Source organism: Trichosurus vulpecula, chromosome 4 (assembly GCF_011100635.1).
Source record: "Trichosurus vulpecula isolate mTriVul1 chromosome 4, mTriVul1.pri, whole genome shotgun sequence".
NCBI classification, from domain to species: Eukaryota; Metazoa; Chordata; class Mammalia; order Diprotodontia; family Phalangeridae; genus Trichosurus; species Trichosurus vulpecula.
In genome coordinates this window covers 87346356-87418444 of record NC_050576.1, presented here as the reverse complement: position 1 = coordinate 87418444, position 72089 = coordinate 87346356, and the positions used below count along the sequence as shown (strand labels likewise).

The 72089-nt window shown below is 36.1% G+C and overlaps 2 pseudogenes; both read right to left on the bottom strand.

Moving 5' to 3' along the window:
* Positions 1-26037: 26037 nt before the first annotated feature.
* On the bottom strand, positions 26038-26377 carry LOC118849169 (annotated as a pseudogene).
* A 19067-nt stretch (positions 26378-45444) lies between these two features.
* On the bottom strand, positions 45445-56564 carry LOC118846788 (annotated as a pseudogene).
* Positions 56565-72089: the final 15525 nt, after the last annotated feature.

Here is a 72089-nt window from a genome sequence, read left to right as displayed (position 1 = left end):
GTTACTCCTTTTGCTTAACTTGAAGGCATATTGATAGTTTAAAATGCTTCTTAAAATTATGAAGTTCTGTCGTGCATGCAACATAATTTCCAGTATAATAAAACACATTTTAGTGACAATTTCACAAAATAATGGATGAAATTTTACAACTTTTCTATTTACAGCTATTTCCATTTACAACTATTCATGCTCTTAACCATCCTGACATGAAAATTAGTAACACAATTAACATTTGTAGAGGGCCTGCTCTTAAGCGTATTGACTAGGCAATTATTGGGGAGGTGATAAAGAAGATTTGTTTTACCAAGAGAAAGCATTTTGTGGTGTTAAGTCATGTTTTGTACTTTGTATTAAATTTGTTACAAATAGTGTCCTGGAAGGCATTGTGGTGCAATGGAGAAAAAGCTGTCCTCAAAATCAGGGAGATCTGGTTTGAAGTCTTGACTCTGACACATAATATTTGACTCTAAACAACTCACGTAACTTCTCATTGCTTTAGTTGAAGAGAAGGTGTTGACCTGCATTGGTATAGCGAATTTCTTCATCTGGAATTTCCTCCACCAAGGAAAGCAAAGGTCTAGTCCATATCCCTATTCTTAATTTCATTTCTAGTTAAAGTTTCATCTGAATTTTTTCCACTTCAATTTTGGGGAAACTTTTCTCTATCACTACATAAAATCTGAAATTCAAGAAGATAATAGAAAAAGGAGTAAATAAGGGGTCTTAACCCTTCTGTCTAATTAAAGGGAAGTCTGTCCCTCACCTCCATTTAAAAAAGTTTTTGGTTTTGCTTTTTATCTTTTTAGATAGTGCTACCCAATGCCTCATTGTGTTGCAGAAGTCATAGGATCATAGATTTGTGGTTGGAAGAGAATTCAGAGGCCATCACATCCAACTCCCTCAATTTATGGATGAAGAAATTAAAAGTAGAAAAAGGTTAAATACAAAATATATGAAGAGAAATTTCTGGAAGGATTGTATAGATCTAATATGAAAGCCAATTTGTTAATAGAATTAAGATTCCAGAGGTTGAGGTTATAATGAAAGTATAGGATACAGTGGTACATGGTGGAATGGGGTTTGGGATGGGTATACATGGAGGCAGACGAGTGGTGGCCAGGGAAGGGAAAATAAGTTTAGGCACCCTATGACAGAATCATAGGAGTTCTGAGCCACAAGGCACTGTCAGTGAATATCAGCGTAGAGTAACAAGAATAGGGCTAGACCTGTTCATTGGTATAGGATATTCCCAGTGAAGAAACTACCCATTCAGGTCAGCAATTTGTAATCTTGAGAACTTCCTAAAGCATTGAAAAGCTAAATGACTTGCCCAGTTTCACAGAGTCAGTATGTGTCAGAGGGAGGATTTGGCTTCAAGGCCAGTTCTCTATCCATTTGGCTACATTACCTCTCAAGTGGGATAAGTGACATTTGTATATTATTTTTTACATTTACTTTACCTTACTTAAGTCTCACAATAACCCCACGAAGTTAGTAGAATGAGTATTACCATTCCTATTTTACGGAGGAAGAAAAAAAAACGAAGTTGAATGATGGCCCATGGTCATATAGCTAATAAGTGTCTCATGTATGATTTAACTCAGGTATTCTTGAGACCAAGTCTAACACTCTACAATGACACATCGCTAAAGTAGAATTCCCTGTATACTCCCGATGTTCCTTTTTTGGTGAATGCTACTAAATTCATTATGCCAACCTTTAGAACATTGCCAGACCTATTCAACGAGATCACTTATTTCTCAGAATAGTTTGAGCTAACTGTCCACACAAGGAAAAACGTATTTTAAAAGTAGATGGAACTGAGTATGAACTGATCCAACCATTATGGAGAACCAATCTGGAATTAGACCTGGAGAGTTATTGACCCAGCAATACCACTCCTAGGGCTTTTTCCAAAGATGACTAGAGAAAAAGGAAAAGAACCTATATGTTCTAAAATGTTTACAGCAGCTCTCTTTGTGGTAACAAAGAACTGGAAGTTTCAGGGATACCCATCAATTGGGGAACGGTTGAACAAGTTGTAGTGTATGATTTTGATGGAATTACTACTCTGCTATATGAAATGATGAGTTCAATGATCTTAGAAAAGCATGGAAAGACTTGCACAAAATAATGAAGAGCGAAATGAGCAGACCAAGAGAATCACAGCGATATTATTTGAAGAATGACTTTGAATGAATAAGTTATTTTGACTATTATAAAATCCAAATTTCCTATAAAGGACATATGAAGAAAAACACTGTCTAAAACAATTTTACACACACACACACACACACACACACACACACACACGTATTTTTTGTGTCTAATGGTAGCCATCTCTAGGGTGGGGGGGAAGAGGGATAGGAAGAAAAAAGGAAATTTAAATGATAATTTGTTGTATATTTGAAAGGAATAGCAAATTGTGTATGGTAGATTTGCAGTTTCATGTGTAATCATCTTTGTGTTGTACTGGGTTATGGAAATGCTTGTTTTATTCCATAAATTAAAAATGAAATAAAAATTTTTAAAGTAGATGGAAAATGTCTACTGTCTAGACCAGCATTTCCCAAACTCTTTGATCTCAGGACCTCTTTAAATTCTTAGAAATTATTGAAAACCCCCAAAGATCTTGCTCTTTGGTACTTACCATTTTAGAAATTGAAACATTAGTATTACTGTGAAAATAGTTTTAACCTCCAATCCCCTCAGAAAGGTCTTGGAGATCCTAAGCATTATTCAGACCACAGTTTGGGAACTGCTGTTCTAGAATATGAAATGCAATCACATATATAGTATACCATTTTGTATATACATATATATGCCTCTGTGTGTGTGTGTGTGTGTGTGTGTGTGTGTAGTCCACAGAACTGATTCATCAGTACATATATTTTGGATAGACATGGCCATGAGACAATGAACTAGGCTCAGAATTGAATAGGAGGAAAAGATTGAAGGAGATTGCATTTAAGAGATTGTATAACATTTTCAATAAACTTCAAGCTTTCCCTGAAGCAAAGACCAGGTTTTCAACATCATTATCCTTTCGATGATTCTGTGTATCTGTGAGTGAATTTGAACCATTATAGAAGGGAGTTACCCAAATGGCAAAGGAGAAGTGCGTAGTGTGTATAAATAGGTTATCATACGTTCTGAGGATGGATTATATGCCCTCCAAAAGACACACAATATATCAAATAGATTGAACAACAGATAAGCGTGTGGGTCAGTCAGGTAATGAAGGTGAGGGTTAACAAATGGCCCATTGGTATTTAGTTGGTGATAAATGAATTAATACCAACCCAATTTAAAGAAATCTAGAAAAATGAACCCTTTCACCACATCCAGCCCCTACTTACTCCTGGAGGGTTTAGAAGTTGACATGGGGAATTCTTGAAAAGAAGATGATGATGTTATTTGTTAAAGTAAAGTAAAGATTTGTTATCTACTTTGTTTGAGGGAGTAGCCATACAAATCGAATCAATTGAAGGATATATTTACTAGAACTCTAGCCTTCTCAGTGTTTTGTATCATACTTATCTTTATACCTGCTATGACCCTCATGATAGAATGTAAATGACTTGAGGTCAAAGACTATGTTATTCATCTTTGTATTCACTGTTCTAGGTATAATCTTTTCCATGTAGTAGGCACTTAATAAATGCCTGTTAACTTGAATGAGTAGGTCAATTTAAAAATAGTGTGCTAAGTATGATGAAGAATACGAAGGTGAATATGACATTGTTCCTGATTATGAGGAGTATGCCATTGGCAAATGTCATCCAGATATGTTCTCCATTTGACCTCATTCTGGGGTTAACTTTTAATTATCATCTAAATAATTGTGTATTTGCAATAGAAAGTAGGCGAACTACTGTGTAATTTTAAAGTTTACTTGAAGGTGAATTATACATCTTGTTCTGAATATTTATGTTTCATTACTGAAAAGAATCTCCAGAAGAGGCAATTAAATTCCATAGTTCAAAGTATTTGACCAAAAAGTTTCCCTTCCTATTTGTTATAAATCTGATTTTAGGATGGCCTGCAACCACTTAGATCAAATGAAAATAAATAAAGAGATCAGGACTATGTGCACTTAAGTATTTGTAAAGCACTATGGAAACCAGTAGAAAAAAATACTAAAAAGCTAGTTAATAATGTCTGTCCCATTTTAGATAATGAGTAGAAAGGGCTAAACTTGATTGTCTTTAATGCAGCAGAGTGATAAAGGTTGGCATGTTTTGGTCATGATCATTAATGGTAATCATTTGGCAAACTGGACTCTGTAGTATTGACAGATTGGTTCTTAAAGTTTAGAGGCTTCCTATATGCATATTGACATACAAAGACTTTGCTCCTGGAGGAAAAATCGATTTTCTGGCCATTTAAAGTTTTACTAACCAGGGAATTGCTACATAACAGTTTTTCTCTTCCAAATCTTTCCATATAAATATAGAATTTTCATAGAAAAATATAAATTTATTATTTTGCTTTATATTCATAGCCTAGTGACATAATTTTCCTATATTTTTCATGATAAAAATCATCATTATACATTCATTCTCAATCAAGAATAAGAAGGATTTAAGTTATATAGCTCTTTTTTCATGATGGGCTTATCATGGCTAAAATGTTCATTCCTAAGTAGTTTCCATTGGCAATTATGTTTCACATGATAAAATAAATTCCATTTCATCTCAAACTGTAGTGCCCATGTGAAGAAACTAATTTAGAGTAAGGAAATAAATGTGGAGGTCCAATAGAATAGGTGGAAATTGGGAGACAATAAAACAAAGTCAGCAGAAGTAATGTTTTCATTCTTGTTGAAGCTATTTTTCAGGGATGTAAGTAAAAAAAAATTTTCATTTATTTCATAATTATGCCATTGTGAAGGGTATTTTGAGCAGGAGATAGCATAATAATAGTGGCATTCCCGTAGAAAAATGTGATTGCTCTAATGATCTTGATAAATAATTTTAGAGAAAATTATGTTTTATCCTAGCTGAAATAGTTTAAAAATTAGGATTAGAAATGATAAATTTCATTTATATTTGCTTATAACATTTTATTCATCAGTAATGTTCTTGGTCTTTGAAAATCACTAATTTTATAGTGTAAGTTTTTTAAAAAGTTAAAACATGTTCTGTTTTGGACAACGGTATGATATTTTCTCAACCAAAATATAATCATTTTCCTTTAGAGGGACATTTTATAACAAAAATGGTCCAAATGTTCAGAATACATTAATTATTGAAGCTCCTTCATTTGATTTAGAGAATGTTGCTAGATTAAAGCACTCCTTAAATTTCTGAAATCCATAGTGAATACAAAATATAACAAATATGTAATAACATAAGCATTTTAAAGCCAAAAAAAAGTTTTAACAGCTGAACATGTTGCTGTAATGACTTGCCTGGTATGACTATAGTTATATATACATATTGATTATTTGGTTCAGATGCAATTCATTAAGAGTTCAGTATCTTGGCATCAGAGGAGATACAAAGATAATTAATTCTTCTCCTCATGGAGCCTACCTTATTGCAAGAGATTCTTCTTGATATAGGCATGTGGTAAATTTAAAACAGAAGACCAAGTACATGATGCACAGTAAAAAGTAGCATGCAAAGATATGGGTAAGAAGAGATAACTTCTAATTAGGGAAGTTTTTATCAATAATACTTGAGGTGGGCCTTCAGAATAGGGGAGCATTGGGGGCAGAGCCAAGATGGTAGCTAGAAAGCAGGGACTTGCTTGAACTCCCCCACCCCCTGCCCCATCCCTCCAAAAACCTATTAAAATGGCTCTGAACAAATTCTAGAACTGCAGAACCCACAAAATAGCAGAGGGAAGCAGGGCTCCAGCCCAGGACAACCTGGAGGGTCTCTGGGTAAGGTCTATTGCAAGGAACTGGGAGTGGAGTGGGGCAGAGCCCAGCGTGAGCCACTCCTGAACCAACCAAACCAGGAGCTGGGTGGAACAGGCCCTAGCGTCCTGAATCATTGAGCTGTGGCACTTACCGGACTTCTCAACCCACAGACACCAAAGAAAACAGAGAAGGTTAGTGGGAAAAGCTGCATGGGACAGAGTGAAAGAAGTTTGAGGTTCAACCATTGCCCCACGGGCAACAGGGATGGTGCAGCTACAGAACTACAGCTGCAGTTGCTTCTGGCCCCAGGCCTACCTGCTGGGAGGAATTAAGTGGTGGATCAGAGCAGGAGTGCAGAGCCTGCTTAAGATCTGAGTCCTGTCCTGGTTGGTGGTTCTTGGGGGAGGAGGAGTGCTGGTGTGGCAGAGCTGGCAGTATAGAAATAGCTCTGAAAACAACAGCTCATCCCCTCCAGCTTGCAACAAAGTACTCTTTACAAGCAGTCATACCCCAATGAAAAACTCAAGGGTCATGTAGTTGGCTGGGAACATGGCCGGGTAGTGAAAATGGACTCAGATTCAGACTCAGACTTTGGAATCTTTCTTTGGTGACAAAGAAGACCAAAACATACAGCCAGAAGAAGTCAACAAAGTCAAAGAGCCTGCATCAAAAGCCTCCAAGAAAAACATGAACTGGTCTCAGGATGTGAAAGAGCTCAAAAAAGATTTAGAAAAGCAAGTTAGAGAAGTAGAGGAAAAATTGGGAAGAGAAATGAGTATGCGAGAAAACCAAGAAAAACAGGTCAATGAGTTGCTAAAGGAGACCCAAAAAATATAATGAAGAAAACAACACCTTAAAAATTAGACTAACTCAAATGGCAAAAGAGCTCCAAAAAGCCAGTGAGGAGAAGAATGCCTTGAAAGGCATGGAAAAGGAGGTCCAAAAGACCACAGAAGAAAATACTACCTTAAAAATTAGATTAGAGCAAGTGGAAGCTAGTGACTTTATGAGAAATCAAGATATTATAAAACAGAACCAAAGGAATGAAAAAGCAGAAGACAATGTGAAATATCTCATTGGAAAAACCACTGACCTGGAAAACAGATCCAGGAGAGATAATTTATAATAATTGGACTACATGAAAGCCATGTTCAAAAAAACAGCCTAGAGATCATCTTTCAAGAAACTATCAAGGAGAACTGCTCTGATATTCTAGAGCCAGAGGGTAAAATAGAAATTTAAAGAATCCACAGATTGCCTCCTCAAAAAGATCCCTAAAAGAAAACTCCTAGGAATATTGTCGCCAAATTCCAGAGCTCCCAGATCAAGGAGAAAATACTTCAAGTAGCCAGAAAGAAACAATTTGAGTATTTTGGAAACATAATCAGAATAACACAAGATCTAGCAGCTTCCACCTTAAGGGATCTAAGGGCTTGGAATATGATATTCCGGAGGTCAATGGAGCTAGAACTAAAACCAAGACTCACCTACTCACCAAAACTGAGTATTATGTTCCAAGGCAAAGTATGGATTTTCGATAACATAGAGGACTTTCAAATTTTCTCAGTGAAAAGACCGAGCTGAATAGAAAATTTGACTTTCAAACACAGAATTAAGAGAAGCATGAAAAGGTAAACAAGAAAGAGAAATCACAAGGGACTTACTAAAGTTGAACTGTTTTGTTTACATTCCCACATGGAATGAAGATATGTATGATTCATGAGGCCTCAGTATTAGGGTAGCTGAAGGGAATATGCATACATACATACGTACATACATACATATATATATATATGTATGTATACATACATATATATACACACACATACAGAGGGCACAGGGTGAGTTGAATATGAAGGGATTATATGTAAAAAGTAAAATCAAATTAAGGGAAGAGAGAGGAATATATTGAGAGAGGGAGAAAGGGAGAGATAGAATGGGGTAAATTCACATAAAAGTGGCAAGAAAAAGCAGTCCTGTAGGAAGGGAAGAGGGGGCAGGTGAGGCAGAATAAGTGAATCTTGCCCTCATCAGATTTGACCTGAGGAGGGAATAACACATACTCAATTGGATATCTTATCCCACAGGAAAGAAGGAGGAAGAAGATAGAAAAAGGGGCGACGATAGAAGGGAGGTCAGATAGGGGGAGGAGGTAATCAAAAACAAACACTTTTGAAAAGGGACAGAGTCAAGGGACAAAATTCAATAAAAGGGGATGGGTTAGGAAGGAGCAAGATATAGTTAGTCTTCCACAACATGAGTATTGTGGAAGGGTTTTACATTATGATGCGCATGTGGCCTATGTTGAATTGCTTGCCATCTTAGGGAGGGTGTGTAGAGAGGGAAGACAGGAGAGAATTTGGAACTCAAAGTTTTAAAAACAAATGTTCAAAAAAGTTTTTGCATGTAACTAGGAAATAAGATACACAGGCAATGGGGCATAGAAATTTATCTTTGCCCTACAAGAAAGTAAGGGAAAAGGGGATGGGAGGGGAATGGGGTGAGAGAAGGGAGGGCTGACTGGGGAATGGGGCAACCAGAATATATGCCATCTTGGAGTGGGTGGGAGGGTAGAAATGGGGAGAAAATTCATAATTCAAACTCTTGTGAAAATCAATCCTGAAAACTAAAAATATTGGATAAATTAAATAAATAATTTTTTTTACAAAGAACTACCAGAATGATGAAGGGTCCTGATTCCTCAAGTCCCTGACATATGAGAATCATTAGAAGGAACTTTGCGTGTTTAGTCTGGAGAAGAGAAGACCAAGAGGAACCTAATAACTGTTGTCAAGTACATGAAAGGCATCACTTAGAAGACTTTTTCTTCTTGGCATTTTGAACCCAGGTCCACTCTTGACTCTCCAGACTTTTCCATGCTGCCCCCTTTATGTATTGTCTTTCCCTTTTAGAATATAAGCTCCCTGAGCCTAGGGACTATCTTTCTTTTTGTTTATATTTGTTTTCTTAGGACTGAGTATAGTGACTAGTTCATGGTATTTGCTTAATAAATATTTTATCTGCATATCTGGATCCAGTGGGCAGAACTAAAGGCAATGAATGAAAGCTGTAAAGTGACAAATTTATTCGTCTTTTAAAATTTATTTATTTTTTAATTTATGGAATAAAACAGGCATTTCTATAACATAGTAAGATTAAAGAAAGACATTGCACATGAAACTGCAAATGTGTTATGTACAACTCGCTACTCCTTTTAAATATATAATAAAATTCTCATGTAAAAAAAAAAGAATTGGGTAGCATTTCAGAAGCAGTGATAGAAGGTAATAACATTTTAGCCTCGGGAAATAACATCAGTAGGAGCAGACAGGAAACAAAGCATTAGATGCATACCATGGACTGGTTAGTATATCCATTTATTAAAGTCTCTTAACTTGTGACTAACTCAGTTTCCTTATCTGTAAAATGGGGATAAGAATAGCACTTATCTCCCAGGGTTGTGCAAATCAAATGAGAAAATATTTTTAAAGCACTTTGTGAAACTTAATGGGCTATAAAATGTTGGCTTTTATAATGTTATTTTTTCCTGATTTTTTTCTTTTTTAGCAACCAAATTCTTGATCTGATCTAAAGTTTTTTAGTTTGTTGTTATTTTATTGAGCTTAGTATTATCTAACAACCTTTAATGTGTGTGTATGTATGTGTGTGTGTGTGTGTGTGTGTGTGTGTGTGTATGTGTGTATATTACTGCTGGGTAGAAAAGAAAATGGACAACGACTATGCTTGAATTCATGTTTTCAATTTAACATGTAACATATGTAGTACTATTACACTCTAAAGTAGGTTTTATAACATTGGATTCAGCTATTTTTAATCACTGACTTTATGAGAAATCAGGATATTATAAAACAGAACCAAAAGAATGAAAAAATGGAAGACAATGTGAAATATCTCCTTGGAAAAACCACTGACCTGGAAAATAGATCCAGGAGAGATAATTTAAAAATTGTTGGACTACCTGAAAGCCATGATCAAAAAAAGAGCCTAGATACCATCTTTCAAGAAATTATCAAGGAGAACTGCCCTGATATTCTAGAGCCACAGGGCAAAATAGAAATTGAAAGAATCCATCGATCGCCTCCTCAAATAGATCCCAAAAAGAAATCTCCTAGGAATATTGTTGCCAAATTCCAGAGCTTGCTCTCATCAGATTTGGCCTGAGGGGGAATACCATACATACTCAGTTGGGTATCTTACCCCATAGGAAAGAAGAGGGAGGAAGATAAAAAAAAAATAAAAGGCGGGGGGATGATGGAGGGGAGGGCAGATGGGGGTGGAGGTAATCAAAACAAACACTTTGGAAAGGGGACAGGGTCAAGGGAGAAAATTCAATAAAGCGGGATGGGTTGGGAAGGAGCAAAATGTAGTTAGCCTTTCACAACATGAATATTGTGGAAGGGTTATACATAATAATATATGTGTGGCCTAGAAAAAAAAAATGAGATAAATTTCAAATCTAATTTGGTGGATCAATTGGATATTATGGACAAAAATATTCATTATTCATAAACACAAGCCATTATACAAATATAGTGTTAATATTAAGCAGTCATCATTTTGTCCTATGATAGATATACATGTGTACATACCGCCAATTGCCGGGATGTTGTCTGTTCATTTCTGGGTTTGAGGTGAAATATGTAATTGATATGAGAGCTAAGATAGACAGTGTTGACAGCTCTCTCAGATTCAGCATGTAATTTATAGGGGGAAATTGGGGAATATGTTTAAATGTTTCCTTTAAAAATTCAAGTATTTTTAATTAGAGAAAGTTCTATTCTTTATGACATCTTTATTTTGGGAAAAGTCAACTCCCACATGTTAAAGTGAAAGCTCAAAATTTACTGAATTAGCAATCTTCCTCCTTCTCTCCTTCCCTAGTTGATAGAAGTGTCCTGAGGTACGTTTTTAAAGACTTACATGAGGATTACAAACATGCTTTCTCCATGATCTGAACAATAGCACCATTCTTTTTCAATTAAAACTTTTTTTTTATTTTTTAAAGAATCCAAATGTTGTAGAATAATGCAGCAGAGCTAACAATATCCTTGTTAAACAGATTCATGGATCATCTAACTCAATTCTCATATGTGAAAAAGACACACACACTAGACTTAGATGAGCTACTTAAAAATAACCTCAGAACTATTAGAATATCCTTCTTAGAATTTTATTTGGACATTATATTTGTTATATTAGTAAGCTAATCAAGCCTTTTCCTGATCATCTATATCACTGTTAGATAAAATAAACTTGATTTCCCATTATGTTTTCTAATTCTGTATTTGTATTTTCCAGTTTATATGATTTAAATGCCATTTTTAATTGTGTTTTGTGTTGCACAAATATTAAAAATCGGCGTTCGGCTTTTCACCATCTATATTAGATACATGGTCGTTTCCTGTTTTCACCTAAAAGTCAGAGATCCATAGAACGTTAAATTTAGATTATTGAGTACAACTGAGTACAACCTCCTGTCCAAAGCCTTGACTAATGTAAGGATACCAGATCTTTCTCCAAGATAAGTACATTATTTCCTTGAAGTAGGGGCAGAGCTACCACTTTCTCTTTTAGCCCTATCCCAGGCATCATTTCCCTCACTGCTCTGCTTGCATATCTGTACCAAAATGGGGTAGACTTCCTGAATCATCAGTTGTAGGAACTAGTTATCCTAGGACTGGCATGATTTCCACTACCGTTACTTTTCTAATTGTTCTTTTTTCTGTACTTAGTGACTTTACCATATACACCTTAAAATGCAGAGAATAGAGCAAATGCAATATTTCAAATGTGGTCTGACTATTTTAAAAGGCAATCTATATTTTTTAATGCAGCCTAAGATTATATTAGTCCTTTTGAGAACAAAGCAAAAGCTCTGAATGAGTCAGTAGTGTGATATGGCAGCCAAAAATGCTGATGCAATCTTAAATTGCACTGAGAGAGTCATTGTGTCTAGGTTTAGGCAAGTCAAACTACTCTTATAACAACACATCAGGAGGATAGTACCACATTCTTTGTATCACATTTTAGAAGAGTCTTAATAAAGTAGAGATCATTCTAGAGGATGGCAACTAGGATGGTGTGAAGTACTTTTGAGATCATGTCATATGAAGACTGATACAAAGAACTAGGAATGTTTACCCTGGAGAAGACGTGTGGAGGACAAGATGGCTGGATTCAAATATTTAAAGCACTTTTAAATGGAAGAAGGCTTAGATTTGTTCCTGTTGACTCCAAAGGCCAAAACAAAAAGAAGCAAATTTAATCTTGAAGTTGCAAACTTTTCCTAACAGAACTATCAACAGTGTAATTCGTTCCTCAGGAAGCAGACAGAAGAATAGAATGCAATTTATTATCGAAGCCTGTATGAACAAACTTGTCCAGTATGCTGTTCAGGCATAGGTTAGACTAGATGCCTTCTTTGGTTCTGTGATTCTCTTGGTTGGTATTGAACTTGTGGTTGACTTTGACCTTTATTTCTTTATATATCTCCCCCATTCCATTTTTGTACAATTGATTTGAACCCACGATAGGAACTTTAATGGAAAAGTGTGACACATGATACATATTAATTGTAACTACCTATAAGAATTCATGCTTCAGCATGAATATAGAAGACTGTGTACTAACGTATATAGAAGACTGGGTGATAGACTGTACTATCTGCTTTCTGATGATTAGCCCCATTAAATTTAGAGAAAATCATCTACAGGTTGCCTGAAGGTAGATTAATTTTTACTTACAGCACTATAATCTCAGAAATTCAATATTAAATAAGGCTTGTACTATCCTTTGGTGGATATTGCATTGTAAAGTGAGTATCCACATTGATGAAACCATAGATCTTTGAAATAATTCAATTACATTCAACAAAAACTTAAGTCTCTACTGTGTGCAAGACATGTTGCTATTGATGATACAAAGACAAAAATAAAACACTCAAAGAATCATCAAAAATAGACCTCAGTGTCCACTTAGTCCATCCCATATACGAAAAAGAACCCATTCTATTAACATGCCTTAAAATTACATAACATGTCACATTATCATCACCTCATCATTGGTCCACAAGTAATTTTAACATTGCTACATATTTTTAGAATCAGGAATCAATCTGAGTCTCATTTTATTGCAGAGGCTTCCTATTACCTGCATGATTTTGGAGAACTCCTAGGGCATTCAAAGATATTCATAACTGACATCCTTCCTCCTTTCCAATCTTCTTAAACTTTACTTCCCTCCACACATTCTAAAATCTAGTTACATGGGACTATTTACTGGTCCTAGCACATAACACTCCATTTCTACTTTCTCTGCCTTTGTGTTTGTTGTTCCCCAGGCTTGGAATGTTTTCCCTTCTTACCTCTACCTCTTAGGTTCCCCTGCTTTATTCAAAAATTTAGCTAAGATCCAATCTTCTGTATGCCAAATCTTGCCTATTCCCTTGAGATGATCTTTTTTTCTTTGTGTATTTGTCTTCTATGTGTGTGGTTGTTTGCATATTGTCTCTCCCATTAAAGTGTGAGCTCCTTGAGGAACGGACTATTTTTGCTTTTACCTTTTTCTATATCCCCATTGCTTAGAGGAGTGCTTGGTGCCTAATAAGTGCATAAAAATGCTTGCTAACTGACTAAAGAAAATATTTCATAAAGTTTGAAATGTTATATAAATGTAAATTGATATTATTATTTCTTTATAACCTGGGCAACAAGAAAAGCCTTTTCTGTGTTCAAAATTCTAAATTTAATGACAGTTATGTCAATGGAGAATTTCCATTGGCTATCTGTGAGTTAGCCTATTGGATCTCTGATAGTCCTGCTGATGTTCTGCCCTCCTTAACCAAAAGCACAAAGTATTAATGCAGGATAAAGCTGCCTTGGGGAAAAATGCCATTTTGCTTTACATATGACTAAAATCTTTTGCCAATCATTAAGTAATCATAAGCATGTTATAAAACCACTAAATGTATAGTAAATATAAAGCATTTATTGCAAAGGAATAATAAACACTAAAATTGTCAAAGGTATACCAGTGTAAATGAAGTATACTGAATATGCACAATGTGCTGTAAGTGTAGAGTGAGCCAGAGTGAAATATTTGGCTTTGAGACTTCATTCTTTGCCAAGAAAATAAAAGGATGCACTGATTGCACTGTCTTTGCAAAAAAAGAAGGTTGTCTTACACCTTAATTAGCATGTTTTCTTGTAACTCTATTTGCTCATAATTACTCTGTACCATATTATTGCAATCTAAAGGTGGCTAACAGTGTTCTCCATGAGTCACAAGGTCAGGCTTCATTGTTATTTCAAGAATATAACAGGAAATTCAAGTTCTCCAAAAGAAACTATTCTGCTGTAGGCTGATGGCTGGCTAAAGAAATTAAAAACCAAGGGGCATTGCTTTGTGAATGACCCTCATAGAAAGCATTCAGTTAGATATTATCCTGGTCAAAATGAGATGAATAGTGAGGAGAGAATACACCCAGCGATGGATGAGTGCCAATTTACTAATTTCAAGGACCTTCTTTCATTTCTCTGCTCCACCTGCACTACTGAGAAGATACAAATCAATACAGTATCTATGCTGGTTGTCAATTTTCCAAATTTAAGTGCTGAAAGTACTTGAGGAAATGCACTTTGAGGTTGGGTCTGTATAACCAAATAGAATTGGACAGGCTTTGTATAATATGGTCTGCCAAATTGGGGCGACTAGACGATGTGGTGCCAGTTGTGGGGCTGAGAACAAGAAACACACATTTTCATGATTTCACAGTGCGCAGAGAAAAAGTAAAAATCCAGGGTGACAAATTTTTTAACCTTCAGTTGTGTATATGGTCACAGCCTTAATGTCATGAGAGTGAATCCTTAGTATTTAAAAGCAGCCTTATTTTCTGACAAATGCACATACTGCTGCCAGATAAACTATATATCTTGAACATTGTTTATTTTAGATTTACGTATAATGACTCCAATCGAGTGGTCTTATCTAAGGCCTCCACACTGTAATATCTTAAAAGGGGTAGAGACTGTAGTCAATAACCAGACTCTGTAGGATTTGGCTCTCCCACGTCTCCCCAGGTGTGTCAAAGCCTAACTTCTCTCTTGTTTTGGCACACTCATCCAGCTTACTTTCACACTAGCATGTCTAAATTCCCAGATATATTACCAGCAACATGGTGACATTCAAATTCTCTAATGGTCCTAATGGTAACCCTGTTGAGGGGAAATGTTTTTGCTTTACTTACCACTGTAGCTTTTTAACCCCCACCCAATGTATTTTGTATTTATACTCACAAAGCAATGCATTCATACAGTGTGTGACATTTTCACAATTAGCTATTAACAATAACAACAATTTTGGACTTCATATCTATATAATTATATAGTAAGGCAAAATAATAATACAATTACTAATATATTAAAATGGTTATATGAATAACAATACATTAAAATATTCATGTAAACCCAGATCACACTTTCCCACCAGTACACTCAATGGCAGTGGTAAAGAATGAGTATATACTCATTAGTATCCTGGTATGGAGGGTAACTCTTGTACTTGGGGTGGTTCACAATTCTAGACTTCAGGTTTCCAAGTTATTGGTCTTTTGAGGACCATCTACACCACATGAAAAGGCTTCTCTGCTCACTGCTTGGCCATTGATTTTCACTACTTTTCATCTGGAAAATTTCATTGTTCTCTATTCAACTATAGCCTTTCAAGCTCTTTCAATTAATCATCACCTTCAAAATAAAAGAACTTTAGAAAGTATTAGCTTTTAATGTGAATATCAGTTCTCTTTAAGCCAGAAAACTTCCAGTCTCATAAAACTGACTATCTCTGGAGCTATCTAGAACAACCTAGCCAATCAATCTACTCTCTTGGGTGCTGTGCTGTGCAATCAGAAAGAACCTCATTGAGGAGCTCAGGTTCCCTCTTAAAGCCAGCTTTCACAGCACTTGTACAACTTTTTCTGCTTTTCCTTCTCAAGCCTGAGGTGGCAGCAGAGAGTGACCTTTAGAAAGTTCCTTCCCTCCCTTCCCTTTCCCCCACCCCACCCCTTTTTTCCATTTTAGTTAGGCAGTAGTTATCTCTGGAACTCTTGACAGATTAAATCAGTTCTCTACAACTGAACTGAAGCCTTCTCTCATCTGACTGCTTTTAATAGCTCCAAGAAGAAGCCTCCTTCTCTCTCTCTCTCTCTCTCTCTCTCTCTCTCTCTCTCTCTCACACACACACACACACACACACACACACACACACACGCATGCACACGAGCACATACACAAACACACTGTGTTTTTAACTCTTCTCAGGTTTTTCTTCCTTCTGAACCTGATGCCTCTTACTGGTCTGTATTCTTCTGGATGGCTTAAATGAAAGCCTTCTGACTTCTAGTTACTCAACTTTCACTTAAAAAGTTACAATTGTCAAAATTTTCCTTATCAAATTAACAATTCTTTTAAAATCTCAGTCTTCAAATGTTTATATGATTTCCTATTTGATCAGTTTTACTCTTTTTTAGTTATGAAACATACACATGAAAATTAGGTGAGGTACTTCCCATAGCTCATCCCTTTTTACCCTTAATTGTTCCTTATTAAAAAAAAACCTTAAAGGGACCATATAATTTAAATATTTCTTTTTAAATCTTTATCTCTCATAGCCAGCAAAGAGAGTGAACAAGAAAGTTTAGCAAAAAAAAAAAATCAAACATATCAATTAATTTGAAAGCATATTAGTTTCCCATCTTTGAAAAAGAATATAAGGTACACTTTTGCCTTTCTATGAAATTTATTTTAATCAGTCAATTAACAAACATTTAAGCACCTTTTATGTGCAAGGTAGTAGGCATACCAATACCAAAAAAGGAAATATCTCTTGCTCTTAAAGAGCTTACATTCTACTGGGGGAGACCTCATGTACAGATATATTTTGTACACATGTACACAAAACAAATAAGGATGTTAAAGCATTAGCAATTAGGGAAATAAAAAAAGACCTCATTAAAAAGATTTATTTAAAAAAATAAAACTTGTTTTCCTATTGGTTAATGAAGGATTTTCCTTGTTTTATTTTTTTTCCCTTGAGGAGAATATAGGAAATTTTCTTTGTATCTCCATTGCCTTTTTTAAAATAATAAAACAAACCAATAAAAACAAAAACTTTTTGGCCAAATATGCCATCCTGTAGGAATTTTCTAGTTTAGAATTTCTAAAGCACTCTACATGAAATTACAGTCTGATTTCGTTAGAACTGTGTTAATGTACCCACGTTTCTAATTTTCTCTGGCCACTATTGAATTCTCTGTTGGAAACAGTGTTTTCATTTGTAGTAGTATATTATGAGAGAGAATGTAAATCCCAGTTGTGTAGACAGGGAAAGATGTGACAAGGTTTCTAAGTGCATAGTAATTAGGAAAAGTTGGAAGAGATAGAAGAATAAATGGAAATTAAAAAAAAAAAAAGAAGACCCTTAGGGACTATATTGAACATGCATCTTGCTGTGTCGTAATTTCTCATTTTTTTAACTAATTTTACATTTCAATTGATTGAACAGGAATAGTAAAACTGGAGTGAAACATAGAAGATTGTTACTCCCCCTTCCAGTAGGTATTATTTTATTTTAAGAGTAATTGGGTCATAGCGTAAGGAAAAATTCGTTCCTGTGTGCTTTCATCAAAAGGATTTGATGGCCTTGCTGTGTGTCTGTGCATATGTATTTATGTTTCTGTCACTGCCATTTGTTTGTCCTTTAGAATTCATACTTCTGTAGGTCAGAATTCAGTAAGCTTTAAATGGAAACTTTAGGATGACTATAAAACCCTAAGTTGAAAAATACTTTTAAAATCAGAAGTGGATTTTCACACACTTCTACATGAAAAGAAAGAAAGAATGTTAAAATAGCCCTGACAATAAGTTCTGGCCTAGGGCTGAAAGACATCATTGTGTGCTGAATGGCAATTAGGTTGTGTGACTAATGAGAATTGATAGTAGGTTTAATGAAAATTTCATACTCGGTCCCTTTTTTCATATGTTTTCATGGGGATTTTTCATGCAGCCTTTTGAAAAAAAAAGCTTCTTTTATGATTGATATAGGGTTAAGTGAAAGGGATACAAGATGGAATTTTCTAGTGGGTCTACAGCTGATATAGAACACGTTAGGTTACCTGATCCACCACCAACCCTTATTTTACAGACAAGAAAACTAAATCCCACAGAGGTGAGGTGATTTTTATCAAGGTCACATTGTAAGTAGAATAGCCAGGATTTGAATCAAAGTGCTCCAAACCAGTATTCACTTCACTACCCTATGCAGTCTCCCAAATCAGATGTGACACTGAGAAAAGACCTACTCCATCAAAGGTTATGATCTCAAAAAAAGTATTCTGACTACATAAAAATTCATCTTGTCAGTTCAAGTTAAAAATTAGTTTGATAAATATGATCCTGAAAACAAGCCTAGTTTTTCACTCTGTTAAGTAATTGCTTGCCCGTACAGTAAGATTGCCCATACACTCAGACTTGTCTGAGGGGCAGCTAGATGGGGCAGTAAATAGAGTGCTAGACCTGAAATCAAGAAGACTCATGTTTCTGAGTTCAACTGTGTCACCCTGGACAAGTCATATAATTTTGTTTTCCTCAATTCTTCACCTATAAAGTGAGCTGGAGAAGGAAAAGGCAAATCACTACATTATCTTTGTCAAGGAAATGCCAACTGGGACTGTGGAGAGTTGGACACAACTGAAAAATGACCGAACAGCAACAACAGATTTGTCTAGAGAAAACTATTTCCTTTTCTTGGTTTAGAATGTTCCAACTACTCCCACAATGACTAATGAATCTGTGATATGAGTGAAGTCGCTGTGTTACCAGGAGGAGAGATTTGTCCCAGTGAGAGCCAGAAGATTGAGAGAACGGGAAAGAAAAAAAAGTTTTAAGATTAAAGCAAGTTTGTTTACTATGGAGCAGACATTCTAGAGAGCACAGTGGAAAGGATGGGTAGATTTGGAGTGGACCATTAGGGCCAAGGGAGGGGAAGGTTAAGGCAAGATGGGAGTAAGGATTTGGATAGTAAGAGGTGGGGGATGTGGTTTGTTCAGTGAGATCGGTTCAGAATCACTGGAATGGGTTAAGTATAACCATGTAGAAAGTATGCTAATCATTGAGGAATGAGTCCAAGTAGAGAGAGGTCAGTGGTTTGAGAGAGATATGGTGAAGAAGACAGCTGATTAGACTGTTCAAGTACCTTGACTGAGATTCAGTCTCATAGCTTTAGATGTTGAGTCCTATTAGTGCCTGGAGGCCAGTATCACAGAAGTCTGGAACAGATAAAGGTATGATCTGGAGAAGTAATAACATGAGTTAAGAGCTTCCAGTACAGAGTGGATCTGATCTGATTTGGAAAACTGGAGAAGGCCTTGATACAAAGACAAAAAAGGAGAGCAAATTGGGATGCTTTGTCCAGCATTAGTACTTCCTTGGATTGCTATTTGGAATTGATTCTCATAACGGGGTATCTCTTTTTGGAGACCGTATGATGCAGCATAACCTCATAACGTGCTTCCCCAGCCTCCAAAGCTTAAGTCTAAGGGAATGGCACCATTGACTTGCAGTATTTTCACCTTATAGCCCTCATAAACCAAATTTTGACCAAGACAATTATTTTAAGGACTGTATGCGTAAAACAAGTACTTCATTGTCATTTGTGCCATGGCAAAACTAGCCATTTTGCTTAAACTTTTCTTAAAACTGGCATTGAACCAGGATTGTGCTGGTAAATGTTTAACAACCAGTTCTCCAAAACGCGTGACACACTTTTAAGTTTAATTAACATTTTCTCCCTCACTTCCCTAAATCTGGAGAATCAGTCAATCAATAAAGCGAGCCTTTGTATATAGTGTTCGCCAGTTTCTGCTGTAAATGCTCATGGTGTAAACTTAACAATTGACTTTAGGAGATGGCTCCTGTCTGCTTGAACTTTCTTGATAATATGTCAGTTTTTCTTACAATCTATTCTTCTCTCCTTTCTCTTCTACCCTTCCCCTATTATGTGTATTCCTTGACTCCATATGTGTTGAGGAGATGGGACAACAAGAGTGGCATGATACAAGAAATTCTTAATGAAGCAATTAAAATTTTAACCAAACTATTTTATTAATTAATTGGAGACATTGTGATGTCACCAGAGTGTTGTACTTGGAGTCAGTAAGACCTTGGTTTGAATCTCTCCCTGGTCAAATCACTTAACTCCTCTTAACTCTTTCTCTTCTGTAAAATATATTCATAATAGTACTTTACTCATAGGGTTGTGAGGAATGAAATAAAATATAATATGCTATATAAATATTAGCTATTATTAATTTAAAATATGCATAATGACCATTCATGTTATAATAGCAAAAGTAAAACAGTAATACAGTAGAGTTTTGTATAGCAGAAAGCAAATTTCTGGATTTTCATCTTTAAGATAATCTTATATGGTGTTTATGTATCTATGTGGTTACATATATACATATACATAGAAAGAAAGAGATAGAGACAAGGAATCAGATGATAGACAAAATCACCAGAGAAACACAGCCAGGTGTCAAGCTTTGTCATAGTCCTTTCTGTTATCTCCTCTAACCCACTCTTTTGGTAAATAATTCATTAAACTGTCCCATTCTTGAAAGGATAATGAACAGTCTAGATTTTATGTCATTGAAGAGTAGAGAACCAAATGAGTGTTTGAACAAACCTCCGAATGACAAGTGTGATTTTACGTCTCCTGCCATAGTTGCATCTGTATTCTTACTAGTATCTTTTAGCATTTTTTCATGCTTATATGCTTTTAGGAACTTGGTTAATTTTGTGAAAATATTTTCAATTTAGTAGTAACAGGTTACTAGCCCTGTGGATTTCAAGGAGGCCTATAATTATCTGAAAGATAGTCTTTTGGTTGCAATAAAAAGGTTTTTTTTGAATTTTGAAAATCTCTGAAATTGTGCTTTTATGGAAGAATTGGCTTTATTGTAGCAGAGACAGATTTTTTTTGTTTTTGCAATTAAGTATGTCATGAAGGGGAATTAACATTCTCATTAGAGAAGATACAAAACAAAATTGCTAGCATAGCTTTTCTTTTATTTAATTTGATATTATGGGAAAGGAAATCAAACAATTCAGACAGAGCTTTTCTCTGAAGATTGTGTCCTCTATTGTTCAGTAGAATGATGGTCTGAAATTATTTAAGTAGTGAATTTACTGTTGATGAATACAAACATACAAAATTTAATTTGCCTCAAAGGATAGCATTCTCTAGAGTCTAATCAACTTGTTATTTCAGCTTACTTCTCATTGTACACAGTTGTATTGTTAGTTGTGTTAAAACTAGTCTTTGGATTGAAAGCATTTTCATTTTTGTCGTGTATCTTTTTCACCCATTGCATTAATCCAGGAATCTTTCATGCTAAAGTGGATAGAGTGCTAGTCTTTGGAAACAGAAAGATCTGGATTCAAATACTGCCATGGAGACCATGAGCAAGTCAGTTCATCTCTTGAATACACACATCTACATCTTTAAAATAGATATGATAATACATATGATTTTTAACTCAAAGGATTCATGTGAGCCTCACATGAATAATATATTTCCTGTACTTTATAAATGTCAACTGTCATTGAATCTGTTTTCTATAGTGATGCTCAGCTTATCAATACCAGACAAAGAAAGCCCATGTACTTGTATGCAGCATATAACTACTCAATGGTTCTTTGCCAGTACAATTTTCCACAAAACCAAGAAGGAAGCAAAATTCTTGACTCTTTGAAATTGAATTCAATAAATGTTTATCAAACCTGCCCTTATGTGGCAAAGCACTCTTCTAGGTAATGAGGAGATAATGACTGCCAAAAAAAATTCAGCCCTCAAGGTTACATTATCCTGGGAAAAATGTATACAGATAAGTAATACATACATACTTACATGAACCTATGTGCACAAGTGTATATGTGTATACACACAATTACGAAGTAATTTTGGGGGTGAATCATAAAGCACTAGCTGCTGTATCTATCAGGGAAGGCCTTGGGTGGGAGGTATCACTTCAGTTGAACATTTAAGGGTTTGGGAAATTTCAACAAGCTGAGATAAAAGGACAACATTCCCTCCCACAATCTTTCTGTACATAAGTCTCATCTTGACTCCATGAAGATGCTCAGATCCAGTCTAGCTCAGCTCAGATTGAATCTGGCCCACTTATGAAAACAGGCATCACAAATGGTGAGATTTCTTAAGACAACCCAATATGGCAAACCCTTAATAAACTTTGTCTTTTTCCTTGGTTTAGAAAAAAAGGAAAACATTTCCTAAGAAAGAGGTAGGGAGAGTTAAATAGTTTATTTATCATTTTAATTGATGTCCCAATGCTTGAAATGAGATGCAAAACATGGGGTAGTAATAAGTCCTTGAAAATCAGTGAGGTGACATTAGAGATAATGGAGGCTGTATGGTTTAATGGAAATGCTGAGCATACACTTTGAGGAGATCTAAAATTGACCATTGCTCCTAACACACTGCCTGTGTAACAAAATAGTAAGGATCAACCATGACTCAGGTGAAGAGATATGATAAGACATCCTCAACCCATCTTTTTGTGGAGGTAGGCAGTTGAAAGGTGTTACACATTGCACATTTTAGTGTTTAAATCATTTGTACTTTTTTTCTTCTTTAAAAACAATACTATTTGTTATATGAGATGGCTCTCTGGAATACTGAGGGAAGTTATGATAATATAAGAAACAGAAGACAATAAAAAGTTATTTTAAAAATTTCTTATAGGGAACCAGACCAAGAACAAATCCCTGGGCCGTTCCATTTGACACTTTCAAGTCAATCTTGACTTATAAATATTATTTAGTTTCAATTATTCAGTCAGTAACTGAATCCACCTATGTTGTTGTCCAACCAAATCTTACCATTTGCTAAGTTGGAGCAAGGGATTTTGCCTGATTCTTTGCAGAAATTTAGGTAGACTGGGCCTACAGTTTTCTTCTAATGTGTCAGTCTAGTAATCCCATTAAAAATTTGAAATTAGACCTAATGAAATTAGTGAAATTAGTCTGACTTGTGCTTGATGAAGCCATGTTGGATCCCAGTGATCACTGATTTGATATCTAGATGTTCACAGGACACTTTAATAATATGTTCAAAAATTTTCACAGGAATCTAAGTCAAAGACTCAACTCAGTTTGCAAGACTCAACAACAAGTTTTGCTTGAAAACTGTCACCCTTTTTAATCTCCAAGGTCTTCAAGGCCACTGACAGTAGCTCAGCTGACATGCATGTCACATATTTTTTGGTTTGCTTTGTTTTAGTATGCTGGAACATAGCTGATCCTGGCAGAGTGACTTGAACTGAGAGTGCCGTTAGGTACTTTTCTGCAATTTCTCTATTTATTTTAAATTTCAAATCTCTATTGGTCAATTTTGTTCTTTCATTTCTAGTTCCAAACTCATTCTCCCTGACAGGAAAAACCAAAGTTAGATATGAATTGAATATTTCTGCTGCCTACTCCGAGGTTATCTGCCCATGCACAATGAGTAGCAGTCTGAACTCTTTGTTTCTATTCTTTTGTTTTCCAGAGTACCTAAAATGGACTTCTTGTCCTCCTTACTATTTGTTGCTAGTCTACACTTCTTTTGAGCTTTCTTGATTCAGGACTATACTTCTATTTTGCATCAATCCTCAGTTATTTTCACTTGCTTCATAGTCTACACCTTAAAATAAAAATCAAAGTTAGGGGACAAATTCCCTGTGCAGATATTTATGTTGATCTTTTAGGATTTACCTTATTTCTCCTTATTCATTAGATCTGTGTGTCCTTAGAGTTTCATTCTTGAGAGTTTATTATCCTTTGGATGGATGGGGAATTTTTTTTTTTATAATTTGAATATTGGTAGCCCGCATCTTCCATTTCTCTATCTCACTCCCAACCTCTTCCTAAAGTTATTTTCTGAGGTTTACATTTGCCTTCCTGGACATGTGGATAGTGACTGAAGCTTAGTATATCTATAAAAAATTAATTATCTTTATCCTAATACCTGCCCCTCCATTAATTTCTCTATTTTTGATGACAGTATTACTCTTTCCATTTCTAAGGATTGTAATCATACAGGCATCTTTATCTCTTCATTCATTTTTGCTCCACACTTGTAGGGCACTCTAAAAGTCTTAGGGCAGCTAATAGCTATGTACCAGGCACAATGTTAACTGATTTGCAAATATTATTTCATTTTATCCCCACAACAGTCTTGGGAAGTAGGTATTCTTATTATCCCCATTTTTAGAGATAAGGAAACTAAGGGAGACGTAGGTTAAGTCAGTTGGCCAGAGTCACACACTTGTTCAGCATCTGAGGCCTATTTTGAACTCAGGTCTTCCTTGACTCCAGGCCAGCACCGTCCACAGCACCACTGAGTTGCCTCTCAAGTGTCTTCCTCCAGGAAACCTTTCCAGGTTCTCCTTCTACCCAAAACACTAGTGCCTTCTTCTCTAAAGCTACCTTCAATTTAACCGAACTTTATTTAAGTTGTAAGTTCAGATTTATGTTCACATTATCTCTCTCATTGGAACATAATCTCCCTGAGGGTTGGGTTTTCCTTATATTCTCAGTACTTTCTCAATTCCTGACAAATTATAAGTGCTCATACATGCTTCTTGCTTAATTAAATTGAATTTATATCATTTGCTGACATGGAATTAACTTTTTCCTGAAACATTGTTTCACCTAAAATAAGTTTCTTTGTTTTTGTTATTGTTTTTGCAAGAACCGATAGCATCATTAGTTGAGGTTTGCCTTTCTTATTTCCTAATACAGTATTCAATTAGATTCAACGCTATGTATATCTTTAAGGAATGGTTGAAGTTCGGAATCCACATAACAGTAATAGTAAAAATTTGAATGAGTTTAAACATATTTTAAATGACATTTGAGGAATTAAACAGATTTTAAACATTTTGACAACTAAAATGTGGTTTAAGGTGGGGAAGGTGGGAGGGGAAACAAGATGGTTGATTAGAGGCAACCCAACTGAACTCTCTCAAAATTTCCCTCCAAATAACTTTAAAATAGAGCCTCAAAAATTAGGAGGTCAGCAGAAGAATTGTGTGACAGTGGGGTGGAAGCTTGTTCAGAGATCCTTCCCCACCCCCCACGCACACATGGCTGTCTGCCACAGCAACAGCAGCAGCTTCAGGAGCTCTTAGCCTACGGATGGTAATGGGGTCAGACAACTGATACAAAAGAGGTTGCAGGGGACTATTGCTAGAACTGAGTCCCAATGGCACTGGTTGGAGAAACTCTGTTGTCCTTGCAGGGTTCTGGGTCACAGCTCCAAAGAAAAGAGGAACACTAGAGCTTGTGGCTACAGGAGACCACGATCCCTTAACTGGGTAAAGACCTAAGTGCAGACCAGGGGAGCAGGAACCATACCTCTCCCAGGATCACACCACCTTGGAAGCACCAAAAATTTGAAGACCCAAGAACTACCTCTAAAAATAGCAGCAAAAATAGATAGAAGATAGACAGATAGAAAAATAGATATAAAGATAATGCCTGAAGATTGGGGCAGTGCCTCCCCACCCTCAAGTGAACAGAACCCAATCTTTATGTAAAGTTCAAAGTTAAGAAATAGGCTGGAAAAAATGAATGAACAAAAACAAGAATTTGACCATAAAAAGGTACTACAGTGGCAGGAAAGACTAAGACATGAAATAGATACAGAGCCACAAAGAAAAATGGTAATTCGAGCCAAGATCAACTGGACTTTCTGAAAGAGTTAAAGAAACAGATAAGTGATAGAGGAAAAATTGGGAAAAGAGATGAGAGTAATATAAGAAAATCATAAAAAGACAAGAGCTTCATAAAAGAGGCACAAAAAATACTGAAGTAAACAACAGAATTAAAAAACAGAATTGGCATAATGCTAAAAGAGGCATAAAATTCACAGAAGAAAAGAACTCTTCAAAAAACAGAATTGCCCAAATGGAAAAATAGATAAAAAACCTCAATGAAGAAAATAATTCCTTAAAACTTAGAATAGGGAAAGCAGAGGCTCTTGACTCCATGAGATTTTTTTTTTATTTGTCAAATCTTTATTGAGTAAGTGGGAAAGATTGGCAGGGTCCAGTTTAGTCCTTCTTGGCAGCAGCCTTCCTCATGGCAGCTAGGACGTTGCTGAGCTCCTCTCTCTTCCTCTTGGCCTGGATGTGAGTTCCCACCCTTTTTTTTGATGAACTTAAGGGCTCTCTTATCCTTAGAGACCTTTAACAATTCCATGGCGCGCCTCTCATAAGGGGCAAATCCACACACTTCCCGGATCATCTCTCTCACAAACTTGGTGTTTGGTCAAGCGCCCACGGCGGCGGCAGTGTTGCGGCTTCGAAACGTTTTTGGTAACTTTGTGGCCCTTGTTGAGGCCCACGGCCATGGGGTATTGGATGGCCATGGCTGTGGGCGCGTAGCCCCAACGGCAGCCAAAGCAGAAGGAAGGAGAGAGCGTAGACTCCATGAGATTTTAAGAAACAATGAAAAGTAAAAAAAATGAAAAAAAGAAGAAAATGTGAACTATCTCATCTGAAAAACAAATGACCTGAAAAATTCATCTAAGAGAGAAAATTTAAGAATTATTTGACTGCCTAAAAGCCAGAATCAAAGAAAGTGCTTAGATATCATATTTCATGAAATGACCGAAGAAAACTTTCTGGATATGTTGGATCCAGAGAGTAAAATAGAAATTGAAAGAATCCACCAATCACCTCCTGAAAGACATCCTGAAATGAATTCCTCCATGAATAAGTATAAACAGCTTCCAGAGCTCTTGATCAAAGAGAAAATACTTCAAGCAGCCAAAAAGAAAGAATTTGGATGTTGTGGAGTCACAGTCAAAACCACAAAAGATTTAGCAGCACCCATATTAAAGGAATGGAGGGCTTGGAATGTGATATTCCAGAGGGCAAAGTATTCCAATGAAGAATCACCTACCCAGAAAAACTGAGTAAAAGTCATCAGGGAAAACAAATTGACATTTAATGAAATAGAGGACTTTCAAACATTTCTAACAAAAACACCAGAGCTGAATAGAAAATTTGACATTCAAACATAAGACTCTAAAGATGTGTAAAATGGTAAACATGAAAGAGTACTCATAAGGGTTTTAATAAAGTTAAATAAACTGTTTACATTTCCTGTATGAGAACATGATATATGTAACTCCTAAAGGTTTATTATTTCTAGAGGAGTTTACATACATAGAAGGCATAAATGTGAGTAGGTTAGGTTGAAATGAACTCCAAAAAAGAAAGGGTGAGATAGAGGGATGCATTGGGAGAAGAGGGAAGGGAGAGGTAGAATGGGGGAAAAAAATCTTTCCTCATATGAAAGAGATATGCAAGGAAGAGCTTTTACAGGGGAAGGAAAAATGGGGTGCTGCTAGCCAATGCTTGACCCTCATTCTCATTGGAATTGGATCAAAGAGGAAAGAATGCATGTATACACTCAAAATTGTGTATAGAAATGTAAGTTACCCAATAGAGAAATAGAAGGGGAAGGTATAAAAAAGGGGGAATGGATGAAAAAAGGGGGAGTGGATGATAAAAGGAGGAACAGATTAAGGAAGGTAGTAAATAGAAGCAAAATAGAATTTTGGGGAGGGACAGGATAAAAAGAGAGAAAAGAAGAAACAGAAGAAAATGCAATGAAGGAAAAAAAAATTAATCATAACTGTGAAAGCGAATGGCATGAGCTTACCTATAAAATGGAAGTAGATAGCAGAATGGATTAGAAACCAGAATCTGACAATGTGTTGTTTACAAGAGACACACTTGAAACAGAAAGACATACACACAGTTAAAATAAAAGATTGAAACAGAATTTAATATTCTTCAGCTAAACTAAAAAACAAAGCAAGGGTAGCAATCATCATCTCCAAGAAAGCAAAAGCAAAAAACAAAAAACTAAATAAAAGAGATAATAAGGGAAAATACATTTTTCTAAAGGATACTTTAGAAAGTAAGATAATATAAAACATATTTGCAGCAAGTTTCTCTGATAAAGGCTTTGTTTCTCAAATATATAGGCAACTGAGCCAAATTTATTAAAAAAAACCTAAGAGCCATTTCTCAGTTGACAAATGGCCACAGGATATGATAACCACACAGTTTTCAGAAGAAGAAATAAAAGTTGTCTCTAGTCATATGGGAAGAATGCTTTAAATCACTATTGATTAGAGAAAGGTAAATTAAAACAATTCTGAGGTATCACCCCATACCTACCAGTAATGACAGATGTTAGAGGGAATGAAGAAGAAATAGGTACACTAATGAATTGTTGGTGGAATAGTGAACTGGTCCAACCATTCTGGAAAACAATTTGTAAGTAGGCGCAAAGGATGACAAAGCTGTGCCTACTCTTTGACCCAACAATGCCAGTACTACGTCTCTTTCTCAAAGAGATCGAATGAAAAGGACAAGGACATATGCATACGTGTGTGTGTGTGTATGTGTGTGTGTGTGTGTGTGTGTATATACATATTTATGTGTGTGTGTGTGTGTATATACACACACATACATATGTATGTATGCATACACACAAATACTTATAGCAGGTCTTTTTTGTGTTGACAAAGGATTGAAAATCAAGGGGATGCTTACCAGATGGGGGATGACTGGAAAAGTGGTGGCATACGATTGTGATGGAGTACTATTGTGTAATAAGAAGTAAGGAGCAGGATGGTTTCAGATAAGCCTCCAAGACCTATATGAACTGAAGCAAAGTGAAGAGAGAAAAATTGGGAAATCACTGTGCATAATAACGGAGATGTTATAATGATGCTCAAACTGTGAAAGACTTGGTTACTCTGATCAATACAGTGGTCCAAGACAGTTCCAAAGGACTCGTGATGAAAAATTATGTCTCCAAAGAGAGAAATGATGAAATCTGAGTATAAATTAAAGTATACATTTCTTACTTTCTTTATTTTTCCTGCTTTTAAAAAAGTATGACTAATATTTAAATATGTTTTGCATGATTTCACATGTATAATTTATATCATATCATTTGTCTTATCAGTGAGTGAGGGATGAGGTGGGAGGGAGGAAGATAATTTGGAACTCAAAACTTAAAAGGAAAAGAATGTTAAAAAATAAACACATTTTAAAAGTACTGTACGATCTGGAAAGGAAATAAAGAAAAACTCATTCTGTTTTCATGCCTAAGTATTTATAGATATAATTGTTCACAATTTCAATATAGACTTACCGCAATTAATGGAAGTTTTATTATGTTTATTTGAATTTGTATGTTATTTTTGAACCACTACATTGTAAAGTCTTTGTATACAAGTATCATGATATTCCTTTTCATAAACAGCTGTGTGCAACAGTAGATAGAACTCAGGAAGACCTGAGTTCAAATCCGTTTTCAAAAATTGACTACTCAGTGTGACCTTCGGCAAGTTGCTTGATCTTTCTCAGCCTAAGTTTCTCATTTGTAAAATGAGAATAAATAACAATTACCTCACAGAGTTTTTCAGGATCAATTGAGACATCATCTTAGCATTTTATAAACTTTGAAGTGCTATATAAAGTTCTGTTGTTATCATTACTAGTACTAATAGTAGTAGTAGTTATTGTCGTCATCATCATGGTTACAGTCATAGACTGCATAGACCCCCTATATCTCTTATATTCTCACTGTGTCCTGTAGATAATGGGTCCTCAATAATTGAATGGATTAATGATATGGATCATTCAATGAACTTAAAAGCTTTCCCTATATTCATCGTAAAATATTCCTCAAATACAAGTAGTATCTTTTCCCCCATCTAATTTGAGACAGAAAATTCAATTATATTATTTAGTGAAATAATAGAAAAGGGGGAAATTAGAGATTGTCCTATATCTGATAGGAAATAGAGCAGAATATAAAGGACATGGTCATGCAATCAGCAATTAAAATATCAAATTTTATAAAGCACAAGTGGTTAGCAGTTAGGTGGAAGCCTCTTAGTTTAAAGATAATTCCAAGAATTACTTGAAGGCATTTTTAGGGGAGAAGGAAATCTGACAACATAATTTTAAATATGATTATACTGTTTTTTCCATTTCTTACAACACCTTCAAGCAGATATTTAATTTTAAAAGCCTCATTTCTGCTATTACTAAATTTTTGTTGCATTATTTCAACTAAGAAATGAAAGTTTGAGCATTTATGATAGTTACTTTTAATTATGTTTTGTCATCTTCATTTAAAATGTAATTGTTTCGTGATGTTAAGTTATCATTAGAATGACAGGTTGTAACCTTAAGGATCATCAAAAGTATAAAAGACTTGCTTTAAAATGTAAAAAAAGTCACCATTCTAAGAAGTATAACCATGGAAACTATTACAATATAACAACAGTACAGGTACAGCAAAGCACTTTTAGAATGAAGTGATATATATGGGTAGGCACCTTGTTCAATTGAGTCTAAGATAGGTGATAGGCATCACATTAGGATCTTGTGGTTGGAAAAATGAATTGACCTTTAATAGGAGACTCAAACTAACTTTCAGCAGCTGTTAAAATGTCTATGACAAAGTTACATCACTATTTAGAGATTATTAGTTATTGATTTTCATTTAGTTTATCCTGTTACTTAATATTTTAAATTATTTTTATATATTTTTAACTTATTTTTCCAATTTTCCAATGTAAAAATTAGCAATATAAAAAATTTTAGTTCCAAATTATTTCCCTTCCTTCTGCCCCTCTCCCATCCTTGAGAAGTTGGGTAATTTGATTTTGATCATACATGTGAGGTCATTCAAAACATACTTCCATATTAGTCACATTGCAAAAGAAAATACAAATAAAAGAATAAAAATAAAGAAAAATTTAAAAAGTAAGCTTCAATCTGTATTTTGAGTTTATCTGTTCTCTCTTTCTTGAGGTGAAGATATTTTTCATTATAGCTCCCTTGCAATTATCTAGGATCATTGTCTTGATCAGAGTAGTTAAGTCTTTCATAGTTGATCATCCTTACAATATTGCTTTTACTGTGCAAAATATTCTTATGGTTCTGCTCACTTTGTTTTGCATCAGTTTATATAAAGTCTTCCCAGGTTTATCTAATACCATCATACTAGTCACTAACAGCACAATAGTATTCCATCACAATTATATACTACAAATTGTTTAGCCATTTCGCAATTCAAGGGCATCCCCTTGATTTCCAAGTTTTTGCCACCACAAAAGGAGCTGCTATAAATATTTTTGTGCAAATAGCTTCTTTCCCCTTTTCTTTGATCTATTTGGGATACAGACCTAGTAGTGTTGCATCATTTGGTCAAAGAGTATGCACAGTTTTCTAGCCCTTTGGGCTTAGTTCCAAATTGTTCTCTAGAGTGGTCACATTAGCTCACAAATTCACCAGCAGTGCAATAGTGTCCCAATTTTTCCCCATTCCCTCCAGCATTTGTCATTTTTCTTTTCTGATATATGTGAGGTGGTACCTCAGATTTGTTTTAATTTACATTTCTCTAATCGATAGTAATTTAGAGCTTTTTTCATGTGACTGTTGATAAATTCAATTTCTTCTTATGAAAACTGCTTGTTCATATCCATTGATCACTTATCAACTGGGAAATGGCTCTTATTTGTATATATTTGGCTCTTGCTATTGTTGTTGTTGTTCAGTTGTTTTCATTCATGTCCAACTTTTCAACTCCCCTTTTGGGATTTTCTTAGCACATATACTGGAGGGGTTTGCATTTCCTCCTCTAGCTCATTTTACCAATGAGGAAACTGAGGCAATCAGGGCTAAGTGACTTGTCCAGGGTCACACAGCTAATAAGTGTCTGAGGCCAGATTTGAACTCAAAAAGATGTTTCTTACTCCAGTCCTGGTACTGTATCCATTATACCAACTAGCTGCCCTAAATTTGGCTCAGTCCCCTATATATTTGAGAAATGAGGCCTTTATCAGAGAAACTTTTCAGAATTTCCCCCCAGTTTCCTCTTTTCCTTTTAATTTGGATTGTTAGTTTTATTTATGCAAACGTTTTAAAAATTTCATGTAAACAAAATTATATATTTTATTTTCCATAATGCTCTCTATCTCCTTTTTTAAATGTAAACTCTACCCTTATCCATAGATCTGACAGATACATTTTCCCATGCTCTTCTAATTTACTTATGATATCACCCTTTATGTTTAAATCATTTATCTTTTGACACTGTCTTGGTATATGGTGTGAGATGTTTGTTTAAACCTAATTTCTGCCAGACTGCTTTCCAGTTTTCCAAGCAATTTTTGACAAATGTTGAGTTTTCACCCCCAAATCTTGGCTCATTGGGTTTATCAAACACAACATTCCTAAGTTATTAAGTGGATAATTTATTGCACTGATCATTACTGTTTCTTAACCAGACCCTGATTGTTTTGATGACTCCCACTTTGAAATATAATTTGAAATTTGGAATGGCTAAGCAACCCTCCTTAACGTTTTTCATTGAATCCCTTGATATTGTTAACATTTTGTTCTTCCAGATGAATTTTGTTACAATTTTTTCCTAGCTCTATAAAATCCTTTGGTAGTTTGATTGGCATGGCACTGAATAAGTAAATTAGGTAGAATTGTCATTTTTATTATACTGGTTCAGCCAACCCATGAGCAAATAATGATCCTCTAACTATTTAGATCTGTCTTTATGGATGTCAAAAGTGTTTTATAATTGTGTTCCTATAATCTTTGCATTTGTCTTGGCAGGTAGACTGTCAAATATTTTATATTGTTTATAGTTATTTAAAATGGAATCTGTCTTCCTTTGGCTTCCTCTTGGATTTGGTTGGTAGTATATAGAAATGGTGGCAATTTATGTGGGTTTATTTAATATCCTGCAACTTTGCTGAAGTTGTTAATGATTTCAGGTAGATTTTTAGTTGATTCTCTATGGTTTTCAAAGTATACCATCATATCATCTGCAAAGCATGATAGTTTTTTTCCTCATTGCCTTTTTATTCCTTACTTTTTTTCTTCTCTTATTGCTATAGTTATCATTTCTAGTACAGTATTGAATAGTAGTGGTGATTGTAAACATCCTTGCTTCACATCTGATCTTATTGGAAAGGCTTTAAATTTATCCCCATTCCTTGCTTACTCATGGTTTTAGATAAATTCTGCTTATCACTTTAAGAAAGGAGGCACTGATTTCTATGCTTTTTAGCATTTCAAATAGGAATGGGTATTGTATTTTGTCAAAGGCTTTTTCTGCATCTATTGATATAGTCATATGATTTTTGTTGTTGATATGTTCAATTATGCTAATAGTTTTCCTGATATTGAACCAGCCCTGCATTCCTGGCATAAATCCCACCTGGTCATAATATATGATCTTTGTAATTTATTAATAGTATTTTATTTGAAAGTTTTGTATTGATATTTATTAGGGAAATTATCCTATAGTTTTTTTTTCTTTGCTTTTGCTCTCCTGAAGGTATCAAAACCATATTTATGTCATAAAAGGAATTTGGTAGGGCTCCTGCTTTGCCTATTTTTCACATTATCTAGTATTGGGATTAATTTTTCTTTAAATGTTTGGTAGAATTCCCTTGTGAATCCACCTGGGGTCAGTGATATTTTTCTTATGGATTTTTTATCTTTTATGGATTGTTCAAAAGATTGGATATATCCTTTATGGATTGTTCAAATTTTTTTTGGTAAGATAGGATTATTTCCTCTTCTGTTAATCTAGTCAGTTTTTATTTTTAAAATATTAATCCATTTTACTTAGATTTCAAATTTTTCTGCCATATATTTGGGCAAAATAACTCCTAGTAATTGTGTTAGTGTCATCATCACTCTTGGTGCATTCACCCTTTTCATTTTTGATACTAATAATTTAATTTTTAAAATTTTTTTAAAAATCAAATGAGCCAGTGGGTTATCTAATTTATTGCTCTTTTTTTCATAAAACCAACTCCTAGTTTTATTAATTCTGTGTTTTGTAAATTGCCATTTTATTATTCACTCTTTTGATTGTTCAGGATTTCCATTTTGGTGTTCAATTTGGGATTTTTAATGTCATTTATTTTTTTTTTGTTTCATGACCCCATTGATGCTCTTTCTTTTATTGAGGTACACATTTAGAGATATAAATTTTACCCTAAGTAAAGAATGAATAGGTCAAAAAACAAATCACAGAAACAACAATTTTATTAAAGATGGTGACAACAATGAGACAACATTTCAAAATTTGTGGGATTCAGCCAAAGCAGTCTTTCTCATGCTGCTGTTTTCAGAGTTAGTTCTGGGGTTTTGGAAATTGTTGGTGTTTTCAAGGTGGCATCATGTGGGAAGAGGAGAGTCTATGCTCTCTTGGTTTGTACTTGTCCTTAACCATGAAGGACTCCTGATCCCTTGGATTGAAGTCAGTGCTGCTCCTCAGGTCTCCTACTTCCTTGGAACCAGAAACAGTACTTTCCCCCCTGATCTTTTGGGGCTGGAACTGCTGCCACCCCTTAGAATTTCTATTGCTTTGACCAAAAGTGTCCCTCTGCACTCTTAAATGACGGCCCAGAAATAGATATAAAACACTTGACTTTGCAACAGGTGCCCCTCAGTGCTCCTACTCCCTCTTGCTTGAAAGTGTTCATCTCTGCCCTTGAATTATGACCCAGAAGTGGGTATAGGCAGTGGGACTGCCTAAGAGCATCTGGTTCTGCATCCAGTGGTAGAAAAGTAGTAGCCTCTCATATTTTTTTACAAAGACTGGGAATCTTTATTCACATCAGCAAACTCACATTCCTCAAGCCTTAGATTTTGGCTGGGCCTTTTTAGGAATAGGGGAAGAAGATAAGAGAGAAGAGAAGGCAAGGCCAACCCACTTCCCTGGATATCTCCTCCGGCTCCCAACAGTATCTCAGGTTACTGGGTAAAGAGGGGCATAGGCATAAGGAAATGCCAAGAAAGGAGGTAATAAGGGGAAAAAAGGCCCTTGGTGAGGAGAGACCTACCCAGATGTGTGGGTTTCAAAGTCCAGCTGTGGCCAGGATGGCATACACTACAGGCTTCTCCCTAAAAATTAGGTCTGCACAGTAGCTTGGCTGGGGTGGAGGAAACAGGAAGAACAACCTTGTGGAAGAGAAATTGATCTCATGTTCAGCTCCTTTCAAGGCAGTGCCCTGAACCCTGGCCTAAATAATGGCTATAACTGTACAGATTCCTAAATGAAAGGACAAGCCAGGATGGGAGAATGACTAGAAATGTTGAATGGGTCAAGTGCCCCACAGATTTGGTCTAGGAGCAGGGAAGATGGGGTGATTGGTCCAGTTTTGCTGGCTTGGGGGACAGGGAGTATATTACAGCAAATTCAAGGTGGAAAGGCACTGGCTCAGCACATGTAGGCACAACAGTAGAAGCAGTGCCACCACTGGTTAGGGAGTAGGGAAGAAGAGGAAGAGTTAGGAACAGAAAGGGCTTGAGAGTTCCTGGGAATGATTCCTGGGAATGATACTGCTAGAAATATATTAACTATTCAAGGAAGAGAAAGGAAGAGTGGTGAACAGAGGATCTGGCATGGTATCCCATAACCAGTCATGCCTGCCTGAGATGCCCTGTGTTGGTGCCCATTTGGAGCCTAGTGACATTCTTGCCCTCCTACAGTTGGTTGTCCGTGAAGTTTCAGGGATTCTCCTTATCTTAGGGAGTTAGCATCTGCAGAGAAGAACCCATCACCCCAAGTCACTGACAGCCCACCAAGGTTCATCAGTATTTGCTCCACTTGGGCCATATTCTTTCCTTTCCAGAGGTTTACAGTTAGGAATATGACATTTAAATTGGCCAAATAAGCTCTAAAACATAATTTCTTGATAATCACCATGAAGCATTCTCTGATTTCACTAGCCATTAAGGTCTTTTGTATATAATTGTTCACTGTTTTTTTCTCATATGTTAGTTTTGTTTTATGTGCTGCCATAGTGTAACAACATGGCTAGTGGTTGCTGTGGCTGTGTAAGACTGACAACAACTAGCACAAAGAAGGGCTGCTAGCACAGGTTCTTTGATCTGCTTTTCTAAGGAAAGCAACTTTAAGGGGTTAACAATCTCAGTTTAATTAAACATACATATATTATTCACTTAGTTCTGGGGGAAAAGATCAGTCCCCTGAAATTCGAGGCAAATACAAACAGAAATTATAAACATCAACAGACAGACCTTGTCTGATTCAAATCACAATTCCGAGTTACCAGAGAAGCATCAGCATCTATCTGTCTAGGTTACACAGCTGGGGGCTATTTTGATAGCTTGCCCAGAGTCTCATCACCCATATCCTTTCAATGAGTGTACCCCCAACACAAAATGCCCATCTCAGGGCTCTGAGGGCTCAAAGTGTGGGAAATCACTAACACCAAGAGTGTGGGAAAGCGCCAACCACCAGCACCACATCATATATAATTCAGTGGCTCTCAATTGTCTTAGTGGTGAGAAACACTCCAAGGCAAAAGATCCCACTTTACCTGCCCATTCAAACAAAGAACAGTGAAAAGTCCCATTTTGCTTGCCATTACACATGGCCAAAGAATCCATCACTAAGTGACTAGTTTTTTGACCTCTCCTTACATAATTTGGTTCTGGGCTTTTAGAGCCATTTTCAAAGCCTTTTGAGCATGGCAAAATCTACCAGAACCTTGGATTTGCTGGCATAGCCTTTGACAACTCAGAGTCATCTCCATGACATTATAAGGTTTTGAAGCAGGACTTTGAGCTTATTTATCATATTATGGGGGATAGACAATACAATTGGATAGCTAATTGGGCCCCTAATTGAACAGGAGGATAATTGCCTCAATTGACTTCATGAATTGGCAAAATTCTTTTGATAACATCCACTGGTTCCAAGAAACAAAAGATTATCTTTTTAATAGGAATTTTCTAAGAATGCTGCAAGACATGGAATAAATAACAATCATGTCTGAGGAATTGAAATGAGTATCAATGAAGTAGCTGTTATGGTGATTAGGGTGGGACTTTTTTTATTGTTTTCTCTTTTGGAATGCTGAGGTAATCAAGTACCTTTGATGAGTTTTGCTTTTCAAATGTAATGCAAGCAAAGTGGGCTTTTTGTTGTCTTTGTTTTGGAGTGCTTCTCAGCACTAGGGAATCTTTGATTGAATGGGGAGTCTTTGATGACCTGCTTACTTCAAGGGAAGGCCTAAGTCCCATGGGTTTGAGTCGCATGGTTGTGTAGTCCTTTGACTCTGAAGAAGTATATATAAACTCAGAGGTTAGTGTTTTGCCTTTGGGGGCACAATCATTGGTAGAGTGTTGGTGACGAGACTCTGGGTAGCCAAAGGAGCCCATCTGGCTTTGAAAACCCAGATACTGGTGCCTCTCTCTCTGGTAAGTATGTAACTCTTTGGTCATACAGACTGAGGCCTGTCTGTTGATCTCTGTGTGTTATTTGCTCTGTTTATATATTGTACATTTGTAGTTTCTGTTTTTTATTTGCTCTGAAGTTTGGGGTGCTGACTTTTTCCCCTGAACTAAGTGAATGATATATGTATATTTCCTTAAAGTGAGATTGTTAACCCCTTAAAGTTGCTTTCCTTAGAAGAGCAGATAAAAGAACATGTGCTAGCAGCCTTCCTGTGTGCTTTTGTTCTTGGTGTTTCACCCCCATGACAGCTGCTAGCAACATTGTTGTTATGGTAGCCTATGGTAGATATGAACAAGCTGCAAGAGAGAGAGGGAGCCAATGAGGAATTCTGAAAAATAGGAATGAAATATAAAATCAGGGAAATATAAGATGGAAAGATAAACTTTAAATAGCCATGTGGCAGGGACCAATGATAGAAGTGGATATCCAGAATCTTCCATTAATATCTTTGAGATGTCTGGAAAAAAATAGGAAGGGCTCCAGTGCAATGGATGTGAAGGTTTATGAGACAACATGGAGCTTAGTCACACAGGATGGGAAGTTATAGATTGAGTTGTGATCTGCATAGTTGGAGTGTGTGTGTGTGTGTGTATACATATGTATATATACATGTATATATAGATATGTATATATAGATATATATATATATATATATATATATATATATATATATACACCAATCATTAGAGTATATATGTTTATATGCATGTGCATATACCCATTTGATTTATTTTGATATGTTGTCAGTTTGTTAGGAATATAAGTTTTTGTTTTTGTTTTAGGGCAGGGACCACATCTTATAGTTCTTCCTTTTCCTCTTTAATGCCTGGCACATTGCTGGCGCTCATTAAATGCTTATTTCCGTGATTGAAACTGTTGCAACACTGTTAACAAATATATACTTAATTATTTCCATCGAGGTACTTGCAGTGTTATCATTTTGAATACTCCTTTCAGAACTATAGATTATAAAGCATCTGTATGCTCTTCCTGATTTGATTTTCATCCATGTCTTGTAAATCCAAAGAAAGAGATATGAAATTAAAATGTCTTTGTGATTAAACCTTTTTCATGAAAAACTTTGTCAATGGAAATGTAAATGGTAGATTAACTTATCGATTTTCCATTGTTCTTCATGTTGGAGAGAATAGTATTCATTATTTAGGCATGGAACATTTTATAACATTATATACATAGGCTCTGAAAGGGATATTGAAAAAGCAACAAGTGCCTACTAATTTAGTTTTTTTAAATTATATATAGAGTCTGAAAACTGGGTTTGGGGTTTGTTTATTGTATGATTATAATGTTTATTATCTGAAAGTTGTTTTTGTCAAATAAATGATTGATTTTTTTTTCTTGTGGTGTGCCCCATGAGTTTATTCAAACACATCTCCCTTTGATGTGAATAAAAGCTTTATACTCAGATTATCTCAGTAGGACAGGAAACAACAGAAATAATAAAAGTGATCATACCTTGAATTTATTTACCACTTTCTGAATGGATATCAAAAAGCTCCATAAAGACACATATACATGTTCTGAACAACGTGCTTAGAGAGTGGTTGGAAAGCTGAAGTTATTTCCCCCCTCACAGATCTTGGAAACTGAGACAGATGATATTTTAGTATTTTAAAGATCTAGTCCAAACTCTTGACTTTATTGATTAAAAAACTCTCAACCAGTGAGATTAAGTAGCTTTGCCATAGTCATACAGCTGTAGTTATAGAGCTGAGAAAAAAGCCTGGGTTCTTTGGCACTTAGTTCTATGATTTTTTTTATGTCATGTAAACTGTAATGCATATATTTGATCGATGATTGGTAGCATATACTGATGGTCAAAACTCTCTAACTCCAAGAAAAACTATAAATTGGGATGCCCCCTACTTTACATATTAGGGAAGGTATATTATGGTTAGGGTCAGTTTTCAATTGATCAATAAACACAATTTTAAATTAGCTATTATGTAAAAAACACCGCTTAAAATGCTAGAGATATAAAGACCAAAGCAAAACTATCACTTCTCTCAAGGAAATTATATTCCATTAGGGGAGGTATATGTCCGAATATAAGTAACATAAAATACATGCAAGATAAATACAAGGCCATTTTGGGAGAAAACTATAGCAGCTGTGATGATAAGTAAAGAAGCCAGGGATTTTAAGAGGTAGAGGTGACAAGGAACTGTAAGGCATAGTGGTAGATGGGGGAAATATCCTTTGCAAAGGCACAGATATGGAAGATAGAATGTCAGTTGAGGGGATCTACTTGGATGCACCAGAGAAGGACTGAAGGGAGATAAACTTAATAGCCAAGTCTGGAAAAATATACTTGAATTAGGTTCTGTAGAGATTTCAGTGGCGAACAGAAGAATATGTATACTTATTCCTTGAGGCAATAGGGAACCACCATATGTTCTAAGCCTGATATATAATCTCTCTCATGGGAGCTTCTGATACCATATAGAGGTGCTGGGTAGGAGGGATATCATTTTGGCAGGTATGTGAAAGATTTATTGGAGAGGAGAGGTACTTGAGGCAGGGAGAACAATTTAGAATAGTTTTTGAAAGATGTCATGAAGACCTGAAGTGGGATAGTGGCTTTGTGAGTGGAGAGAAAAGAATTGTGAGAAATGTTGTGAAGACAGAGTCAGAAAGACTTGAAAACCAATTGGGTGGTGGGGATGAGGCGAAGTAGGGAATTGACAATTACTCCGGGGTTGTTATCTTGGTTGAATTTAAAGATAGGCATCTGTAAAAGAAATAGGAAAGTTAGGAAGAGGAATGGGTTTAAGAGAAAAGATAGTGATTTCTGTCTTGGAAATAGTGAGTTTGAGTTATCTTCAGGATATCTAGTTCAAAAAATTAAATAGGTAGTGCAGGACTGGAGTTAAGAAGGGAGGGAGAATGCATTTAGAAGAAAGAAGACAGAAGAGAGAGAAGAGAAGAGAAAGATATAAGATCCTGGAGATGAGATGAAGAGTAGTTAGCAAGGTTCAAACCTGCATAGAATACAAAAAGAATGAAGACTGATAAAAGTCAATGGATTTGACAATTAAACGGTCATTGGTAAATTTGGAGAGAACAATTTCATGAATGATGAGGTCAGAAGTTAGATTGGAAGTTAAATTAGTTCTATAACTTACAGTTTGTAGGCTTAGTTAAATTAATTAAAAGCTAATTAACAAGACCATTAAAAAAGCAGTTTAGGGTTGAAAAGCCTTTCCCTGATGCAGCCTTTTAGCCCTCTCCCAACATTGGAACAAGACCCCTCCTCATTCTATTATCCTTGAAGATTGGCTTTCCCTAAAAGGAGACAAAGCTGTCTTTTGGCTCCAGCACATGTAGCTTCCACATCACCTAAAGGCATTAAAAAGTTCCTCCCAGCCACAGGCAGACTGTTGGATTTCTGAAAACCACATTGTTCACCTTGTCCTTCATCATATCTTGCCCCGATGAAGATGAGAGGGGGACCTCTTTTGAAGCTAAGGGCTACTATATCTTTAAGCATGTCTTTGCTTTGTTAGGGCAAAGTAAAACTTTAAGCTAACTGTTCAATGATTTATGAGTGCTTTATCTTGTTCTAATATGGAATCCATCTTCAGAGAATCCTGGCATTAGAATGCCTCTGACACCTTACATAGAGTCTAACTCAGATATTTTATATTTTCCATGAGAATTCATATTACCACATAGAAGTACAGGAACACGTTTCAGGCTTGGTTTTGAAATTATTTAAGTCGAAACTTGTACAGATCTTTGGGCATAACGCCGGAAATGAGCTCAAAGCTAGCTTGGAGCTAGACATTGTTAGCTTACATATAAAACTTATTATGGCTATAGGTGTAATTGCATATACATATGTGTATATATATTTGTGTGTAAACATATATGTACACATATATATGGTATGTGTAATACATGTATATGCATATATGTGTATATGTATATATACACCTACATGTATGTGCATGTGTATATGCACACACACTCACATATATAATCTCCACCAGGGCTTTTATGGGGTCAAATAAGATAATCTGTGTAAGGTACTTTGCAAAATGCTCTGTAAATTTCAGTTATTATTGCTAAGATGATGATCAATTAAGGTCATATCATTACCATGTCATATTATTAATTAAGGTCAAATTGAAGGTTAGCAGTTTTATTGTTCTTGGGCCTATAATAAGGATAACCTAGAGAGAATACAGCTGTCTGCTCACACTTGAAAAATATCCAGAAAATCTGTTCTGCTTTGGACAGCATGACAGAATATCCTATTGCTAAAACAAAAGGTAAATCTTCTGGTGCAGCATGTTAGTAAAATTTGGAGAGGGTGTCTGGGAGGAAGGGGGTTTCCCTAATTTGTCTTTTCAGAGGAGGGTTACCTAACATTTCTCCGAGTTTCCTGGTTCCCTTATCACAGTTTCAAGTTGTAGACCACTTGCGCATTACAACTCTTCTCATCTCTTACAGACTGTCTGACCTCTTTAGCTGTTATAGGTTTCTCAAAAAATGTCAGGTTTGCTCTTCTTTTAGCTTCTAATTCTCCTCTTGAACATAATGTCCTGTTTTAATGGGTTGACTTACTCATCTCTATGTGAGAAGAGAAGGCTAACATATTCTCACATATTCTAGTCAAACTGACCTATTTGCTGCATCTCAGATGTAACATCCCATATCCCATCATAATTTATGTCTTTCCTTATGCCTGGAAGCCTTACCTTTGTAATATTGTGGTCATTTAAGTTCTTTGAAAAATCCAGTGCAATAAATGTTGATAAGTAAAACATAGTGGTTATTATATTATTTAATGTCTGTTCACACTATAAAGATTATCCGTTATGATTGAAATGATATACTGTATAAGAACATAGGAAGGTATGGACCAGCTTATGGGGAGGACTAAAACAAATATTCATTACTACTATATGCCAGTGACATTTTACTGAGTGTTTTACAAATATTATCTCATTTGATCCTCTAACAACCTTGGGAAATAGATTGTATGATTTCCCCCCATTTTACAGATGAGGAAAGTGAGGCAGACAGAGGTAAAGTGGCTTACCTGGGGTAGCATAGCTAGTAAGTGTCTGAAGTGAGGTTTGAACTGAGATTTTCCTCATTCAGTGCCCAGTATCCTAGCTATTGTGCTAACTACATGTCTATTAGAGATTTTTTGTTTTTTTTTTCTGTTTCTAGCCATAAAATGCTAAGGCAGCAGCAGGGGGTGAGGTGGGGGGGGGTGGAAAAGGTTTGGGGTATAGGGAGGGGGAGCATTGGACTCCTTGCATATTTTTAACAGTGCAGACTGCATATGTTACTTAAGTTTGATTCAAATGTTAGCACAAGTTGCACTTGAAAAACAAAACATAATTTGAGAAAAACAGAACTCACAGGAAAGGATAGCCAAGTTATAATGGAACACAGTAAAGAAGTCATATATAGATTTTTTAAAATCCTTTTAAGTTCCAACTTTATCCATCCCTCACAGGAGTCACTTGAAATTTCACATGGCTTGCTTCAGTTTAGTTTTGATTCTTTCATTCTAAAGAAACCTCTTCCACGTAAATTTACCTTGGAGATCAGTTCTAGGGAAACTGTTGTTAAATGAAAAAAATATGGTAACCTTTGAAGAGTAAAAGTTTAAGATCATTGAATAGGCACCACTGATTTTTTGAAACAAATCTTTTAAGAAAAGAAACTGCTTTCGAAACGACTCTCAATGGTAAGATCCAATTTCTAATAACTATTTTTACTTAAAAACTAGGAGGTGAAAAATTTAAAAATGCAAGACTACCTATTTTTACTTATAAGATAGAAATGATAGAGGAATGATATTAATGCCAAAAGCTGTGTTCAAAATGATCATAGCCTAATCTTGGATTAAGAATCATAAAATCATAGTAATAATAACTAGCATTAGTGTGAATAATGCTTTGACATTTGCAAAGCGCTTCACTAATATTCTCCCATTTGATCTTCAAAACAACTTTGTGAGGCAGGTGCTGTTATTATTTCCATTTTACAGATGAGGAAAATGAAACTGACAAAAATTAAGCGATTTGCTCGTCGTCACACAACTGGTAAAATTCTGCAAACAGATTCAAACTCAAGTCTTCCGGTTCTAAGTTCAATGTTCTATACAGTGTGCTCCCCGGCGTGGGTCATGGTTAAAGTTGGATCTAGATTGTGTACTACTAAACATGGTGATGTAGTTTATAAATTACTATTTTATCAGTAGTTCAAAAAAATGTTGACTTTTTTCCCAAAGGTGACAACATTTCCATTCAGTACAACAAATAACTTTTAAGCTCATACTATGTTCAAGTCCGTCTGGGAATTGTTGGTGATAAAAATTTCAAATCAATAGCTGAATTTTGATGATCAGCACTAATAATAATAACAGCTCATATGAATATAGTTCATTAAGGTTTGCAAAGTGCTTTATGTATGTTATTTTAATTGCTACCTACAGCAGTCTTGTGAGATGGAAGGTATTATATGCCCATTTTACAAATGAGTAAAGACGCTTAAAGTAGTTAAATGAATTGGCCAAGATCATACAGCTACTAAATGTTTAAGGCAGGATTTGAAACCTAGTCTTCCTAATTCAAAGTTCATCACTGTATCCATTATAACATTAATTTGACTAGTACAAACTGGTAAATAATTCATCGTTACAGTAGATGATGAATCTCAGAACGCATGAGCAAGATGGGTAGGAAGTTGAAAAGCCATCTTCATTTTTTTGTTCATAGATGGATCTTAGATGTCTTTGTATACACACACACAGACTTTTGCAAAAAATACAATCCATATCTCACCCTACCAAGGAAAAACAAATAATCCTTTAAAACAAATAATCCAACATTACTTCAAGCTATAGCAGTCTCTATGGCTTCTGGCGTTGAGCCAGACACCAGTGCTCCTGAGGATGAAACAATTCCAGAATGTCCAGGATTACAGGAGGTGGGTTTCCCAGGAGAACCCTGGAATAAAGGATTGGCTTCTAGAATTCCTAAGGGAAAAGAAAGGGCAGGGGAACCTAAGCCTTTTTGTATACCCCCAAAAGAGTCAAGGGGCAAGAGGGAAACATTTATGCAAGGGGTAGAGGTGTTGGAAAAGGGACACACAAATGACATGCACAACCCCAGACACACAACCACTTACAGATATAGCCAAGGACACACCCGTAAAGGCCTTGGAAAAAGGAAAGAATATGCACACAAAATAAGGTTATACACAACATGGTGACAGGAAGAGAAACATGGCCTATATTTGCCTCCTTTCAAGGAGGTATAAATTAGCCATTAGGGTTGGGGCAGAGAAAGGCTAGAGCTCAGACCTAGGGAAATGGAAGTGTGTCATGATTCCTAAGAGGCTGGCAGTCAGTCCCTGTTTCAGCAATCCGGCTAGCAGCTTCTGTGGGGATGTAAGATCCACCCACAGCCAGCACCCAGAAAGCTGCCAACAGCACAGGTTCTTTTGATCTGATTTAATAAGGAAAGCAAGGTTAAAGGGGTTGACAAGTTTCCTTTAATCCAGCATACAGACAGCATTCACTCAGTTCAGGGGAAAAATCCAGCACCCTGAACATCAGAACAAATTACAAACATCAACAGACAGACCCAATACAATTCATAGTTACCAACATCTAGGTTCAGCCCAGGAGCTCAGAACAAGGGCTGGCCCAGAGTTACAGCTCCAAAGAACAGACAGCGAACCCCTGGTTTTTATATCTTTTTCAGTGTCAGGGGTGAGTCGCATGTGTGACCTGGAATCGTCACAAAGAGGCAGACTTAAACCCACATGGTCTAAAAGCCTCTGCTCTCCCAGACATGTAAACTAGGCCCTCCCTGGAGTTAGCCCCACCTTGGGCCCCACCTTAGTTGCCAATCCTCACCCACTAAGGTTTTACACTTAATAGGGGTTTGGGCCTGGGGCTTAGCACCTAGTAAGGCTCAATGAATTACTCAAAGAGAACAAAAGCCGAACTATTCAAGGGCACTTGTTGAACTAAGTGCTAAGGAGCCCATTTTTGGTGACCAGAACAGTCCCCAGATCTCCTGAGGAGAAATGACAGTCCTTTCAGTTTTATTTGGTTCAGATCTTGGTGCTGCTGCGTAGCCCTCTTCCCTTAGAAACCTTCTACCTGGGCTGGCACTGGTTGGTGCCTGGAGCAGGCTCCCTCAGCTCTGTCAGATGTTGCTCTGGATCCTGGGATGTGGCTGCAGCAGCTGCTTCTATCTTCACCTTGATGATTTTCTTCAGGTTGGCCACCTCACTCTCAATCTGCTGCTTCAGGCCTAGCTGTTGTTCTTTATGCTGGTTGGCATGGCTCACTTGCTCCTCAATGCTTGGCAACACTACTTCATAGCCCATACACCATTCCTGGAGGGATTGAGCAATGGAACTAAGGTCCTGGCGCTGAATGTTATGCCCAATGCTATAGTGTAGTTCAAGCCACTGGTTCTGCTGGTCCAGGAAGCCCTGAAGTACATCTATATACACAGCCTCAATCATGAGGTCCTCTAGCTGCCACAAATTTCATAAAGCTAGTGCTTCTAAAAGCACTGCATATGGAACACACTTGACCTTGGCAGCCAGTGTGACAACTAATAGATATCAAAGTTTGTTCTTTTGGGCCTCTGTGAGGGATGGGCATATTCTGTGCTTCAGCTAGATAGTCTGCATACATCCCATAAGTAAACACTGTGAGCAGCTGGAATGTGGGAGCAAAGTCACTCTCTGCTAGCTCTTAGACATTGGTCATGTCCAACAGCTGCCCAAAAACATAGACACCTGGGGCCTCCAGCACATGGTGGATGAGGGTAGCCAAGGCAGCACCTTTGGCTGACTGCTCCTGGTTCTGCCCTGTCACTTTCACCTCAGCGCTCCTGGCTAGACTGGTTGGGAGCCACTGGACTCAGGAGGCTTGGAGCTGGGCTGCACCACTGTGCTGCACTCTGTGGAATGTAGCATTAAGGGGGAGTGATTGGACCCTTCTCAGCCATCTTCATTAATATTGTGAATCAATCAATCAGCCCACTATGTATCAAGCTCCTTGCTAGGTATTGAGGATACAATAGAAGCATGAAGTTTTCCTTGCCTTCAGGGAGCATACATTCTTACTTGGTGGTGGGGATGGGGGCAGAGATGTAGCACAGAGATCATAATGTCCAAAAAAGAGAGCTTTGATCTGGGTAATCACAAGGTTTGTAAGTGGAGCCATAACCTGGTAGATTGTCAAATCTTTTCCATTGACAGTGACAGTATTTCTTTGAATATCATGTTCTGAGCAAAATGTAGGCAACTATGGAGTCATGGGCATAAATGGGTGACATGAATCTGCAGAGCAGAGGCCAGATGTCAACATTATGTGTACCCTGATGTCTTGGTTTATGGGTAGGGTGGAATGAATTATGGTCTGTTGGGTTTGGGGATGGATAGTAATAGAGGGTTGAAGTGAAGGACAGAAATTTCCCCATGTTTCTTTAATGCCTTCCTCATAAATGCCACCTTGAAACCTGGCATAAGAGGTGGAGCATCAACCTTGCAGGCAGGTGGCCTGGGGTTCACATCTTGCTTACACAAACTGGCTATGTCACCAAGTCACATCACTGATCTCTGTGAAGGGAAACTTTTCTTACCAGGAGTTATTTACATTGATTTGGATCCATATTCCTACACACACACACACACACAAACCCAAAACAGAACAAGACAACAAACCAAAAATATGCATCAAACAGCACAGGTTTTAGGAAACTTGATTTCATTGGATTAGAGATTTAAAGAAATGCTTCTAAATAAGAGAAACCTTGCTTTCTAACTGTGTTGGTTAATATTTTTCTCATTTCCTTGCTTCTTGACGATCCTATCCTAGATGAGTACTTAGAAGATGTCTAACATTCTGCCGGTCCAAGGTTTTTGTGACAAGTAAATATTGCCAGTCTTGCTGTATAATAGATAGGCCCATTGTATAAATCTCTAAAGCATCTAAAGAGGAAACTAAGAGAATTCTAGAAACTCCTGGTACCTAAACCATTCCCCTTTGCCTTGAGGGCAGCAATGCTCTATTCTTATTACAGATTGGGAATCAACTGCAAAAGAAAAAACTTGAACCTTAAAACTCTGATAAGCCATTCTTAAATGATTTCAGAATATAACTCTTCCATTTATTACTGTTTAAAAGCAGAATGCTTATTGTTGAATAAGTAACCAACCTCATTTCCAGGACTGATAATAGCCAAAGCATAATCAAACTAAATTGTAAAATTTAATGGGAAGTAATGCTACTGACATTTATGTCACTTACCCATGCCCAAATCCATTGTTTTACTTAAGTATTCATCAAAATAGTGTGATTGGGAAGTTTGGTTTCATAACATTATTATATCCAATTCTGCATCATAGGGCAAGAAGCAACCTTTTGACTGTTTCACATTGTGCATTTTTTATGATCAGTTATTTGTACTCTTTACTGTGGCTCTTTCCTAACTTAAATGAACATGTATCATTGAGTAGAAATGCCCCCAAAATATGTCATCTGTGGAGGTAAGGATTGAGAACAACAAAAAAGAGGCACTAGCCATCTTCTTTCCCCCACTTTGTTTTCATTAAGATTCCAAGTTAAAAAAAAAATTAGTAGTGTTTCCATACTTTGAGAGTTATATTTTCATAGAGGCCTGCCTTACCTATAAAGATAGTGGACAGTCTTCTGTCTGATACAATTTCAGTGATAGTGGATGCATTTTTCCTCACCTACCCTGATAGGTCAAAATTTTGAAGCATCTTAAGTTTGTCTGGCTCAGGCAAGACATTACAACTTTTGGGGTTTCGTTATTTTAGCTCGTGTCTCTGATCCCTGCTTAAGCACACAGAGAAATAATATTTTAATTGGCAGCCATTTATACTGCAGTGGGAAGGAAGGATCTGATAGCTTCTTGTGAGGGGGAAGTTAGACCTCATGAAAATACTAAACATTTGGATTTAGAAGGAGAAAGACCAAAGGAATGAATGGTGGAGATGAGGGAAACTAAAGTCACTAGAGACAAACTTAAGATGCCTTTAAGCAATAATAAATGGAAGAGCTATATTCTGAAAAGAAATCATTTAAAACACAAATTTTAAAAATGCCACTGATGATTTTTACTTCATTCTTTTTTTTGACAGAAGATTGGTTTTATTTCCCTCACCACTGAAAATAGTTTCTCATTATTTTGTCTCCTGCTTTAGTTGTTCTCTCTCCAATAAATTAGCCCTTTCTAGCAATGAATGTGAAGGCAGGGAGAGGGAAAGAACATCTTGCTATTCATAGATGTATTCTATTAATTGGTTATGAGAAGAGTAAAGTTTTATAATTTGAAATATAAACAGAATGTCTTTGTCCTCTGGGTGACTCTTTTTTCCTTTCCAAATTCAGAAAACTCGACAACTAGCTTTCCCCAGTAAGACATTCTATTCCTCATCCATGCATGCTGCCTTATTCAAATCACTTCTCATCTTGGTTTTTGATAAGTGACCTATACTGATTTTGTTCTGTATAATAGCAAGCACTTTGTCAGTAGAGAAAGAACTCATAAATTTTCTAAGAAGGGAAATATCAGCAAGTTAATATGCTTATTGCAGCTACTGACAAATTTAAAGTTTTTAAAAACAAATGAGTCATTTAAATCTGGGCCAGGTGTAGCGTACAGCTGAAAACTTAGTAAAACTCTGCTTGATATGACTGATAGAAAAATAATGCAATGTATTAGTGAGCCAGAAGAAATAAATATTTTTAAACTTTTCTGACTTTCAATCATTTTACCGAAAGTGAACATGTTTTTAAAGCTTCCCTTTGGGGAATAAATATATACTATTCACACACACACAAAATGATGGTATTGGAAGAATTTCATTATCATGTATCTTATGAGCTAGAAAAGTTTGCAAAAGTCATTGTCTACTCAAATTATAATGAAACTATGAAATTTATATTAGTCTGACCCCTTTTAACAATTATTTTCTTTTTATTGGAAGTATTCATGATTAACTCTCTGACTCAATGGGCTATGGAAACAACAAAAATGCATACCATCATAATTTTCATATAGGTATTAATTACCATTAAAATGAAATAAAAAATGAATACTCATAGAGCCATTGGATTCAGAGGTGGGTGGAGAGGAATTTAGACATTATTTAGTCTAGAGGTTCTTTTTCTTTTTTGTGCATCATGGATCCTCTTTGGTAGTGTGATAAAACCTATGAAATTCTCAGGATAATGTTTTAAAATATATCAGATTACAAAAGAGGCCAATTATATAGAAATAAACTTATTTTTAAAAATAATTTTATAGACCCCAAGTTAAAAGTGTTTCACACAATGTCTAGCACATAGTAAGAAATTAATAAATGTTTATTAATTGATTAATCTAATACAGTTTCATCATTTGAAGAAACATACTTTGAGGTGTAGTCTTTTGCCCAAGTTCTTATGGGTGTAGGTATAATTTTTGAGATTCCTAGACTTTGATTTGGAAATGCCCTGCCCCCTAAATGATTTATGTATCTTATCACTTCATTAATTAGGGGTCATATAGCCTTTAATTGAATCCCAGCATTAATAGAATTTACTATTTTATAAGGAAGCTTAGAGATTTTAGAAAAAAGGGACTTTAGAGGCTATTACATTTTAAAACTATGCTGAATCTTCCATTAGGACCTTCCATGTTTCTTTTAGTTCCTGATATATAAAACAACCTTAGTTTCGTGATTGCTTATTTCTAATGGCTATGCAATGTTAAATTATCATTTTTCTTTAGCCATCTCAGTTATGAAATAATGCTGATTCAATTTTTCAGCTTAATTTTTCAAAATGCTCGATTTCACTGCAAGAAAGACATTAACATATATCCTTAATGTTGTAATAGTACGCTTCATGAATTAAACATTATTTCTTATGTGAGACAACATGGCATTTTGGATGAAGTTGTGGAGTTGGAGAAGGAAGACAGTTTTATGACTCTGGGCAATAGGCTTAACTTCTCAGTGCCTCAAGTCATAGGCATCTGGTTGAAGGAGTTCCCTACCTAGCAGAAATTAGTTTCTCCCCGCACCCCCCCCCATTCTGATAAGATTTCTAATAAATCATGCCAAAATGCACATATCTGTCTTTATTGTCTTGACCAAACTGGCTTGCTCGCCATTCCATTAATCTGCTCTATTCATTCCTATATAGGTACCTATATTAATTTTATTTAATTCCCTAGATTGTCCTTTTTCCTTCCTCAGCCCCTCAGTTCCCTACCCATAGCTCTTCTAAGATTATCTGTCCTTCAAAACCCAAGTAAAATTCCATCTCCTCCACAGAGCTTTCCCTTATCACTCTCAAATAGAAGTGATCTCCTCCTCTAATGAAATAACATAGTGTTGTTGAACTTTCTTATTTTTCTTTCTGAATGTGTCTTATTTCCTGTGCTAGATTGTAAAGTCACTGAGGACAGAGACCATCTCTTATAGAACTTTGCAACCCTCTTAGTTGCTACCTAGGTACCTTTCAGATAGTAGATACTTGTGGAATAGTGTATTAAAAGTATAATACTCTGGATGAATGACTTACAGTTGAATTTGTACATATAGAAATATTTATGCTAATGTATATTAGGTCTGAATTGAAACAAAAATAGAATCACTTCTTCATATGACTGTTCTTCCAATATAAATTTTGAAATCGTGTTCTTATCATTCTCTAGTCACACATTAACTCATTCTCTACTACCTTTCTCCCTTTCTTGAGAAAGAACATAATTGCCCATTCATGGAGCAAAAAAAACCCAGTCAATTGCAGGGAAGAGAGTTGTTATCTTGATTTCCTTTTCTAGCCACAGATTTTCTAGTTAGGTGACCTGGGAAGTGTAATCTTTTTTCCACTGTCTCTACTTTCCATAGTGTCAAACCTATTCCTCTTTCTCTCAAGTAAATACATGTCTTCCTGACCTCTGACGGAATTTGTGCCATTTGCTAACTTATTAATAAAGGATAGATATAGTCATTTTTGTGTCTACTCATCATTTGTGTGTATAAATAACTAGGTCCCACATGTAGGATTCATTCTATCAAGAACTATACTGGTAAGTGTTCTAGTGAAGAAGGCATCATTGTACAATGGAAAGAGCACTGGATTTGGAAGTTGCGAATGAAAAGTCCAAGTGACAGAATTTCTGGGTAATTAATAATCAATATATTAACTATGCTAGCAAATAATAAATGGTTCCCTCAGTAACAAAAGACCTTGCATGGAGGTCTCTAAATGTTTAAATACCTTTGGAAAAAGGTATGTTCCTGAGGATGAAAATCCACTCTGATTGGTTAACAGTTAATGAATGAATATTATAAATAAGAAGTGGGCTTTTCCTAATGAGGAACTGGGAGTGACTTTGATCATGTCAGCATTTTCCCAGATCATTCTGCCTCCAGAAGCTATACTGAAGAATCTGTTCTCCACCCAGTCCTACTTGAGTTAAACAATGGGTTGGAATTACCTAGATGAGATTCTCTTTACCCTTTAATCAGAAAGAAACCCTCTAAGTTGGGTTTGGTCCTGCCCAAGTTTTGAAGAGATTGTCTCATTGTCAGCCCTGTCCTTCACAAGGACTGGGCTTTGAATGAGGAAATACAACCCTACTAATCATTGGCTTTTAATAATCAAAAAGGTCATTGGGTCCCGTATACAAAACTGTATACCCTTAGTGCTAGTGGTCCCAACAGCCCTGGGGTCGGCACCAACCCCTTACACAAAACTAGTTATTAATATAATAAGAAAATAATCGTTTTTCTCCAAGTAGAGGACATGAGTTCTAATCTCTCTCCTGCCATGCACTATCTTTGTGACCTTTGACAAGTCAGCTTCTCTAGGACTTAGTTTCTTCGTGTAAAATGAGGTTCTACTATACATGTAAATGATTGCTGTACTCAATGATTTTTATTGTCCAGCTCTAAAACTATACTTGTATGATGACTGTGTCATCATGTAAATGATTATATATGATTTATAATCATATTATGACCCTACTGAAAGGGGCACAGCTCCCCTAACAAGATAGCTCCAAGGCATGCCAGATGTAGACCAAGCCCCCTTTCTTCAGCATGGATGAATTTTGAAAACTCACCTTCAGCTTTCTCAGAGATTTGTTTATGTAGGCATCCCACTGCCTCCTTCAGGTTTCTAGAATCTATTAGAGTTCACAATCTATTGAGTGGTGGTTTACAATCCCCAGTTTTTAATTACTCAAGCATTATATGACAATGTAGTAATGCCAAAGGATATTTATTTAAATAATATGTAAGATGCACAATAGGAAATTAAGACTCAAACCACAAACACTTTCCTCATTAATTTCCTAAACCACAGCCTCTTTGGAATATAAATGGTGAGTCCTCAGTGTATTTCTAGTATTCACCAGGATAACTAGAGTCACAGGTTTTTAAGTCCATCATCTTGGAGTTCCTTGAGCTGCTGTATCAGGGCACCAAGGCAGCCTGAGGTGTGGATAGGGAGAGGTAAAGAGATGTTAGCAACTTATCTAGTAATTAAACCAAAGACTCTCAGGGTTTGAAATGCATTGTCTATCAGCACACCAAAGCCATATCTGTGAAGCACTGAATTCTTGCAATTGTAGCTTTTTAAAATGGGAACTGCAGCTGGGAGGACATCTGTAGCTATTACTTTTCAGCCCAGAAAGAGGGAAAGCATGCCATTCATAACAGCAGGAGTTAGATTCAGCTCTAAGACAGTTTCCTAGGTCTGCCTATTTTCCTCTCCCCTCTTCTGCAACCCAAATTCTTCTCTCTCACTGATGCCCTGGGCACTAATAAAAGCTCCTATTCAACCAGAATACATGCTGTGGAGGCATCATCACCCCTTGTGTTCCTTACAGGCTTGCAGGGGATTTAGTTCCCAGGGAGAGTATCTACATTTGTATCTTTGGAAGTTGACTGCATACTCCTCTCTCACCTGAGTCATGAGATCCTCTCCAACTTCGGAGAGGAAACTGAGTAACAGTTGGAATGACATTGCAGTTGCTGGACAGATCATATGTATACATATTGGAAGTATGGCTCAGCCTATGGATAGGTGTGGGAAAATAGATATTAACGATGGGGTCAAGTAGGATCACCCTAGCTAGAGGGTCAATAGCGATGATTAATCAGTCAAGTCAGCTTTGCAATGAACTCCTAAAGAGATGAATGTGTAATATCTGGTAGATATAGATGGATGCTTTGGATTCAGAAGTAATGGAGATGCAATCAGGTGGCAACACTTCAAGAGAAGATCATTATATTAGTATTAATTTAAATCAACATTTAGTAAATATGTACTAGCCTTGCCCTTAGCATTTGGGGTGATCCAAAGCATAATTAAGACACAATCCCTGACTTTACAGAGCTTACAAATCTAGTAAGGGAAAAATAGATAAAGCAAAATATTATGTGATAGGTGAATCATATAGTTGCAAAATAAAATGCTATGTGAATGTCATACAGGAAAGATTTATTGATTTGAGGTATCCTGTAAATATTTATGGAGGATGGGGAGTTTGAATTAAGCTTTATAGAAATAGGTACACTTATGATGGTCAAATGTGAAGGGAAGCTTTGGAAACAATGAAGAACAACTCAGGTAATTTCAGGGTTTATATGGAGGATATTGAGTGATTTCTTCTAGTTGGAGCCTATAATAAGTGTATGCAGAGGAGTAATGTAAACATATAAAGACCATACTTTTCCCTTAAATCTGACTTGTACAAAATTTGAGTTTAGAAAATCATTATGTTTTTTAGAAGCAAGAGTGAATTCTGTTCAGTTGTAGATTAAACTAAATGACCTGAGTTCCCTTCTTATATTCTATGATTTCAAAAGACTGTGTTTTCAAAAGAGCCCTTTGGAATAGAAATTAGGTATACTTTGGTAGGTGTAATAATAATAATAAAAAGAGCACCTACAAATCTTGACAAATAGGTGTTTTATTCATTATGGGACAAGTGTAAAGATTGCAGCAGGGTGAAAAAAGAGCCAAATCTCATCTGTGTGGTGGGTAGTGCCTCTGATGGAGACCACAACCCTTCCTTACCTTAAGAAGCCATTAGTGAACCTGCTTTATGATGAAATTTTAATTGCATTAGAAGGAGTATCTCATTAGAGTGTTATCTCTGACTTTTTTTTTAAATGTTGCCTTTATAAAGCAGTGACCAAATATGAAAATGACAGTATGTTATAAATATATTGAGAAGAATCCCAGAAACCCAAAGTCCTAGAAACTCAGCAAAGTGTGGGCACTAGTTCCCAACAGTGTAGCCTTGGGAGTAGGCATGGTACATTAACTCTCCTGAGGCTCTCTTTTCGTGGATTAGGGTCCACTTACTCACTCAACTTAATTACACTGATTAGGGCAGGTTAGGATGGTTTCCTAGAGGGATTGATCACAGGGAGGAAATTACTATTAGGTTTTGAGAGGTAATCTTACTCTTGGGTGAGACATGTCTGCTCCTCTGAACTCTAGCCTCTGAGCCCCACCAGTGTGCCACGATGACACAAAAACTATTTATCATGAAGCATTTATTAAATAAGAAGGCAAAAGGAAGAATAAGCATAAAATGACAGGGTAGTCCATCCTTGAACCTGGGTCACACAAACCCTTAATAGATCTTTTTGTTATCCCATTATTCCTAATTCTGTCATCTGGAACAAAACTGATTGAATCTAATCCTTCTTCCACATCCTTCTATTTGTTTTTCCATAAAATCTTTGGAGAAATTTTGTCAAATGCCTTTCTGAAATCCAGAATGAATATAAAGAAACCTACAGAAAACAGAACAATTAGGGTGATGAAACAAAGATTAAATAATCTAAAAATAAGACATGTTTATTTGCAGTGATAGCAGTGCTGGAATAGTTTTGTAGTAATTTTTCATACCTCAGTCAGAGTCCCTAATGTTTCTATTTCAATGTGATATGAAGGTGAACCTGGATTCTAAAAGCTAACATAAGAGGAATAAACTTTATCTGGAAAAAAGTTTTAAACAAGGGCTGAGCAAAGGGGCGTGTCCATTGAGTGAAGATTATCCTAGTTAATATTAGAAAGTCCAGTCACCTGAAGGTTAAACATTTGGGAATGACTTTTTTTTATGACTACAGCTCATGAGGATTATCTTCCAAGGTCAGAAATATTATTTGCTAGTTGGAAATAATACAAATACATATGGAATCTGACTTTTTAGAAGTATTAAAGAGTTGCTTAGAGCATGGAGAGATTAATTAACTCAGCCAGGATCTCTTAGCTTGTATGTGTTCAGAGGTGACACTTAAACCCAGGTCTTTCTGCCTCCAAGATTAATTCTTTATCTACTGTACCGTAAGGCCTCTCATACCACATATATACAGTAGGTAATTTGGGATCAGGAAGAACAGCTGGGAATCAAGAAAGGTTTAGGTAGAAGTTGGTGTTTAACCTGAGGTTTGCAGGAAATCTAAGAGGTAAGAAAGAATACATTTCAGGCATAGAGAAAGACCAATGTAAAAGTAAAGAGATGGGAGATTGAATGACATGTGAGGAAAAGTAAGACAATCAGTTTGGTAGACCATAGAGTATAAGAAAGGGAGTAATAGATAACAAAGCTGGAGAGGTAGGTTGGGGCTAGGCTGTAAAGTGCCAGAGGAGTTGAGAGGTAAGGTTTGTAATGCATTAGTTACTATTGGTGATATTTTTAAAAATCCTATTTCTGACATTTACAGTAGAAATCTAGACCTAAATACTATTCATTTAGGAATACTTTTCTAGTTTAAATTTTATTTTGGTACAAGCAGACATCTTTTTGTTATCCTCCTCTCTTTTCATCAAGGAGATATATAATAAGAGTTTTCGAATGTGTGAAGGGCTATTTTGCTTTTCAATGTAAGCTGCTATTTTGTGCTCCATTGAATGGCTTAATTATTTAAATGGCAGATTATAAATTTCAGGTTGGTCAAGTTTTGCCATTTGTTTAAACAGAATTGAAGTAATTACATACCAGTACATCAATAGTCTCATAGATGTGGGTTCTTTCTCTGTTGGTACAGAGGAAAGCTATTTCCTGATTTCTTATTCTGTACATTTCTTTCTCATGTCCTACCAAAACGTCACCTTGGAGGATCTCTGAAATGTGCTGCCAGCCTTCTTCTAGGCCTTTCATTATCTTAGAGATAGCAGTGCAGCTCTTGGCCTTTCAATCTATTACCCTCCCTCTGCCCTTGCTACAAGACTGGCTGGGATCAGCAAAACAAAACAAACAACCAAGCAAACAAAAAAAACCACATCATTGTTGTTGTTGAGTTGTGTCTGACTCTTTGTGACACCATTTGGAGTTTTCTTGGCAATGATAGCAGAGTGATTTGCCACTTCCTTCTCCAGCTCATTTTACAGATGAGGAAACTGAGGCAAATAAGATTAAGTGACTTGCCTAGGGTAACTAACACAACTAGTAAGTGTCTGAGATCTAAGTCCTGAGGTCTAAGATTGGAATTTAGATAGATAAGTCTTTCTTACTTAGGGCCTGGCAGTCTTTCCAACGTGCTAACTAGCTGCCTGACAAATTTGTTTTAGCCTCACCCATGGTTACCAGTGAAATCCCACTTGATTTCCTTGAAACTCTAAGCTTATTATGATGTCTATATTAGGCACTAGAATTTCTTAAATTAAGACTGGGAGATTTAGAATAGGCCACTAAAGTAGATTGTTGAATATCTTCTAAGGAGACTTTTAAGAAAAAGTAGCCATCTATCTTCCCAGGATGGCTTAAGTGCAAACCTGGCTGGAGGCAGGGATCTGAACTAGATGACTTATTGAAGTCTCTCCCAGGCTCATGCTTCTAGATGTTTACAACCTTTAAAATTGATCTGACATTGAAGGGAAACTGTAACTGAACAAGGAGCAATCCTAAAAATACTGTATAGGTTAATGGACTTAATGTACTGATCTGAAATTTATAACATGATTTATACAATCATTAATCATTTTTGATAGTTTTTATGACAACATATGTGATGTATATTAGATAAAATAATACAAAAGCCAATTATACAGCTCCTGCAGTGCTCACTACTTCTGCTTTTAATTAGTGTATTTCATCACCCTGTCTTAATAGTCTCTTTTTAATTTCTTCTCCCTTAAGGTCATTTATGGTGTACAGGTTACAGTAGATGTTAAATTGTTCAAATAACTTGAACTTTCTACTATGAGGAGTAATAATTTAATACTGGGTCTATCACTACCATTATCCAGATGGATTATTTAACATGTCAAAATGTTAAAAACTCCTTCGTAGTTTGGGGAATTATAAATGACTGATAGCTGTGAACATTTGACATTTTGCACTTACGTTCATTTGTGTTCTGATTCTCATCAAAATGTTCACTATAAATTGAAGGGGGAATCGTTATTATAAGGATGGGGATGATGGTGTTCATTTCTCTCATAGGTCAGGTCTGTACTCAATCAAAAGTTCTTCAGTGGGATTAGAGGTGGGAGATGGAAAGGGAATTTGAATCATTCTCAATATTTGGACAGAGTGGTTCTGCATCAGAGTTCCATATATTTATGAAAAGCTGGGGTGTGTTGTAATGAATAATTTTCTGCACATGAGCCTGTGATGGACAGCAACAAAAAACAGGCAACAGCCTCAAGTAAAATATATCCCTACTTCATTTATTTTTTCCTAACCTTTTGTTTTTTTTTTTTTTACTAGAAGTCTTGATCAATATCAGAAAGGGAGAAAAGAATGTCAAATGAGACTGAATTTCCTTGTCAGGAGATCTACCAATAATTCATTGTCAATCTGTGCTACATAATTTGTACTTACATGTCATGGGCCTGAGATGCTTATTTGGTAACAACCTGACTTGCCTCTGCTCACACAGCTGGCTAATGCCAGAAGGTGCATCTGGCTCCACACCCTCCTGATTCAAAGTCCATCATTCTATTCACTATGCTACACTGATTCTCAATTGATGTTTCTATCATGATTACATATCCCCTTGTAAGGTGTTTTTTGGGAAGAAGCATATTTACAGTATGTGACACTCACCAATAAGGCTGAGGGAGGAAACATTTTCTAAGATTCTTCTTCTCAATGCATTTGTAGAAATAAGCCTATCTTGTGGTTAGTTTGATTTTCCTTATTGTAGCACCTTTAATGTGTTTTTTTTGTATGTGTGTGTATGTGTCCATTCCTATGGCCTCATGATTCAGTACCTTAAATGGGATGCTACAGTGAGATGTCTATTCAAAATTAGGGCATCATACCTCTCATGTGTGTGAATTCACACCAGGTGTGTGAAACTCCCTGCTGCCCTCTGGGTTTGGCTTACTCCTCCAAAAGCTCTCATACTAGCAAGACTAAGTTCCTAGAGATAGATAGTTCTTACATGGTTACATTTAAATTCTCTAAGGAAAGGCTGCTGAAGGGAAATCTAGTTCCCTTACTCACCACTGTATCTCTTGAGCTCCTTATCTACACAACTACCCATTCACAAAGCAAAATTTCCAGTGTATAATGTTTTAGTCTTCAACAATGTCACTTTTATATCTTAAAATCAACTTTTAGTAAAGCAAAATAACTAACAGTATAAATACTAATATATTAAAGCAGATGTATAAATTATAAATATATCACAATACACATATAAACTCAGATGACACTATTCCACCAGTGCTCAATGACTATGGTGAAAAGAGGATATACACTTATAGGAAGCTGATTAAGAAATATATAAGAGAGGAAAAACTCTCCAATTAAAAGTCCTCCAATTAACTCACAGCTTCAGACTGCAAGTTTCAATGTTTTTGGTACATTTGGGAAAGTCACCAACATGTGAAACTGTTTCTCTAGTCGTTTCTTATCTGTTGCTCCCATATACTCTTCAAGTGAGGAATCCTCTTTTCTTTTTTACTTAAACATAGACTTTATAAATGCTTTCAATTAATCATTATCCTTAAAAAGACAAGTGCTAGCTAGCTCTTAAAGTGAATAGTATTTCTCTTTAAGCCAGGCATTACCAGGCTCATTAAATTGACTATCTCTTGGGCTACACAGCTCAGCCCAGCCAGTATATTTACTCACTCTCCCAAGATGTGGCCAAAACTGCTTTTTAAGAAGTTTTCTTTTCAGTGGATTTTTGTGCCTTTTTTTGCCATTTGGCTTATTGTGATTTTAAGGTGTTATTTTCTTTTGCTTTTTTGTGCCTCCTCTATCAAGCTATTGACTTTTTTTCTTGATTTGCTTGCATCACCTATTATTAACCCTGCCTCCAATTTTCCTCTACTTCTCTCATTTTATTTAAAAAATCATTTGAAGGCTCTTTCAGTAGTTCTTTTCAGGCCTGAGACCAATTCATATTTTCTTTAATGCTTTTGATGTAGCAGTTTTGACTTTATTGTCGTCTTTTGACTTTGTGTTTTGATCCTCCATGATACCATAGTAACTTTCTAAGGTCAGCTACTTTTTAATTGTTTTATTATTTCTTGACTTTTAACTTTATTTTAAAGTTTGGGCCCTACTTTTGGGGTGAAAGGAAGACTTTCCCAAATTTTATTTTTTTTTGTGTAACTATTTTCAGAGCTAGTTCTGGGGATTTGTAAGTTATTAGTTCTTCCAAGGTGGTATGATCTAAGGAGAGGGATATTTACTACTTTCCTGGCCTGTGCTCTTATCTGTAAGCAACCACAAGCACTCTTTTTTGCTCTACAACTGTGACCAGGGTCTCTGCTCCCCTGTGGCCACACACTCTAGTATGCTAGTGCTCCTCCTCCCTTGAGACTACGAACCAGGATTATAACCCAGATCCACATTGGGCTATGTAACAGATTCGTAATCTGTTACTAATTGTTGTACCCTCTTACTGTCTGTGGGTAGAGGGGTCTGGAAGCTACTGCTACTGATTCACTTATCCCCAAAGCCTGCTGCTGCCTTGCTGAGGTGGGTGTTGCCTGTACTGGACTCTACTCTCATGCTGGTGAGAGAAACCTTTCTTGCTGACCTTTTAAATATCTTGGACCAGAAAATTGTTTTACCCTATCCTTTTGTAGGTTTTGCCTCTCCAGAATTTGTTTTGAGGCATTTTTAATTTGTAGGGGAATGTGGGAGAGCTAGGCAAGTGCCTGGCTTTTCTCTGCTATCTTGGCTCTACCACATTAAGTTTCAATGTATTAAATTTGTCTCTCTTCATCTCCCTCTTATTAGATTGTAAGTCCCTTGGTGGGACTATGTTTTACTCACCTTTAGCAAAAGACTTTGCATATTGTAAAGATGCTCAGTAAATATTCTTAAATAAATGAATAGTGAAGTCTAGACTATTAAGACAAATATCTAAGAAGATAAAGTTTAACAGATATGAATGTAACATGTTGCTCATGGTAATTTTTTTTAATAAGTGAAATAGGCTAGAAAGCAGTGGAAAATAAAACAGGAAATTTTGGTGAATTTCATTTTCAATACAATCCGTAAAAACCAATGTTGTCTTAGGCTTCCTTAGGAATTAAAATGTCCAGAACACAGAAAATGATAGTGCCACTGCCCTCTGCTCTGTTGTATATGGAGTGCCATCTGTAGCTTGGGGGTTTACTTTTTAGGAGCACCTTGACAAGTTGAAGGTAGTCCAGATGATAATAAAATGGATGATAAGAGGAAATGATGATCATGCTATGTGAGGACTAGCTGAATTATCTGAAGATGGAGAAGACTTAGAGGAGACATGATTGCTGTCTTGAATTGTCTAAAATGCTATCTTGTAGAAGTATGGTTAGACTTTTTCTGCTTGACCCCAGAGGGTAAAACTTGGGACAGTGGGTGAAAGTTGCAAAGAAGTATAACTAGGTTTGATGTAAGGTAAAACTCCCTAACACTTAAAACTATCCCAAAGTGGCTGTGTAGTAGTGGATTCCTCCTCATTAGACATCTTCAAGTAAAGGCTGCAACCACTTAGGGTCTCTGCAAAGGACATTCTGGCACATTATCCAGATGAGATTGCTTGTTTTCCCAAATCCTTTGTAATTAATTGGGATTATATTAATGCAGGTTTTTAGGTCATTTTAAACTTAATGCTATTAATTCTCTTTCATAATGCAAAAATTTATGAAAAATCAAATAGCCTACATTAGGAGAGATAAACCTTATATCATATTTTGCCTTTTCCTCATATCTATATATTAGAGAGAAATTCTGGGGGCATGTAATGTGTCTTCTGGGAAGATAAACTGCTTCCACATGAAAAGACTTTAATACTGACTAAACTATTAGTTTTTTTCTTTGTCTTCATTGATATAATTAGCCATCAATCACACACAATTACATCAATGTCTACAAGTATTTTTGATTCTTCCTTCTCTCCTTCCATCAAGTTTTCAAAAGCACTCTATGAAGAGTAAAAAATGCATTGGTAGTAGAGAAGATAATAAAATAATTAGATTTAGTGTTAGAACTGTCCATGTGGTCCAACACCTTTATTTTTAGAGATGAGGATTCCAGTTTAGAGAGGTGATGTGATTTTTTTCAAAGTCAAATTTAGGAAGTAGGAAAACTAGGTTTGGTACTTTCCCCATAAACCTGTTCGTTTTTAATAGTCAGATGTTCCCTGCCTGCCTCTAAATCCAATGGGTTTTCTATCACACCAAGTGATCCTTCCATTTATAATTATGGAATCATATAGAATATTAGAACTAGAAAGATTCTCTTAGTTATCTAATTAGGCCTTTGATTTTTACAGATGAACTAAAAGGTGTCAAGAAGTTAAATCACTAGCCCATGTTCATTTTGTTGGCTCATAGGAGAGCAGAGACTTAAATCTAATTCCCCTAAATGCCAGTGCAGTCCTCTTTCCCTTATACCTTATAGCATTCCTAACTTAATATTTTGATCATTCAAGGCAATGGTTTAGTGTTGCTTAATTTTTCCAGCTGGTGACAGATGGTTTGTTCATTGGAGCTCTGAATATCCAATCATTTGAGTCTCTTTAAGCCCAAACTGTTTTTACATTGCTATTGTTGGAGAAAAAAGAATTCCCGAAGCAATTTTTATTAAATTAATATTTTTCAAAATGTAAGCTTAGTGAGAGAAACATCCAAACACACATGGTTCCCTAAACTCCCCTCTCCTTCCTCCTGTACCCCATGTCTTTGGACGCCTCTGTTCCCTAATTTTAGGTAACATTTATAGTAATATTTTACAAGAATAGTATAAAAATAATAAAACATGCATTGGAAGTCAGTATTCTTCATCTAATAGAACACTAGTCATTTAATTCTTCTCAAACCACTTTTCCCATTTTGATCACTTCCCTCAAGGTTTTCCCTTAGATGGTCACAGGTAACCTGAAGTAATCAAAGGGATTTCATCCCTGTAATCAATACCTTAATATCTTCCAGAGATGAAGACTAAAGGAACTTTCCTTACGTGGGCTAATAGCCCAGTTACTCCAGGGGATGAGGAAGGCTGTGGTCTTAATTATATGAGATGTATGCTTTGTTTGAAATTTGGTTTCCATCTTTCATCCTTATTCCTTGTGCCTTTGCTTTGGTCCTTTATGTTTTGCATACTTTCCTAAAGGGAAAAATCTAAATAATTTTAAAATGGAGAAAATATTATTTCTCAATATTTTCAGCTGAACTAACAATGAGGGCTTAAAATGCTTTCACACTCATTAAAAGGCATGATTAAAAGCCTAAAATAGTTCCTGAAAATAAATTTTAGTCCTAGAGGTGTTAAAGTTGATGATTCTTACCTATTGTGTGGTTTATTTATGATAAGGCAGGTTGGTTGTTTATCTCTCCATCAATCCTAAAAAAAATATGTAGCTCAGAATCTACTTTCTTCCACTTTGGTAGCAGTAATGAAGACTGTTGAGTGTCATTTTTTACTTTAACAAATCTTAACTGAGATTTATGTGCTCAGAACTTCTAGTGCCTTGACTTGACAGAAGAAGGAACTTTGAATTTGTAGTAACATTCTGGGGTAACCATCATTTGCCGAAGATGTGGCTCAAATAAAATGCTGGTGATGTCTCTGTGGCAGTTGGAAACACATAAGGCATCCTGTAAAGCCCCAATTGGAGAAAATATTAACAGGGCAGATTAACTATTCTTGTGAGTACAGTGAAAAAAACACATTTCTAAAGATAGTGAAGTAATTCTGTTGTGACTGAGAATCTCTTCCAGAAATACCGCACACTCTCTTGTCAGTAGATGATGCATTGTGGATGCAGCATACATGTGATTAGGATGAAATATCCCTTGTAAGTATTTTACTTCAAAATATGAAATGCATCAAGTAACATGGAGAGAGAGGAGGGGTAGGTAAGGAGAGGAAAAGAAGAAAGAGAACTTTCTAATATGCTGACATACTTGGTGACTTACATGGAATCACCATTGTTCCTGATGGGTCAGCCCATCATTTCGACTGCAGGAAGTCAAGAGGACTATATGATATCAGTGCTCTATTTAAGACTTTGTTAGAATATCCAAACATTGGATGTGATGTTTTGCCTTACTCACAGACAATCTTTGACCTGAAATTGCTTCAACATTTGGTGAACTTCGGGATATTCAGTCATGTTTGTTTTCATTATTATGGACAGTACCTTGGGAAGATGGCGATTTGTAAACTAATAGATGTCAGAAACAAAATATTGCTACTGGAATTTAGTGATAAACTCTGATAAATACAGAGCTTCTTTGCTTAGTTTGATCATATCAGAGTTATGGATATAATTCCCATAAGTGCTACTCTTTCCCAGTGCCTTGCATATAGTAGACACTTAACAAATATTAATTGAATTGAGTAGACAAGATCAATAGCTCTTGATTTTTACTAACCTTTGTTAAAATTAAATATACTTAATGATTTACATTTTCTTTTCCCCTTCACTATCATTCTCCAAAAACAGAAATTGCCTATTCCTTTTGTGTAGAAAATGGTTGTTGACACCTTTGTGTACACATCTTGCTATGGTTACAACATACGTTTCTGATATATTCCCCTAGATATACATTCAATTCCTCCAACTCTTCAATTAAAAAAGCTTACTTTGAAGTCAACTTTGGGAAGTCAGCCATTTCAAGGCTTCCTGCCAGTCATTGGTCTCTTGCCGAAATGAAGTACAAGAGTTTAAAGTGTCATCCCGACTGAGGCAAAGGACTGTCCCCCTGCCACCTGCCCTAGTAAAATTAGCAGGTATAACAGTCTTTTAAATCTGATTATTTCTCTCAATTCCAAGTAGAAGTCACAAGATGATTATTTTCATCTGATTCTGTGGAACTTCAGATCTAGTAAGTTCCCCAATGCCTCATTATTATTTAGACTGGGGATTTTTAATCTATAGTTAGAGTTCAAGGGGCTCTGAACATAGGACAAAATTACGTATTTATTTTTACTCTCTCTAGATGAAATTTAACATTTCCTTTGATTATTAAAAAAAATTCTCAAAACCTGCGATGCTGCCAAAAGGGTCAAGGACACAAAAAGTTAAACCCTATTGATTTAGACTGTCTCCGTAAATAGATACAGGAAAAGCTGGAGTTTATTCAATAAATACTGATTGTATGTGTAATACATGTTAATAATGAAAATAACTTGTATTTGCATAATGAATTACAGTTTACAGATCACTTTCTTCAAAGCCATTTTGTGAGTTAGTACAAGTATTATTTTTCCTTATTTTACCAATTTGAAAGTAGAAGCACTAAGAGTAACTGACCCATGATGATGCAGCTGGTAAGTGGCCTACCTGGTATGGAAAACACACCAACTTTCCAATTCCACATCTTTCTCCACCATACTACCTTCTAAGAGCTGATGTTGGAATGTATGTGTGTGTATGTGTGAGGATTGCAACTGACTATATCACAAGGATTCTTCACTTTGTTTACAACAGACTTTCCTATTGCATTAAAAATGTTTAGTTTACAAATTTTTTTTCATGAATCTGTCTTTTGTTCCAGTACAATTACAAGGAACATGCATTAAGTGCATACTGCATGCAGAGCCTTGTGGCAAGTTACTGTGGGGATGGGAGGAAGATATAAAGTTGAATATCAAAACAGGAATCCTGTGTACCAGGGAGTTGTGACATGGCACAGTTAAAATGGTCACTATTCCTGTGTATTTCCTGTTCAGCATTGCTGAGAATCTCATTACCTCTGTATCTGATCTCCGGAAGAGAGACTGCCATATTGAATAGGGAAACAGGTGGGCATTTTCATAAAATAGTAATTTCAGCCTCACCTTTTAAGAAGTTTTTATTCATTGAATACATTCATTGAAATGGATTTCATAGCATTTAGAGTGGAGCTACATAAACATTATATTCTTCCCACAACACTGCAACTCTAGATTGTAATAAAATAAGATAATTCAAGGTGTCCCAAAAGACTTTGACACCTTGGATATGTAAAGTACATTATCAATCTTAAAGTGCTATATAAATGTTAGCTGTTACTCCTCCTCCTCCTCCTCCTCCTCTTCCTCCTACTACTACTACCAGTACTACTACTACCAGTACTACTACTACTACTACTACTACTACTGTGTATGGGGTGTTCAGGGGGCTTGCTGAGTCCTTTCAGATTATCCATCTTTAGGGTCATCCTGTCACCCAACTCTTACCTGTGGCTCTAAGCTATATCAGGTTTAGTAAACACACACTGGTAAAACCTCCTCAGTAGATATGCTAAATCAGGCCAAAGGTACCTGACAGGCCTCAAACCTGTTGGTAAGTTAGGAGGATGTTGACCCCAATCATTCAACGAAGTCTTCTAGTGGAATAGGCCAATGAGAACAATTTGTTACAACAGCCATTTGTTACTTCAGCCGTGAAGTTGGCTGAAGCAGGCACTGTGGAGCTTTTAGAGCTTGGTCAGATGTCAAAGATGCCAAGGTCATCTACTGCATCCTGGGCCATTGTCAGTTATCTTAACTTTTATCTTCCCACTGGACTTTAATGATTGGAAGAGAGAATGAGGCTGACAACCTTGTGTAGCTCTGCCTCGCTTAAATCCAGTGCACGTGCAAGTCAAGACATCACCCTGTGGTGTCATTGGTCCTCTTCAAAACAAAGATGACCAACATCAACAACTATGAATACTATTGTTAGCTGTTAATTATTGCTGCTGCTGCCAAATATTAGAACCTTGACTTAACATGCATATCAATAGAGTAAATGTCAGTTTAAGAAGACTTGCCTCAACTGAATCCCAGGAAGATAACTTAACAGATGATGAAAATAATCTCTTCATAAGACAGCACACCTATGTGATAACCACATGGCATATACCCTCCTCTCTCTTATACACACTGTTTTAAATAATCCGTGGCATATTTATATACCTCCTCAATTGAGTAAGAAATATCGTGGATAGCAGCAGATACATACCCTCCCCTAAAGTCAGGATGATTTGGATTTAGGTCATCCTATTGAAACATCTTAGCTCTGTGACCCTGAGCAAATCACTTAGCTTCTTAGTCCCCTTGACAATTCTCTAGCATCATAAATGGTAGAACAGTTGACTGTTTGAAGTGGTAAAGAAAGTAAACCCACTGTGGAGTTTACTACTCTAGTGATACTGATTTAGCCATAATCATCATCACCATCATCATCATAATCCATGTCTTTCTAGTTCAGAGCATACAATAAGTAATTGCACAACATAGGCTGTTAGAGTTGGAAGGAACTTTAACAGCTAATCTGATCTGGTCCCATTAGGCAGCAAGATGGTACAGTAAATAAAGCCCTAGGCCTAGAATCAGGAAGGCCTGAGTTAAAATCCAGCCTCAGACATATGGCAGTTGTGTTTCCTTGGGCAAGTGACTTAACCTCTATCTGCCTCAGTTTCATCTACTGTAAAATGCAATAATAGCAAATACCTTTGAGGGTTGTTGTGAGGATCAAATGAGATGAATTTGTAAAGCTCTTAATCACAGCACCTGACACATAGGAGGTGTTTAATAAATACTTTTCCCCTTTTCCTTTCCCATTCGAAATATAAGAAAATTGAGGTTCAGAAACATGGTGGGTGAATCATCTGGGATTCAAAATAAGTTCCTCTAATTCCAAGACCATCATCACTCTTTCCGCTATGTTATATACCCTCTGAATAAAGGTTGCTAATTAACAATAGTATACATTATTGATAGAACAATTTTATCCATGTATCTATAATATGACAAATTCACTACTTCATTTCAACATTGGACTTATTCACAGAAAAGTAAATCCCTTCCTTTCTGTTTTCTAAGAGTATCATTCTTTTTTCATTGTATTTTGAATATTAGGGCAGATAAGTGGCACAGTGTACAGAGTCCTGGGACTGGAGTGAAGAATACCTGACTTCAAATCTGGCCTCAGGCACTTACTAGCTGTGTGACCCTGGGCAAGTCACTTAACCCTGTTTGCCTCAGTTTCCTCATCTACAAAATGACAAACCACTCTATTATCTTTGCTAAGAAAACCCCAAAATGGAATCACGAATAGTCAGACTCTGTTGAAACAACTGAACAATAACAGTTTGAGCATTGTATAAAGTGTTGCATTGTACTAGGCAAAGCCAGTTTTTACTTGAGATTCTAAATCTAATGGAACAGAATATAAATGCTTCTGAGATTCTATAAAAGATTGAGGAATCTTGCAGGAAAAAAATGAAACAAAACAAAACCAGCCAGTATTGTTACTATCCAAATGATTCCTTAACCCAGAGAAGAAATTAGATTACTGTCTATATATTTCAAGGTAATATAATTTGGGAAAGACATATATCCTTTTATAACATCAACACTGATTATAAAAATGTCACCAAAAAGGTTTAATCAATGTAATTCACTTTCTGTACTGAGATAACCTAGAATATCTAGTGACTGGCTTAGTGGTAACATTTGACTTCTTTTCCAGGTTGAGAGATATCAGCCAAGGGCAAAAATTGTTTAGAATACAAACTTGTTTAAAAATGTTTTACAGAGAAGGAAGGTGGAAGATTATGAGCAGTATCATCTCATAAAACAGTAAGAAGCATTGGCATAAAAAGAAGTTTGAAGAAAACTTGGTGAGAGACCAAGTTAACTAGAATTATCCCAAGGACATGTGAGAATGAAACTGGAAGAAAGACAACAAACTGGTAGCAAATGGGAAAAGATCTGTAAAGATTTTTATAACATACGTTTTGCCATCAAGGAGAGTGATGCCAGCACATTTGGGTTCTAACATCACATTCTCAAATGTACTTTATTAGGAAGTAGAAATGGAACTGATGAAAACAAAGATGGGAAAAGTAACTGGACTAGACCAAATGAAAAAAGAGGGGGTTTGTGGGAAGGTGATGTAGTTTTGAGAGCATTGACGAATTGCTGCTCAACATATATGAAAATGGGGAGTTTGCCAAAGGTGTGAAAAAAATCCCATACTTTATTATTAAAATTTAAAACTGGCTGAGGGAAAATTTGCAAATACTAACTCATATATCTACTTTCTCAGTCATACAATCAGTCAGTCAGTCAGTCAGCATTGATTAAGTACTTAATAGGTGTCCAACATGCTAAGCCTCGGGATACAAAAAAGGCAAAAGACAGTTTTTACTCTCAAGGAGCTTACAATCTAATGAGGAAAGATGACACACAAAAGGAACCTGAAAGGGGTGGTTTGGGGCAGAACTCTTCTCTCCACCTTCTCTTCAGAAGGGTCTGTGGGGTAGAGGTATAGATGAAGTATGTGTACTAAGGCTGATTTGATCTTCCAAGATAATCAGGTTCTTGTTGGCTTGAGGAAGAAATCCAAAGTAGTACAGAAAGATGGGAAAAAATAAATATAGAATGATTTACACATATGTTGAAGGTGCGGTAGTGGAAGGGAGTAGGAAAGCTGTCACAAATAATATTTGTGTAATTACATGATTATCACATTGGTGAATCTTATTGACTTGCCCAAAAGGTTGTTATGAAGAAAGTATTTTATTAACATGAGTTATTATTATAATCAAATATCATTTTAATAATAGATTGTGTCTATTGTCCTAGTTTAGATGTTAATATAATATACATTCTGAAAAATTTTAGATGAATTGCCATCTAGTGATGCCTTATCCATTTAAGAACTGTGATGCTGATTTTTCAAAAGCAAGTGAATAATAATAACAAGTAGCATTTATAATAAAACTTTAAGGTTTTCAAAGTGCTTTATAAATATTATCTCATTTGATTCTCACAACAACCTAGGAAGAAGGTACTATATTTATCTCCATTTAGCAGATGTAGAAAGTGAGACAAATAGAGCTTAAGTGGCTTGGCCAGGGTCATCTAGCTAAGTTTACATATTTGTGTAAGATTCCCTCTAACATTATCTCATCTTAGCTCCTCTACCTTTTTCGCAGTTATTTTGCATGATGTTTCTCCCATTTGATTATGAGTTCCTTGAAAGCAGAGCTGTTTCGGTTTTTTTTTTTGTTGTTGTTGTTATTTGTCTGGTGGCCTTTCTTTGAATCCCCAATGCTTAGCGCAGTGCCTGACACATAGTAAGTGCTCAATAGATACTTGATAACTTGTCTTTTATAGTTCATCTTATCATTTTACTAGATTGAACCCAATATTCTGAAATTTTAAGGTATTTTTAAATCTTGACTATATCATTTACAGATTTGACAAAATACTGTTTCTGCTTTTATCCAAATCACTGCTTATCTTTCAAAAGATACTCTTTTAGTTAATTGTCTATGTAACATAAATGTTCGACTTTCATAACAGTTTGACACTTCAAAGATGAGCTTTGGTGGCAAGGGGAAATTCTGAATCATGGGAAGCACCATGCTGTTTCCCTAGTGCAAGTGAGTCTTTCTCCTATTCATTTCTGGGCTCAGTTCATTGTCATTCTCCAATGAGTGGTGTTCCAGTATATTTATATCTATGTCTGCTTCTCACATATCAATACTGATACTGACATTTAGATCTCTCTCTTCCTCTCTGTATCTTGCTCCCTTCCTTTTCCTTTTCCCCCTCCCTCTTCCTCTCTCCTTTGACTTCTCTCTCCGTCTCCCTGCCTCCTTTCTCACAACATTGATAGATCTATAAAAATAGGTAACATCTAGATAGAGTGATACACTAATTAAATGGACTGCCTATCTAAGTACATACAAGAATTTGAGCAACAAGCCCAGTTCTACCACTTGACTTTTCCTATCTGGCTTAGTAGATCAATGTGAATTCTTTGAAACTATGCCAGATCTATTGCATGATCTTTGACAGTTTGTAAGAGGTTACTACATCTATAAATATGCTTCTGAGGGTAGATTATATCGACTTTCCTGGGTTGGGCCTCACTAAGCATAGAAAGGGACAAAAAGCATCAGGTTTTCATCACTAGGTGATGAAATACCAACCATAGAGACCAACACATGTACTATAGCTAGAGATGATAATATTTCATGTTAATACAATACTTTTTTATATGAACTTTTTAGGCAATTCATGAAAAATGTAATTATCTGGATTTTGCAGGTGATGGAGCTGAGGCCTAAGAGATCTGAAATGATTTGTGTATGGTCACACAGCTAATTAGTGTCAGAGCCAGGATTCATAATGAACTTACTTATTCAGTACTTTTTCCATTATGCCTCCTATCTAGGCCATCTTATCATTAATGTAATTTGAAAGAATGTGGTATTAAAGTTATTTTATTCAGATGAAGAAAGAACTCTGAAATTACAGTAAAGAAAATTATACCAAGACAAATTTGATTTCATCATATACCATAAGTGAACCTATCTCAATGTCCTCATCCGTATATTTAAACATCAAATAATAAGAACGCTGGCACTGGAGTCAGAGAACACAGGTTCTCACATGCCATCTCTGTCACTAGCTTTGCGATCTTGAATGAGTCTCGCTTCCTCTGTCTCAGTTTCCTTATTTGCAAAATGAGGCATTGGATTAGGTGTCTTCTGACGTCCCTTTCTACTCTAGAGCCATGGTTATCCTATGATAATTCCATGTTATGGATAGTAACAAATAATGCCTAGATTATGAAAAGTACTTATTAAGATGATACTTTTGTAAAAAGGAAAGGATTTGTGATTTATGGAACTTACTTTGGTCTCAGATGATCTTTTAAGTGCATAGCAGAGTACTTCATATAGCTAAGGATATTGGCATGTGTTTTATTCAGAAATTATTTCTGAATATTCAGAAAATTTCTCCATCCATTGTTATCAAATAGAGAAATATCATTCCTACCATGCCGCCCCACCCCCATAGTTTTGTTTTATTAAGGGATATATAGAGAAACAAGCAACACTGAAAATTCACCTGCTTTTAAAATAAATCAGGATGCTTCATAAAGCAGACCCTGGGTAGTTGTTATTGCTATACATGTCATTTCTAAAGCCGTCATTATAATGCAGTAACACAGATAACAAAAATACTTATTTCAGAGGATTGACAGTCTACTTGTTAGCAGTGAGACCTTGAGAATGTCACTGAACCTTTCTAATATTCCAGTTATCATCAGTAAAGAGGAGATAATGATACTTGTGCTATGTACTTCAAAGTATTGTGAGTGAATTACTGCACCAATAATTAGCATGTTAAATTACAGTCTTTAGGAGGAAATAAAACACTTTTCTTTAAATAACAATTCAATTCAATATAACATCCATTTATGGAAGGGCTCCTTTGTGTCAAGTATTGTTTTAGGCA